The following is a 72,089-nucleotide window of genomic DNA, read 5'->3' on the forward strand; positions in this document are numbered from 1 at the left end:
TTATACTATACCGCAGTGGTGATTGTCACCTTCCACCAAATTTTATTGAGAAAATAGATACCATTCAATGTGAGCTTCCTTTTCTCTACACGTCCCTCATTCTAAATCTAACAGACTCTTTGACATTATTCCTCAAGTCTCACCTTCTTTATTTTAGTCTTATTACTCCATAATAAGGTAATTTTGATTTTTTTCCCCTTCTTGTCCTCCATCAAGTGGTGTTTAAAAATTTTCTTTGTCTGTCTCTGTCTCTCCTCTCTCTCGCTTTCACTCCTCCCTCTCCCCATCTCTGTCTCTGTTTCTCTGTCTCTTTCTCTAATTCTGTGTCTCTCTCAGCTTCTGTCTCTGTCTGTCTCTCATATCTCACTTCCTTTCCTCACACAATCTAAAAATATGATAATCTTTTCTAAATTCTTATTCTCAACATTTCTCCTTCATTTAATTGTTTATCATCTTCTCCTCTCAGAAACGTGTTTTTGAGGTCTATCTTTTGCTGCATTATCATTTCCATTAATCCAGTCAAAATGCATTTTAAACTTTTCTTTACATGGAGCACTCCATCTCCCATCTCTATGTCTTTGCTCTATATCTGGAAGATGTTCTTTTCCTCATCTTAGAATTCCTTGGTTTCTTCAAAACTCATGTTAAGTAGCACTTTCTACATGAAACTTTTCCAGCTACTCTGGACTCTCTAACACAATTTGTATCTTTTTGTATGCTTTATTGTTTTTAAATCATTTTCAGTCAAGCCTAACTCTCTCTGATTGCATTTGGAGTTTTCCTGGTAAAGTGGTTTGCTCCAGATTTCTTTTCATTGCATAGAAGGAAGAAAGGAATGAAGAGAGAAGAAGAAAGGAAGAAAATAGGATCAAAGGAAGGAAGGAAGGAAGGAAGAAGAGATAAAATGAGGGAGAAAGAGGAATGGAAGGAAGGGAGAGAGAAAGAGAGAGGAGGGTGTAATGCCAGAGAAACTGAGGCAGGAGAGAGATTAGAGCGTTTTTAATATTTTATTAATGGGAGAGTATAATTGACTGGACAGGACTCTCGTCTCAAATTATCCAGTCAGACAGAGATAAAAATATACTGGGACCAAGGATCCATGTTGGTCCCAGGGTTGGAGGAGACTGTCAACTCAAAGAATACAGTGGACAGAATCCAGCAATGAATGGAGGAAACCCAACTTCTTAAATACCTTTTCTCTAAACAAAGGAAAGGGTAAGAAGCCGGGGAAAATTTCTGTCAGGATAGGGGAGGCCATAAATCCTAAAAACCCAGAGACAGGATGTCTGAATACACAGAAATAAAGATATCAGTGAGGTATCTTGGAATATTTTAAAGGGATATTGTAAATTCTTAAATTCAAAAGAGTCAGGAGGTCTACTCTCTTGTTTGTCTTGCTAATTTATAACCTTAGAGCAAATGGTCCTCAGACTTAATGGCCTAGAGGTGGTGGTGGGGGTTTACAATTTAGGGGATTGAGACAGAACAGTTAAAGAAACTGAGACAAGGGAAACTAGTGCAGGGAAACTGAGTCAGGACAGTTAAAGAGAAATGTGGCATAACAAGGGGAAGAAGAAGGATGCAAGGAGGAAGGAGGGAGGAAAGAAGGGAGGGAGAAAGAGGGATGGATGAAGGAAGAAGGGAAGAAAGGGAAGAAGGGAGAGAAAGAGACATGGATAAAGAGAGGAAGGAAGGAAGGAAGAAAGGAAGAATTGAGGGGGAAGAAAGGCGGGAAGGAAGGAAGGAAGGGAAGGAAAGACAGACATGAATGAGAAGCACACAGAATGATAGACATGGTAGGATCACATTCTGCATAATCGGGGCTATACCCCCATTCATGTGCCAAGATTCAGAAAAGATGATTTTAGGATCAAAATGCCAAATACTTAGGTGAAGAGACCTCAGAGATCATCTAGACCAATGGCATCATTTCATTGATGAGGATACTGAGAGGCTCAGTTACATGCTCAAGATCATATAGGTAATATGAAGATTCCGATAAGAATGAATATTCAACCTCAAATTCTCTGACTCCCTCTTCTCACTCTTTTCCACTCACCTACTTCTCAGCTGCTTATTATCTGGGAAATGCTCCAAAGTATTGCAAAAGAAAAATAATGAGACAATAGTGGTAGTGATGGTTACAGCCAAACAAGTATAAGTGTTCCATTCTTATTCTTATCATAGGCCTTGATGGGGGGAAAAACACACATCCCATGGCTCCTGGCATGATGACTTGCACTCCAGTAATTCAAATGCTTTTGTAGTAAGTTAGTTGAAAAATCATCCTTCAAAAGGATGTAATTTAAAAAGAGTGATTTGAACTTCAGAGTACTAAGAGCTTTAGAAATGCAAAGTATTATATGAAGATAATATAGGAAATATATAAGTACAGGATTAAATAATCCAATATAGATATATAATGAATGATTATAAAAATGTGCATTACAATGAGCAGCACAATGTGTTACATATACTTGGAAGCTCAGTAAATGCTGTTGAATGATTAGTTAACTCATCTGATATTTTCTCACCGGGGATTCAGAGTGCCTTTGCCCTATATCTGTGACATGAAGTAAAAGTAAAATTTTCATGTTAAGAGCCCCTAAAGAGAATTTTGACAAAGTATATCTGACTACACTGATTGCTCATTACAATTTCACTTTGTATTCTGTAGAGACACAGTATAATGTTGCACCAATAAGAAAGCATACTTTTACTTGAACTATTTATTTGGATTCTCAGAACACTAGACTAACTCTAATCCTAAGGCACAATGAAGAAGTCTCTTAAGTTTAGAAAAGTAAATTAAAACTAGGTTAGAGGTTAGAAAGAGCTTCCTGTGCATAAAATTATATAAATCAGTGAAAAAAAAATCAATGAAATAAGAATTTCAAAGTATATGCTGGGAAAAAACAGAATCTGGAGACATTTAAGCAAAAAGTAAATCAATACTTTTCTGGCATTGTTAAGATATACTCCAAGCCATGCTTTATGCTTATTCCTCTTTTTCAATTTCATTCAGATAGGGCTTTGTTCTCATAGCAGAGAGCTCAGTGGGATAAATTGCAATACATATTAACCCTGTAAAACAACAGAGACTGAAACTACCTCTCCCCTTTCCTACACTCCTTCACGGTCACTTCCAAATGAAAACATCAGAAACATGAACAATTAAATGTGAAATAAAGATATTTTTTACTGAGTATAGCTATTCATAGAATGACCTTTCTGATAATTTAGATCCAAAGGCCATTTTATAATATAGTGAATAAGCTTCTTTGAAAAAAAAATGTTTTTCTACTGGTTCTTCACTTCTGCAAACCTAAGCTTTACTTCAAGATCTACCTTGATTGCCATTGTTTCAAGGGCTGAGTCAAGAGAGCTTTGGGCTCAGGGCATCAATAGACCTTAATTCTAGTCTCTCTTTGATATTCCTTGTGTGAATTTGGAGACATTTGATTAGGATTAAGTCACTTAGCTTCCCTGAGACTCAAGTGTTTTTCTGTAAATAAAGCAGTAGCACTAAATGGCTTCTAAGATCTTTTCTTGCGCTATCTCTGTGATCCTTATTTTTTTGATTTTATAGTAAGTATCTTGAGGGAAGAGAATCAGATCTAGATTCCTAGTATATCTACCTCAATCCCCTTCTCCCCCTGGTGCTAGGCAGATGAAACACACTACTTAATAATGGCTGTTGAGCAGATTTTTCTTTATGCTAGTTAGGTAGTAAAAGTAATACATGCAAGATAGCCATTACTATAAGCAAAAGTCTCAGAATAAATCTAGAGAAGTAGAGAATTTTCATTTGATTTGATAACAGCAGTAGGAAGCAAATGAAACAATCTTTTTAAAGATTCAATTAAAATGAATAGACATGTATTAAGTATTTATAATGTCCAAAGCATAACACTAGGGGTTAGGGGATTCTAAAATGAAAATTAAAGGGTTCCCAGATTCAAGAAGTCCAAATGAGACAACATGGATAAGTTTAACAAAAGTTAAAATATAATGAGCACCCAGGAGAGGTACAAAGGAAATGGATAAATAAAAGGAGAAATTTCTTTGGACAATAGGGAGGTTTAGATAAATTAAATGTTTTGACATAAAACAAAGGAAGAGGAAGGAAGAAAAATAATAGCTCACTTTTTCAGAGTCAAGAAAATCTGGATTCAAATATTATTTCAGACACATACCAACTCTATGACTTTGAACAAGCCATTCAAATTCTTAGTAGCCCAAGTACCTTTCTGATTTGCAGAGCAGACACAATATACATTGGTAGAGGAATTTGTTTTTTTTTTTTTTTTTGGTTAGAGGAGTTATACCTATATATCAATGAAAATTACAGGTCCAGGTAAAAAAATACAACATAAGGGGGATATCTTTTTTTCCCTGGATCATAACCTTGTTATGACAGAGAGGCTTGTGCAGCTCATTGAAATTATAAGTTACACTATGTAGGGTCACTCAAGCCAGACAGATTATAAGATAGAGTTTTGAGAAAAGGTGATCTACTAGGGAAAGAGATGGCAAATCAATCCACTATTTTTGCCCCCCCCAAATCCCAAGTTTAAAATGCTATAAGATATAATATGGAAATGTATTCAATGAACATGAGCTTGGCCAGATTTTGGGAAACAGAAGAACCTGAAATGCTATGATCACATAGTTATGAATAGTCAGACTTGACAGAATCAATCAATGAATGACTAAACAAAAGAAAATATCTCATATTATTCTCCTATTCAAATAGATCATAATCTGCTTTCTGAGAACTTGAAATTTAAACCATTATGCTTGATTTCAAGGTCCATCATAATCTAGATCAAGCTAACTTTTCAACAAACCATTTTTTTGGTTTGTTGAGTAAACCAAGTTCAAGAGAATGTATTGGATTCTGTGAGGGGTAAAGGAAAACAGAAAGTCCAGTCTTACACTCAAGGAGCTTGCTATCTTATTGGAAAAATGACACAAGTGGAATTTGGATTGGTTCTTGAAGAAAGTGTAAATTTTGGATATACACTGTCATGACAGTTTGATACATGTTACTTTGAATACTAACATCTGATCTGAGAAATCTGGATAGTTTCTAGTCCAGTAGCTGTTTCAGAGTAGGTCCACTCTTAGGAGAGAAACCAGTTACAAACTTGTGGGAAGATGAAAAAGAGGACCAACTGAGTGGTATATGTTTTATGAGGAAGCAAAGGAGAGAGGAGGAACATGTTCACTAAAGTCAATGTAAAACCCTGTTCACTTTGTGCCGGTTGTAGCTCTGATGATGAATATGTTTTGGAGAGAAGACAAACTATAAATAGGAAGACCAGTGAAGAGTGCAAGTCAATAGTGTAGGAGTGATAATATAAAAGTCCTGAATCAAAGGCTTGTAAGTATAAATGTAAAGGAAGACATGGAGATTACATACAACAAATACTGACTAGATGAAGGAGGAAGGAGTGAGAAGATGTGTTCAAGTATAATGCTGAAATTTTGATCCTGGATAACTGGAAGAATTGCTCCTTCCTTGTGCTCTATACTTATGTTCACTGTGCTCTATTTCCTAACAACAACAGTATCAGCAACAAAAATTACTGGGCCCATGAGAAAAACTGTCCATATTTGCTGCTTTTAATTTCTTCACATTTTCTCATTCCTTTCCCTTTTGTAATTAATCAGGCCGCCTGCCTCATCCCACTTTAAATAAAACTGCTCAAAGGTCATCGGGGATCTCTTAACTGTTCAATCTATTGACTTCTTTTTTCATACCTCTTCCACCTTAGCCTGTTTGTGACTTATTAAACTAGTGACCATACCTCCTTATGGGACTGTAGATTTGCAGTATTAGAAGGGAGTTCAGAAGCCTTCTGATCTGACCTTTACCTAATTAGCATTAGGTACTCCATACTGTCCTCAAGAGGGTTTAAAATCTGAGGCTTCTGAACTTCTTTAAAAAATCTTAAGTGAGGGATCCCATTCATCATCATCATCACCATCAATACCAGCTCCTTAAGGTCTGCAAAGCACTTTATATACATAACACATAATTATACACATATAATTATGTATAAGTAATATAATTATATTATATATATTATAATACAAAGATATCTGTATTTTCTATAAAGGCAGCCTGTTCTACTATTAGATCACTAATTAAGAGATTTGAACAATGATCCAATTCTCTTTAAGCCAATCACTAAAACTTCTCTGAAATCTTAGCATTTGTATAGAATACGTGGAGAATAATAATATTTGCACTGCCAAACTCATGGAGTTATTTTGAGAATCAAGTGAGATTTCTGTACAGAAAGTGTTTAGAAGCAGGGGCATAGGTTAAACTGGAAAGGACCTCAGATTTTGCCCTAATTTTCTAGATAAGGCAACTGAAGCAATTTAATGTAGTCCCCTACATTTACATGAGGAGAATTGGCAGAGTCCCTTAACTCTAAAAAAACCTGAATCCTTTAATTCTAAAGACAGGACTCTTTCCACTGGACTTGTATTTTCCTAATACTTGATAATATAGAATATAGAAGTATTCTATACTTCTATATAAGCTATAGTATATAAGCTATAGTAACACATTAATGATAATACATAATAATAAATAGATTCCCTGTATAAATCTGAGGTGTTATTTTAGTCTTAACTTCTCATTCACTTGAAGATCTTGAGAAATAAAATCAATTGAAAGGAATTAAACCCCAAAACTTCTCTGATAAATATATATGTGAATATATATATCAGCTGCTTAAATATAAACAGTTGGGTAGTATGGTTAACAGAGTACTAGACTTCAAGTAGGGAAAACTTGGATTCAAATACTGCCTCATGTACTTACTTTGACCCTGGAAACTTCTATTTGCCCTTAATTTCCTCATCTGTAAAAATGGGGGTGAATAATAGCACTTCTTTTCATGGTTGTTAAGGATTAAATGAAATAAAGTATGTAAAGTGTCTTTGTAAAACACATATATTTTTATATATGTGTATAATATACTGTATATGTATATATACATCTACATATAATTGTATACATTAAATATTTCCTTAATAATGTATATTCTGATAGACGTGACTCTTTTCAACAATGAGATGATTCAAACCAGTTCCAGTTCTTCAGTAATGAAGAGAGTCATCTACATCCAGAGAGAGAACTATGGGAAATGTGGATCATAACCTAGCATTTTCACTCTTTTGTTATTGTTTGCTTGCATTTTTGTTTTCCTTCTCAGTTTTTTTCTTCTTTCCAGATCCAATTTTTCTAGTTCAGCAAGATAACTATATAAATATGTATACATATATTGTATTTAACATATACTTTAACATATTTAACATGTATGGACTATCTGCCATCTAGGGGGAAGAGGGAAGGGGAAGGAGGAGAAAATTTGGAACAGAAGGTTTTGCAAGGGTCAATGTTGAAAAATTACTCATGCATATGTTTTGTAAATAAAAAGCTATAATAAAAAATAAAAGAAAAAAAATAAAAATAATAATGTATGTTATAAATGCATTTCTATCTTTACATAGATTTCTATGTATTTCTAATTATATAAGTGGATCTATATATTTTGAGATACTTGTGGGGAAAAAGGTGAAGAATGGTAGAGATTTTATAATAGGGCAGGGATGGCAGCAAAGCAGTCTATAATACTAATAACACCTTTGGTTTAAGAAATTACATACTTAGGTAGAGGTGGAACAGTAGTAAATGTCCGAGAAGCAGGAGGCTCACAAAGTTTAGCAACAAAGTGATCACAGCTAAAGACAGAAGCACAAGGGATGATATTGGCACTGCATACAGAGGGAGGAACGCCAGCCATACATTTGCAGGGTAATCTAATAAAGAAAATGAAAAAAAGGCAGAGGTCAAATTTATCTCCTTAAGAGTCAAACCACATTGGACAGAATTTCTAATAAAGAACCAAAGACCACTGAAACCAGTCCCTGGGATCAAGATTTATTTCCTCCATCTTCTCCTTTCCTAAAAAGGTTGTGCTCATATAAAAATCTTACACCAAATCTCAGTTATTAATAATATTTGTAGACTTTTTATACACTTAAAATTGAAAAATTCTTAAGATCCCACCCGCTCCAAAGATCTTTACTGGATAGCTTGATAAAATAATACTGAAAGTAACTTGCTTTTGTGTAGTACTTGAAGGTTTGCAAAATACTGTGAAAGAAAAATTATGTCTTTTTTCAGCCTTGCCTATATTCCTGAAGCATCCCCAAATATCCTCTCTCTTACCCCTCCCCCTTAAAGTGATATGTGTATATCATTGATATATTTACTCTCTCTAGCACTATATTCCAAGTTTCAACTTTTACCCTCTGTGGGCTATTTATTAGTTTATGTCAATGCCTTGACTTAGGCTATGTCTACATTGCAGGGGCAATATCTGTAAATTATGTGTATTTAAATTATTCTGCTTTCTGGATTTTACAAAATCTTTCTTTTTTTGTACTCATATTGCATTCATTTGAGTAGTTGATTAACAAATTATTTTGGGATGATAATGTTGATTATTTGTTTATATTAAAGAAAAAATTAGCAAGAAGGTTTTATAGGTATGTATGGGTCAATACTGAGTTTTATGGATCAGTACTGAATATTAGCTTCAGAATTTAAGATTTAGGTTTTAGGAGCAGCTAGGTGGTGCAGGGGATAGAGCACTAACCCTGAAGTCAGGAAGACCTGAGTTCAAAGCTGTCATCAGATACTTAACACTTCCTAGCTGTGTGACCCTGGGCAAATCACTTACACCCAATTGCCTCAGGAAAAAAAAAAAAAAAAAGAACAAAGATTTAAGTTTTGATAGAAATGATAAAGAAAAGAATATTCAAGCATAAATTGTTGTCTATAAATATTTATCTAAAAAGAAAATAAAATGTTTTATCCTTGCATCATTTTCAAAAGTTAATGCCCTTTCAGATTCAGATTTTATTTGTCCTCTGTACATAGCATGTATTTATAATGTTGTCTCCTCCATTGAATGTTAAATTTCTTAAAACCAGGAGCCATGTTTTTGCTTTTCCTTGTATCCCTAGCACTTAGCACAGTCCCTATACACTGTATTGAATTTAACAATAAACATAATATAACATACAATAATAAATAAATACTCAATAAAAATAATAAATACTGTTAATTAATGTCAACAAATAATCTGGGCTTTCAAGACAGGAATCGAAATGTTACAGCTGTATTTTATGAGTAATACCTGGCTATACTAGACTCCAATTTCAAGTAACATGGTTTGGAATTTTGTTTATTGTTTTTTGTTTGTTTGCTGTAAATGCACTTAACTAATTGAATTTTGAAAACCACTGGCCTAGATCCCTAAAGAAAGATGCCTGTATTATATCAAGAAATGGTAAACTCTTAAATTATCTGTCACAGTAATTTTAAATCTGGAATCTGTGAACTTATTTTTTAAAAATAGTTTTTGATAATTGCTTTATATAAGGATTTCTATGTGTTTTTGGTGCAGTTAAATATGATTCTGAGAAGAAACCCAAAGGATCAAAACAAGGTTAAGATCCCCTGATCTTTAAAATCTGTATACCTTATATGGCTATAGAATGGAAAAATCTACATTATATAGTGAGAAGATGAAAAATCTCCTTATTTTTAAAAAATGCTGATGAGTGTATCTGCCAGTTAAACAGCACAAAATGAGGATTTGCTTTGAAAATAGCAACATACTTCACTCTGATCATAATGGCCTCTGCCTACTTTTGTTCAGTGTCAACCTGGACTGTATTTAAACTTGTTTTAATAAAAGAGATTACTTTTTGTGAATGTAGAGAGTGAATTACATTATTTGGGTTACTCTTTTTTCTGTGTGATACAAAAAACTTTAATTCTTTTTTATTTTACATCCCATTGAGTTTAAACAAGAGCTCTAGAAAAGAGGCAAGACAGTTTACTAGAGAGTACTCAGTTAGAGAAGAAGCAGAAGCGATTATGAGACATGAAGAATTAACATTCTGGGTAGTTAGATCCTGGGCTGGAATGAGAAGATAAAGGGAAAAAACTCTACAAAAGTGAGAAGCACCTAGAAGCTGAATTTTGATAGGTGAATGCTTATAGACAACAGCATAGGGTACCTCCTAATTAGTACAAAGCCTTGGGACTCTGGCAGGAATCTACTAATTCAAGTGAATCAAATTCACTTGAACATTTAAAAAAAAGTCAAAGCCTAGAGAGAAAAAAGAAAGGAGGACTCAAGAGAGAAAGGTGGATCCAACTTTAGCAAAGTTGCAAGATACAAAATAAACCCATATAAATCATCAGCATTTTTATACATCACTAACAAAATCCAACAGCAAGAGATACAAAGAGAAATTCCATTTAAAGTAATTATTGATAGTATACAATATTTGGGCCTCTATCTGCCAAGGGAAAGTCAGAAACTATATGAGCAAAACTACAAAACACTTTTCCACACAAATAAAGTCAGATCTAAATAATTGGAAAAATATTAAGTGCTCTTGGATAGGCCGAGCAAATATAATAAAGATGACAATACTCCCTAAACTAATCTATTTATTTAGTGCTATACCAATCAGACTCCCAAAAAACTATTTTAATGACCTAGAAAAAATAAGAACAAAAGATCAAGACTTTCAAGGGAACTAATGAAAAAAAAAAGCAAATGAAAGTGCTTTAGCTGCACTTGATCTAAAACTATATTATAAAGCAGCAGTCACCAAAACCATTTGGTATTGGCTAAGAAATAGACTAGTTGACCAGTGGAATAGGATAGGTTCACAGGACAAAATAATCAATAACTTTAATAATCTAGTGTTTGACAAACCCAAAGACCCCAGCTTTTGGGATAAGAATTCACTGTTTGACAAAAACTTCTGGGAAAATTGGAAATTAGTATGGCAGAAACTAGGCATTGACTCACAATAGTGTACACCAAGATAAGGTCAAAATGGGTTCATGATCTAGGCATAAAGAATGAGATTATAAATAAATTAGAAATTCATAGGATAGTTTATCTCTCAGACCTGTGGAAGAGGAAAGAATTTATGACCAAAGAAGAACTAGAGATCATTATTGATCACAAAATAGAAAATTTTGATTATATCAAATTAAAAAGCTTCTGTACAAACAAAACTAATGCAGACAAGATTAGAAGGGATACTCATATAGTATTGTTGTTGAAGTATATAATGATCTCCTGATCCTGCTCATTTCACTCATTATCAGTTCATAGTAAGTCTCTCCAAGCCTCTCTGAAATCATCCTGCTGGTCATTTCTTACAAAACAATAATATTCCATAACATTCATATACCACAATTTATTCAGCCATTCTCCAATTAATGGGCACCGATTCAATGTCCAGTTTCTGGCCACTACAAAGAGGGCTGCCACAAACATTTTTGCACATACAGGTCCCTTTCCCTTCTTTAATATATCTTTGGGATATAAGCCCAGTAGTAACACTGCTGGTTTGATAACTTTTTGAGCATAGTTCCAAACCGCTCTCCAGAATGGTTGGATCTGTTCACACCTCCACCAACAATGCATCAGTGTCCCTGTTTTCCCACATTCCCTCCAACATTTGTCATTATCTTTTCCTGTCATCTTAGCCAATCTGAGAGATGTGTAGTGGTATCTCAGAGTTGTCTTAATTTGCATTTCTCTGATCAATAATGATTTGGAGCACCTTTTCATGTGGGTAGAAATAGTTTCAATTTCATCATCTGAAAATTGTCTGTTCATATCCTTTGACTATTTATCAATTGGAGAATGGCTTGATTTCTGATAAATTTGAGTCAATTCTCTATATATTTTGGAAATGAGGCCTTTATCAGAACCTTTAACTGTAAAGATGTTTTTCCTGAACTTCAATTTTTTTTATAAAATGAGGGGATTGGATTTAATGGGCTCTAACTTTTTTAGCTCTCAAGATACGATCCTATGATAAATTAGTCAACAATTGATACTGATATAGGTGTCATAATGCTATGAAGCCAAAGAAGCTAATCTTGGGATGGCTTTCATTAAGAGAGGCATAATAACAAGAGCAATAGTTTAAATACCTATAGAATTCCTGACTTTGTCAGAGTTTTATGTACCAATCTAGCAGCTCAGTTTATTTTAGAAAGGATGTTTTACATGATTACATATATATAACCTATATTATTTACCATCTTAGAGAGAGGAGAGGGAAAGGAAAAAGGGTTAGAATTTGGAACTCAAAACTTTAAAAAGTGTTAAAACATGTTTTTACATGTAATTAGTGGGGGGAAATTTTTTTTTAAAGAAAGGACAATTATAAATTGAGAGATTTTAGAGAAGAGTTACGTATATGATGAAAAGACTGGAAACAATAACCATATGACAATGAGTTTGAAGGAGTTAGAAGAATTTAGTGAGAAGCTAAGGTTTAGGAGGCAACAGGAGAGCCCTTTTAAAGAATTGAAGGACTGGAATCAAAATGAGTATTAAATTTGTTCTTTTTGGCCCCAGAAGGTAGAACCAGATGCAGTAAATAGAAGATATGGAGGCATATTTAGGGCTTCCCAAAAGTGGAATGAGTTTAGTTGTAATTTAGCCTTGGGAAGAAGCAGGCTTCCCTTCCCCAGAAATGTTCAAGTAAAGGCTAGAATAACCATTAGGGAGAGACAATATTAATGATATTCTTGGTCAGCTATGAGTTGGACTTGAGATTTTTAACAATTCCTGAACTGCCTCCATGAACTGCATCCTTCAAAAGGAGAGAAGGGGATTTGAGGAGTTGCTGAATTCCAAGCTTGATTTTGACCAGTAAGGAGTCACTGAAGTTCTGAGATGAATGGGATCCTTGGGAGGAAGTAATTGCTCCAACTTAGACTTCATAGCAAGAAGGAATAGAATTCCAGACATATTTCAGTCAAATTCAACACATAGATATTTATGAAATGTTTACTAATTTTAAGGTATTATTATAGGTACTAAGGATAAAAAGATTTAAAAACTCCACAAAATTGTTTCTGCTCTTCCTCATGGAGTTTAAGGAGAGAATATTAATAAGTGGGAGAAGATAATATGGCATGAACCCCGGATTTGAGAAGAGCACCTTTTAATGATTTTGGAGAAAGTATAGCTAAGAGTCTCATAAAAAGTCTTCAAAGAAATCAGTTTAAGAGAGATTGGATGCTGTCTATTTAGCCAGATGAATGTAAGCCTTTGCTATATGAAAGAAAGCGAGAGACTTTCTAAATAGGCTAATGTGGGCATAGAGAATAATCATTCAACTTAAGATTTTTAAAGATATGGATATGGAAGATGAAAACAAGGGCAAACAATTCAGAATACACATGAATAGCATGTGAGAATGGCATCAGGAGAAATAAAGGTTCAGAAAAAATATGATATTAGAGGTCAGAGGCAACAAAAGTATTTTGGATAAAGCTCAATCTGGGGCAAGAGGAAGAGCAAAGATGGTATAAAGATGCTGATATGATGATAGAATTTAAAACTATTCCCATTTTAATTTTGCTTCTGTTTTCTTTTAGGGGAAAAAATCTTAAAACAGGGATGAACAAGATAAAAATGAGATGAATAGGAAATGATATCCAAAGAAAGTGAGGAAATGCTAAGAGTATCTATCTGCCTTCCATAGTTTCAAGTCACTACTCAAGATGAAGTGCATCTTAGGGTACTGAGAAACTTTATTGATTGTGGAGCTGCAGTTAGTGATTTTTGGAAGATCATAGAGAACAGGACAGAGGATGCATAACTTTTGAAAGTAATTGCTCCTATTAAAAAGAAAAAGGAAAAAGGACAAAATCTGTAAGGAAGATTTCCTTGTATCAGTTCCAAAAAGAAGTCCTTTGCAACTCCTCTACAACTTACAATAAATGAGCTTATGCTTTTTGAAGAAATTTAAATTGTAACCTCCTCCTCTATTAAGGATTAGCAGAGTATCTTTCTTTTGAAGGCAGATAAATTATTGAACTACCCTGAAAAAGGATGGCAGAATAATACCTAAATCATAGTCATAGACATGTTAACAGAATGTGCTTGGGTTTGTTTTCATTTGTTTTTGTGATCATTGGCTATACCAGTTGGCAAACCAGATTCCTAAAAAATAACTACTTCATAAACGGCCTCAAATAATTGTGTTAGAAGATGATAGTTTGATGTATTCCAATCAACAGAGAAGCAACAGAACCTCCCATCTGGAATTTATCAAACTCTGAAAGAAAAATGAGAATGTGTGGGTGGTCAGTCCTCTGCTTCAGAAATGAACTTAGCACTTGAGGGTCAGTCATCCTGACCAAAGGATCAAGGCAATGGGTGTTTACATAGCAGTAGCCAAGGAGACTGGGTTAAAGAGCAGAGTGGGGAAGAAAGACTGCACCACAATATCTGTTGGCATTCAAGATGCTGTATGCTTCTTGCTTCCTTTCCCCACACTCAGGCAACGTTGGGAACATAATCTTCAAACATAGTCCCTGTGGATTTGTGGCCTGTAGTATATTTATTGGAATAATTAATGAAGCAACACTAGTTTTCAAAGTATAAACAGGTAGATGTTGCTTTACTCAAGATTTGGTTTTGACTCTGAGGCTTACTCTAGCGGGTATTATGTTCCTCAGGAGAGAATAAATTAGATTTCATTAGTAAAGAAAATTTCTAAGAGAGGAAGCTCCCTCTGGTCAAAGAAGATTGCTACCTTCTCTTTATAGTCTCAAAGAGCTACCTAGATCACTAGATTAACTGTCTTGCTCAGGGTCACATAACTTGGATGTGTCTGACACATACACAGAGACTAATTAATGCTTCATTATTGTGTCAGGTGAGCAGAGTTTTCATGAATGAGCTAGCTATCCATTGACTATACCAGTTGACTCTAGATTACTTAAGTTATAGCCAAGCAGCCTGTTTTGATTTGAAGGGAAAATGGAATATCCAAGGGACATTCATAGGATCTGAGTTAGAAGAAACCTAAAATCCTCTTTTAACAATATCCTTGACAACTCCCAGTGACTTCTCTAGCTTCCTTTAAGTCCTTACTAAAATCCTTTCTCTTAGTAGAAGGCTTTCCTAATTCTTCTTAATTCTAATGTTTCCTGTCCATTAGTTATTCAGTATTTATCATATATATGTCTGTGTGTACATACACATATTTATAAAACATACATAATATGTTTTGTAAATATTTGTTTGCATGTTATTTCTCTCATTAGAGTGTAAGCTTCTTAAAATCAGGAGCTATTCTTTTGCCTTTTTTTGTATTCCCGATGCTTAGCATCATTAGATAGTTAACAAATGTTTATTGATTGATCAATAGATTAAAGACTTCAACTGATAGGGAGTCCACTACAAGCTGAGGCAGCCCATTGGACTTATGATTAGATATAATGGCTAGAAAAATTATCCTTTTATCAAACCATAATCAGACTCTACAATTTGCAGCATCCCAAGGTCACAAGATTTAGATTTAGCTTGAAAAAACTATAGGGATGATCTAGTCCAATCCTACCCCTTGACAAATGAACAAAATGAGGTTTGGAGAAGTAGAGAGATTTACTGAACATTAGAGAAGTGGAAATGTCTGAATAGGATTTGTCCAGTCTAGCCTCTTTGACTCAATATATAGTGCTCTTTCCACTGAACACAATTCTGCTTACCCCTTGTCCCTAGCTCTGACTTCTGAAGCCACTCACAACAAGACTTATCCCTTTCCTTATGAGAGACCTTCAAATACTTAAAAGCAGTTACCATGTCTTCTGTGTACAGCTTCTACTGAATTAGTTGAATTTGCCTCTCAATTTGCTTAAAACTCTTCCTGTAATAATGTAGGGAACCACCAATATAGATTGTAACTTGCTTTAACATAGTAATCATGCCTTCTACTTCTATGAATCCTCATTCTTACCAGTGTATATAGACCAAGTAGATATTCTAGGAGCAATTTTTTTTTTCAGATAGACATAGCATAGTTCAAAATATTTTGTGTAAAAGCAGAAAACCATTTTTGGCAGGATATCTTCCATAAAAAATGTCAAAAGAATCCACAAAAAGTAATTTTTTTTTCATAATCCATTACCCTTAACTCCATAAGTAATTGGTTTGGGTACTTCATTAAGATAAGGAATCAATTGAAACAGCTTTAAAAGTAGATAAGGTGATAAAACAGCCACGGTGTTTGGTTTAACTGTTCTGGAAAATACTTCGGAATTCAGCAAGAAAAGTTAGAGAGTAAATTGCTTATGCTCTTTAACCCAGAGATTCTACCACTGGGACTATTTTCCAAGGAGGTTATTGATAGCAAGAAAAGGCTCAGATTTAAAAAACAAATGAGCAAACTAAAAACTTCAGTGCAGCCTTATTTGTGATAAGAAGAAAAACAAAAAAACCTAAAGACAAGATATGTGCCAAATAACCAGGTAATGGATAAACAAATTAGATGAATATAATGGAACTGAGTGTGTGTGTGTGTGTGTGTGTGTGTGTGTGTGTAGGGCAAACTTTCTGAAAGGGTTAGGACTTTTATTGGGAATTCTTCTTAAGTAAAAACAAAATCTCTCAACCAATTGGCAAAAATAAAAGTAATTTAGGAAAGACAGACCAAAATGGAAGAATGGCTCTTTATCACCTTGGTAGAACTATGCTACTAAGAATGCTGAAATGGATAATAGAACATCTCTTTAGTGTTTAGGGGTTTCTCTGGCTATGTGACTCTGTTGGTTTTGGAGTTTAATGTCCATTAGAACATCCATATATTTTTCATCTGAATTATTTATCTAATCACTGTCTTGTGATTGGAAAAATGATTTTTTAGAAAATCCAAGAAATTGTCAGCAGGATGATTTTAGAGAGGCTTGGAGAGACTTACATGAACTGATGCTAAGTGAAATGATCAGAACCAGGAAGATCATTGTACATGGCAACAGCAATATTATACAATGATCAATTCTGATGGATGTGGCTCTTTCCAACAATGAGATGATTGAAGCCAGTTCCAATGATCTTGTGATGAAGAGAGCCATCTACTCCCAGAGAGAGGACTGTGGGAACTGAGTGTGGATCACAATAAAGCATTCTCATTCTTTTTGTTGTTTGCTTGCATTTTATTTATCATTTTTTCTTTTTGATCTGATTTTTCTTGTGCAGCAAGATATTGTATAAATATATTTACATATATTGGATTTAACATATTTTAAGATGTTATAATATGTATAACATTTATTGGATTACTTGTCATCTAGGGGAGGGGATAGGGGAAAGGAGGAAAAATTTGGAGCACAAGGTTTTGCAAGGGTCAATATTGAAAAATTATCCATGTATATGTCATGAAAATAAAAAAGCTTTAATAAAAAAATCCAAGTGTAGGACTTCATATTTATTGCTATTAAATTTCCTCTTATATTCAGTCTATCGTTCTAGGCTATTGAGATCGTTTTGGATCTTGGATCTCTTTGTTATCTATGATATAGGTCAGCAGGTTAAGCTTGGCCATCTAGACATTTTTAGGTTCTAGTTGTATTTGTAGGTGTTCTCTCCATCATTTTACTTGTGGAAGGATTTAAAATTCTTTTTCTCACTCCCATCCCTACTGCTAGCTTATAAGTTTTTCAAATAAAGTCAGAAATAATAGGATACACAATATATCTCTGTCTCTGGCTGGCTGTCTGTCTGTCTCTCTCTGTATTTATATTTATCTATACAACCTTCCTTTTTTGCATTCAAATCACTGAGATGGCTCTCTGTGCAGTAGAAAGTATATATTGGGGAACGAAAGTTACAGTAATATGTATTTTTTAAAAGAAGGATTGCAAAAAAAAATGCTGTTCTTTTATTGTTCTTTTAGGGATACTGTCTCAGGAACAAATCTTTCTGGTAAGAAAGATTTGAATATACTTACTCTTCTTTCAAAGGCCTATGAATTTCAGAACTGTTATGTGCTAATAATTAGGCTTTGTTCTTAAACTAAATGTAGGTTTTTTTTTTTTAGCATTTCTATAGAAGAAATAAACTGCTGAGACAAAAAGAATGATGGGAATAAAATGTTCCATTCCTATATGATCTATGGAATGATAATATCCTATTAAAGCTCTGTTCCTTTTGAGATGGTCAAAAAATGGATAAGATTAACCTATCACTTATCAGATCAGAGGACTTAATTTTTTAAAGCTACTTAGAAACATCACTTCACTGCAATGAAATTGCCTTTTCTCTTCATCCTTTTCTGTCTTTCTTTTTCTATCTTGTTTTTTTCTTATTTTACATTTAGTTTTAATTTTAAAAACATAAAGAATTAAAGTCAGTATCAACAGCATCCTGCTGCAGAATAAAAATTATTTAATAAAACAAAACACTGAATACAATGCTTAGCACACAGAAATGTTATTTTAAAAAGTAGTGATATAAACCAATCACCCCTTCTTATCTGCAAAAGTTTACTGGAAAGTTTATAGATTTAACATGAAATTATCCTGTTTAAATGCAATTCTAAAAGAAAATTGAATAACATACTTTTAAACTGGGGATCTGTGCGGAGTTCCTCTGGATTCACAAAGTACTGGATGAAGATGTACAGTAGTACAAGAACGAGGAAGATGATACCAAGAACAGCAGAAGCCACGCTACTAAAGAAATACCTGGAGAAAAGAAAAAATGACAAACAGAAACTGCAAAAAAAGCCAGACTTTGTCACGAGGGTAAACATAAATACAAATAGAGTTTAACAGACAAATGCTTTGCATATTAAACACTGGGGCTAGGGAACAGAAAAATTAATACCCATCATATTTCTCCTTAACTCAGAAGGGCAAGTTTCCCATTACCTCAACTTAGGCTGTAAAAAGTGTGAACGCTTTCACCATGTTCCTGGACATTCATTCCATACCAATCACATTTTAAAAGATTCATTTTCTTTTTTTCCTTTTTTTTTTGGTTGGGCAATTGAGGTTAAGTGACTGCACAGGGTCACAGAGCTGGGAAGCATTAAGTGTCTGAGACAAGATTTGAACTTATGTCCTCCTGACTTTTAGGGGTAGTGCTTTATCCACTGTACCACCTAGCTGCTCCTAAAAGGTTCATTTTCAAGCCCAATAGCCAATTTCTGATTTTGAGCTCTGTCCCTCTATGGGCCTGACTGGCTTTTTCCTCCTCAGGTCTCTAAGAATCTATGGTATAATCTTTTATAGTAGAGTAGCCATAGTTAGTTCTATCATATATAGGAACCACAGTGCTGTTCCAACTAAGTGACTTTTGTTTTTGAACAAACTAAATGGTTTTTGGAAACAGTGGGTGAGTGTGTTCCTCTGTGTTTATGCTAAATCTAAATCTAGACTCAAGGAGGCTTTATTTTCAAATGTATTCTTTTATCAATAGAATAAAAATCATTTGACTAAAAGAGAACTCAAAAACTTCTATCTCCAAACAGGAAGCATCTCAACTCTCTTAGGTTTTGGAAGACAGTACAAGTTTTAAAGAAGATAAAGTTTTTACAGACACTCATAACAATCATATATTATCCTTATCCAATTATAATTATTATCCAATTATAATCCAATATTACATTATCCTTTATGGGGAAACACTTAAAAAGAGTGAAAACAAGCAACTACTTCTGTCCAAAATATTCTTAAAATGATTAATGGGGAAAAGGCTAATCTTAGTTGGGAGAAAAAGGAAAAAACACCTTCCCGGAAGTAGGTAGATGTTACAAAATGATGAGTTTAGTTAAATAAATCCTTTCTATATCAAGTAGCACTTTTTGCTTCCTTTTTTTTTAGGCAGAGGGTAGGAAGCCTGGAGGAGTATTAGGAGAAAGAATAGAAGCACCATATGCTAGTAATTTAGTCACTCTGGTAACCAGATCCTGATCGGAAGGTGAGGTAATAGGGAGATGCAACCTACTTCTGTCCATGTTCTTTGGGATTTAGCAACCAATAAAATAAAATTCCAAGGTCTCATTTAAAGGTACGGAATGATGAGAAAGGAATGGAAAACTGAAGCAGAAGTTTAGTAAGCAGAAAGACAGACTTCTGAAAATAAGTGATTAAGAGCTGAGCTGAGCATGGAAAAGGACTGAGGCCTGCAAATGCCCATGGTCATGATATGGGGGAGGAACAGAAGCCAGAGAAGAGGAAGAACAATATAGAGAAAGGATGCAAGAATGCAAGAAAAACTCAGGGAAGAGAAATTCAAGAACAAGTCAGTCTTCCAAAATATCAACTGTCTCAGAATAAGGAGAGTAATGTCCATAAGTGGAGCCACTGGTGATTGGTAAGAGAAAGGTACTTGGAGACCTTTGGAAATGTTGTTCTAGAAATCATGAGGATGAAAACTATGTATTGGGGGAACTTCTGGAAAAAAGATAGAAAAGTCTGCAAAGAACTCATTTGATTTTCACAGCAAACTGGTGATATAGATGCTACAGATAAGGAAATTGAAGCTCTGAGAGGTATCTGAGGAATTTGAACCTTAGACCTTCACAAGTCCCAGTCCATCCATTCTACCAAACTACAGTCCAATGCAATGGCTTCTTTGCATTGGAGGAAAAGGACGTTCTCTAAAGCAGGGTTTCTTAAACATGAATTCTTTTTGCCTAAGAAATTTTTATGTAATGCAGAGTATATATAGATATATAGAATAGCTATACAAATCAAACATTTACTGATAATGAATCATAATTTCATGATCCCAACATTCTGTTTCATGACTCCAAGTTTTAGAAGTTTTGCTCTAAAGAATTTTATTTGAGAAAACCAAGTGAGACCATTGTCCCTTAACAAAGGATAATTGTTCTTTGCTCCCCAAATTCAGAATCAGTAGGGGTGATGGGGACAGCAACACAATTGACACTGTTGGAAAGAATCTTCTCTTATAGCTGTATGAGTCATATGGAATATGCTGATGCTTGGACTATTTTGCATCAATTATTTCTCAAACTTAGCCGTTTGCTATGAAACAATAAAATTGCCCGACCATCAGTTATTACCATTGTCCCTGGTAGGTCAGAAGTCAATGGCTCCTTGAGTATAGGGTTGCAGAGAAGATATACAATTTAATCCAATCCCCTTCAGACACCAGAAGCAGATATGGCTTCTGAAGAGGCCTGGGCTGCTCACGTAGGAAAAAATATAGGAAGATATATAAACTCCATCTTATGGCAATCTATGGTAACTACAAGTATGTGACTACAGTGAATGCTGCAACTATAATCAATATATCCTTCCATATGTCATTAAATATACTATCAAATTAGGAGTGTTTGAAGGAACTAGACATTTTTAACTTAAAGAAGATATGGTGAGGTAGATAAAAGAATGATGCTTGTCTCCATTTGAAAGGTTTTTCATGTAATAGAAGAATTGGACTTTGGGAGACAGAATTAAGACCAATAGATGGAAAAGTCAAGGAATCAGATTTTGGTTCAATATAAAGGAACACTAACAAATAGGATACTCTACAGATGTAATGAGTAGACTCAGGAAGCAGCGTTCCATGTCAGGAAATGGATGGGTGTCTTTTAAAATGTTGGAACAGAAGTCCATGAATGATTTGCATAGGGATTAGATTAGATGCCCTCTGAAATCCTGTCCCAAGTCAGTGATTCTATGATGTTAAAAAGAAATGAAGAAAAGAGTAAGTCTGGAAAATCAGTCCATGTGGCTTATGATTTGAAAAGGAAAGAAGATCAGCAAGCTGTGGGGTAAGATAATGTCAAAAAAGAGGAGAGATAACCACACTCATTTTATCTCCAAAGAAGGAAAGTTGTTATCCTGGGGCAGCTAAATGGTGCAGTAGATAGAGCACTGGGCCTTGAGTATGGAAGACATTTCCTGAGTTAAAATATGGCCTCAGACACTTCCTGTGTGACCTTGGGCAAATCACTTAGCTCTCAGTGTCCTTAATAGTATCTCAGTTTCCTCAATTGTAAAACGAGCTGGAAAGAAAATGGCAAACCATTCTAGTATCTCCACCAAGAAAACCCCAAATTAGGTTAGGAAGAGTCATATACAATTGAAAAATGATTGAACAGCATACTAAAAATTAACACATTTTCTAGATCTTTAAAAATGAGAAAAATGTGCCCCCACTGTAATAATCATGATGTTGAACCCCAACAAAATGTTAGAGTGGGCTATTAAACAGAAAGAAAAAAAGCAGAAATTACTAAATTCTAGCATGGGTTTACTAAAAACAAATCTTGTCAAATTAGCTTCTTTTCCTTTCATTGTGGTACTTCTAGAATGGTACTTTGAGGGGGCAGCTTCACATATAATATGGCTTGATTATGACTGCATTGACCAGGGTTTCAATGAATCATTAGACCTGAAGTAGAAAAGGACTTCAGTGGTCACCTAGTTCAACCTCCTACTAAATACATTAATCTTTAAAATCATCCAACCTCTTTAGTGCTACGCAGCTCAATACTTCACAAAGAAACCTATTCTATTTTTGGACAGCTCTTTTAGTTAGGAAGTCTCACTTCTGCTTCTTACATTCAATCCCTAGTTTCCTTCAAAATTCTGTTCAAATACCTCCTTCTATGTGAACTCTCCAGATCCTAATTTATCTGCCATCTAACTCTTCTTTTACCCAGGTGAAACCTTCAAATTTATAGGCTTTAGATATGGAAGAGAATTTAGAGAGCATCTAGTCAATCCCCTTATTTTAAAAATAAAAAAAATAATGGTCAGACACATCGAACAACTTGCCAAGACTATAAAAAAACAAACAAACCATTTTTGTTATTATCATCATCCTTATTCAGCCTTTTTCAGTCTTCAGGACCTCATTTGGAGTTTTTTCTTGGGAAAGATAGTACCATCATTTGTCATTTCCTTCTCCATCTCATTCTATAGAGGAGGAAACTGAGGCAAACAGGGTAAAGTGACTTGCCCAGAATCAAACAGCAAGAAATTATCTGAGGCCAGATTTAAACTCAGGAAGAATAGTCTTCTTGATTTTAAGCTCAGTGCTCTATTCACTGAGCTACCTAGCTACCACAAAATTAGCAAATCATTAAAACTGAGATTAGATCTAAGGTTTTATAATTCCAAATCTTCCCACAGACCAGTCAATCCTAATATAATATGGCATCCAGAATCCTTACTATTTTAATTGCTTTCTTCTGGGTGAAATTTAGTTTGTCTATGTCCTTGTCCTTCTTAAAAGTAGGGTACTCAGAACTGGACACAATATTCCAGATGTAATCTAACCAGTGCAAATCAAGTGCCTGCATCATCTGAATTAATCTCTTACTTCTCAGTTATCTACTCTTAAGAGTAGCTGGCTGAAAATCAGAGGCTTATGTTACCCTGATTGGCCCCACTTTTACCAGATAGCAGCTACTAGAAATGCAATCATAATACCTAGGATGAAATAACCAGCTTCCAGTGAGTGTATCCTGCAAATCCAACCTATTTCTGCAATAGCCAATATCACACCCTTACATGAAGGAAGTGTGTGTCCCTACATAACCTCTATTATTCTTGCAATTCCGTAGAGACTAAAAAAATTACAAACCATTTCAGGTATAATAATTATCAAAACAGCTGAAGACTCCCTTAAATTAAAAAAACTCACTTTTTAATTTTCCTTTTATATTTCATATTTCCTAAACCATAACTTTTTTTCATTATCATTGTTTGGAATTTTATCTCCTATCCTTATTTTTTTTATCTCTCTTCATTTTGCCAAATGGACATTATCTAAAGGATTGATCTTAGAACATAGTCACAGAATTTCAGAGTTGAGAAACATTTCAAAAACCATCTAGAACAACTCAATTCATTTCTTAATAATCTCTAAGGAAATGTCAAGCTTTTGGATCATTCAAATTATTAGGAAGTTTAATCTTTATATCAAACCTAAAATTGCCATTATGCAACTTCAGTAGATTGCTTCTGATTTTGCCTTTTTCCATGTGACGATCTTTCAAGTATTTGAAAACAGCTCATATATTTCTTTTAATTTCTCTGGGCTTTTTCTATCCCTGATTCCTTCAATCATTCTTTTCATTTAATAGACTTGAAGTCTATGACCATTCTGGTTATCCTCATTTAGACAATTTCCAGCTTATCAATGTTCTTAAATTGTGGCACTAACAAAGATGGTAATGATAATAGCTAGAATACAGCTTACATAGCACTTTATACATGTTATTTCATTTGATCTTATACATTTGATTTCATTCGATCCTCATAACAACTTAGGAAGTGAGTTATTGTCATCTACATTTTAAAGATAGGGGAATGGAGGCAGAAAGAGATTAAGTGACTTGCCTAGGGCCACACAAGTAATAAGTATCTAAGACCTATGGAACTCTGATCTTCCTTACTCTAGGTCCGATACTCTTACCTACTGCAACATGAAGCATTTAACTAATTCAGAACTGAATTCAATAGCCTAGACATGGTTTGATCAAATAAGAGCATAGTGGGACATACTTTCCATCAATATATATAGCTCAAGAATGGTATTATGTTCCTTGGTTGCAACATCCCACCGTTGACTTAGATCAACTTTTATTGAACTTGCAACTAAAGCCTCCAGTAATTTTTTCAGATAATCCATAATAAACATTACTTTCACATCTTGTATTTATGAAACCAGTTTCCTGAACTTAAGAATAAGACTTTACATTTATCTATATTTAATTTCATATTATTTGATTCAGATTTGCTAGCCTGTCAAGATGCTTTTGGATTTTGCTTGTGCCACCTAATATATTTGATGTTGCTCCTAAATTTATTTCATCTATACATATTTGATAAGGATATTCTCTGCCTTTTTGTTTTAAGTTTTTAATAAAAGTGTTAAAAAGCGCAGGAGCAAATCCAAGGACACTTCCCTGGAGACTTCCTTGTAAGTAGGCATAAAGCTACCAATGTTTATTCCTTGTAACTGCCTATTCTATAAATTTAATTCATTGGATTGTGCTATTATCTAATCCACAGTTTTCTTCTTCTTTCACAAGAAGAGCAAGATATAATTTTTCAGACATATTGAGGTACGTGGCCAGTGTTAATGCAGACTAAGTTATTAATATTTTTGGCTCATCATATTACTATTTTGAACTAGAAATCTACAATCCACCTGCCCCTGGTCTTTTTTTTTTTAAATTTCTCACAAAAACTTCTCTCTTCATATTTCTTCTCTCTCATAATGATGCGGCTGGTTTTTTTTTTTTTTTTAAACCCAACAGTAGTGAGATCTTTTGGGATTCTGATTCTATAATCTGATATGTTAACTTTTATTCTCAGATTGTATCATCTACAAATTTGATAAACATGCTATCTCAGTCTTTCTTTACAACATTGGTAGAAATAATGAACATCTTTGGCATGAGGATAGCTTTTTAAGTGCTTCCTTCAAAGACTTCTTACAAGATCACTTCAACTCAAAAGAAACCAACATTGTTACTTGGAATCCTTTTGGATGAGTTCATGCTTAGAAAAGATAATCTATAAAATTTGGAAGGAGAAGAATTATAAATTTATTATTTATTATGATTGAATCTTGATTCTGTAATTAATAAAATTGTTTAGCCTTCCCAGTTTGGATACATTCAAGTCTTATTAATATACATTCTTCTTTCATTATTTCATTAATTATCATTTCATCATTACATTCAATATTCATTATTAATATACATTCATCATTCATTAAATCTGTCCATGTTTTTCTAAGATCATTGAGCTTATCATCTCTCATAGGACAGTAGTATTCCATCATGATCATATATCACAACTAATTTAGCCATTCTGCAATTTCTAATTCTTTGACACCACAAGGAGAGCGCCTACAAATACTTTAGAATAGATTCTTTTCTTTTTTCCCTAATCATCCTAGTTTTTTAGCCAATCTGATATTATAAAATGACATCTCAAGGTTGTTTTAATTTGCATTTCTCTAACAATAATGATTTAGAACATTTTTTCATACGACTATAAATTGTTTTGATTTCTTTGTCAGAAAACTACCTGTTCATATTCATTTTTAATTTGGGAATGACTCATATTCTTAAACTATCATCCAACCCAAATCTCACTATCTTACTCTTGAGTATATCAGATGCTTTGTAGAAGTCATATCTCTTTATATTTTGCTGTCCTATCAAGATTGACTATCACTATCTTTGTTGAATAGGATAGTAATAAAATTTAAATTAATTTCTTTCATTCTCTCTTGCCAAAGTTGTGAGTTTATCCCTTTCCTGTTCTTGCTTCAGACACAGATTTTTAAAAAATCAACAAAAATCTCTTCTACTTAGAATTTTTAAGGGGTCTGGTTCATTTGGGGCTTTTGGTTCCTTTATGATTATTAGAGATTAATTAAATGTTTGTATTTGTACTCAATAATTCACCTTCTCCTTCCAAATTTTGTAGGTTATCTTTTTAAAGCATGAACTCATCAAAAAGGATTCCAAGCAACCATGTTGGTTTCTTTATGTACTTTGCCCCTTCCTTTTTTCATTCCCTTGAATAGTTAGAATTTCATTTTTAAGGACTCTGCTATATTTAAACCATATTATTTTAGACTTTTAGGATCTCTAGTTAAATCATTATACTGATCTTTTCTCTTTAGTTAAATCTGTGGCTCTTTTGATTTCCAAGGCTGGTCTTTCTACCAGTGCCCTTAATTCCAACTCCTTCTTCCCTTGCATGAAAGATGGAATGGTGTAGTGGATAGAATGTGTAATCCAAGAAATGAAAATCAATAAAATTGAGTTATCAACAAAAATGCTACGATCCAGTTGTAAAATGCATAGTTCCAGAGAAATCTTTAGGGAAACTGGGATCAAAGTCCTCTCTCATATGATTTTGGACATAATTTGTTCCTAACATCTTGGTTATGATAATAGTTACAAAAACATATTGCTGAAGAATGATAAAGAGAAAGAAAGGATGAAATTCTGAGTCATCCTAAGGCTTGAATGAACAGTATTGGTTATATACTTCTCTTTGCTTTGTCACAAAGTCAGTGGTTAAGGACAGGAGATATATGGGATTGAAAGTTATAGCTCCACAACCTAAGGCAATAATAACTCTTATGGAAGAACTCAACTTGAATCTCACCTCTGACACAATATTTGACAATGGACAAATATCCCTTATACCTTAGTGTCCTCAGATAGATAAAATAACATCTAAGATAACAACTTATCTTATCTCAGATGGATAAAATAACATCTATCTATCTCTAGCAGCAGCATGGGAGAAGAGACTAGCTCAGGGTTAGGATGATAAAAATTAGAATTTCACCATGTACATTAGCTTTGTAATCTTGAATAAGTGCTCAAATAGTGACATCTGCTATGTACAATAAATTGTACAGTGGTAGAGCAAATATGGAGATGTGATTTCTCTCCTCAAGAATTTCCCTCTACCTTTCTTTTATTCCCTAGTATACAGATTTCTAGAACCAGATCCCTTTTAGTAACACATACAATGCTACGAAATTAACTTTGAGAAAAATATAAAATATTTATGATTTATCAACAAGTATCAGTAATATCTGTGAAGCTCTATCTCCTTTGAAAACTTCAAGCTTACTTTATTATCCATTGAAATATTATTGTGGAATAATTACAGCATCAAAATTATTTCATTTATTCTTTCTCCTTTCACCTTTCCATATTCAAGATACTTGTGCTCATGCCTTTATTTGTTGAATTTATCACATTCTACTTTGAATTTGTAGTTGTTTAGAGGTAACAATGGCATAAAGAGCTGATCTCAGAGCCATGAAAGCCTAGGTTCAAAATCCACTTTTGACATATATTGGGTTTATGACTAGTGAGATGTAGCATCCCTAAGACTATAGGCTGTAGCAAAGGTGTCAACCTGCACTGATAGAGGGAGTTTCCTCACTTGGGACTCCCTACAGGTCTAATCCTTAAGTCATTTATGTAAATATAGATTTTATGAGGTATCTTGAGATCAAGGATTATGGGATTCTCTTTTATCTTTTCATTCCTAACAGTGATTAGTGTAGTGCACAGTAAACACATATTAATTAATTGTATCAGATATTTCCTAAACAAATCAGAGACTCTTGCCATCAGGGACTTTAGAAAATGTCCTTGAAAGTACTAGCTGGAGTCAGGAACCCTGCATTCTATTCTTGGCTCTATTAATTGCAAGGCCTTTGGCAAGTCACTTAATTTTTTGGAAAGAAATCTTTCTTTTCCTTATCTATAGGGTAAGGAAGATGATCTTAAAATTCTAATCCTGTCACTTTACAACCCTTGGTTCTTGAAAACTATGCAAATTATGCAAATCCTACCAAGACTGAATTATTTTTATTATGGGCCCAGAAATGTCTATTGTTTCTGAACCAGTCTAGCTAAGTTTGAAAAGTCTTGTCACCAGGTCAGCTATGGAGTGAATGATTTTTAGGCCATTGTAACTTTAAAAGTGGGCAACTCAGGCAAAGGGAGGTTACAATTACAATAAGAAGGGTGTGAAATCACATTGAAGATAGGTTGGATGCATTAAGTATTCAAGTATTGTTGTCATTATGACAAACCCATTTACTTGTATCAGATGTTCAATGGCATCATCTATGCATGTGCTATAGGGTATATTAATTAGAAAAAAATAAAATAAGTATCCCTAATACTTTTCTGAAAAGTATTGCATTAAAAGACATTTTGTCAATCATTGTAGTTATATGAAACTTGGATTAGAATTACCTACAAATCAACAAGGACATTTTTTTCTTTCCCTTCTATCCCCTCAATTTTTAGGATCAAACCTGGAACAGTAGCTATACAATCAGAAGAATCAACAATCATATTTTTTTTCTCTGACATCATTTTGGTTGTTCATATAGAAATTCAAAAGCTTAGTAAGCTTCTTGTGTATTCTGGACTGGTTACTAACAGAGAATCACTGGCACTTGCAAATTCTACCATATCTTCATCCTTATAAAGGCAGTTATTCACCTGACTGATTTTTTTCATTTCTCTTCAAATTGTTTGTGCGTTGTGGAGACAAAGACACACCCTGAAAACTGCTAGTTGTCAGAGATACTAGATAATACCCTTTCTTTCTACAACTCCTTAAATTTTTCAACTCCAGGTATATAGAATATAAATTTCTGAACTTCTCCAATCCTTAGCCTATGCATGTCTGTTCTTCCTTCAAAGACTGTTTTTCCCTAAGCTAGTTACTTTAATATTATAGGCCCTATATACAATTGGTATTTGCAATTAATGTTTGTGGAAAATAATTTATTACTGGTTGAAGAGTCTAAAAAATTTGAATCAGACATTCTATGAATACAAAACCATATATAAACCATTTCATCTAGAGATAAATAGATAATCCAGAAGAAGTTGGTATAATGAGTAAATTAATCTAAGATGGGATCTCATTTTTTTCCCAGTCATGATAAGCATGATAAGCATCATAACCCATCAGGACCCACAAGTACAGGGAGAAATTGCCATACGTAAACTTTCTTGAACAGAATCAAAAGTTTAGAACTCTTATTTTCTTAATAGAATTCATTTAGTAGTCTCTAGGCATTCACACACATCTACTCCACATGACAATTATCCCTTACCAGTAGTTTCTACTTCCCACACAGTTGTTGAGCCATTTGCAGTGGTGGTCAAAATCAGCGATGCACTTATTGCAGGCACTGCAATGCTTGGCTTTCACCCCCCTGGTAAAGGGAAAAAGAGAGATGGGTGGTGTTGATCAAGTTGACTATATTCTTGCACATGTATCTTGTAAAAATGAGTTTAAAAATTACCTCATATCAACAACTAAAGAAGAACGTTTTTAAAATATGTCTCTCTTCCCTCCCTCTATCCCTGTACCTGCCTTATTTTATTAAAAAAAAAAAAAACAAAACAAAACTCCCGCACCAAGGAGTTCACAAAAGACTATTTAGCAACTATTGGCTAAGAGTCAATTTCTATTCAGTTATTTCAGTTATGTCTTACTCTCTATGATTCTATTTGGGATATTCTAATATCCTAGGATACTGGACTGATTTGCCCAGGATCACACAGTAAGTTCTGAGACCAGATTTGAACTGAGGAAGAGTAGAAGAAATGGACCATTGAAAATCCTCCCCCATCTCACAGAGGAAAAAAATAGTTCCAGAGAGGTAAAAGTGATTTGTCAATTTTATAGCTAAGGAATGAATAAACCACTGGCATACCTCAATTCTACTGCAGATATACCACAATTTCCTGATGATAGTCCTATTCTGCTACACCACCTAATAGCCCCTTAAGGGTCAGTTAGTGGCCCCCTTTGAAAAAAATTGCTTTTAGACTGGATTTCTCTTCTCCCAGGTTGAAGGGCTAGTGGCCCTTAAAGGGTCTGAGTATCCTGATGACCAATATGGAAGTTCTGACTTAGGCCATTTCACTCCTCTTCAGGTAATCTGGTGTGCCTGCCCTGCCTCCATTCTTCCAACGCTCACTATATTGTTGTGGGACTTGGTAATAGAAACCTAGTGGGCTTTAGTCCTACTCCATGCAGCTCAGAATTCTTGAGCTTATGTGATCCATTAACCCCAGCCTTCCCATTAGCAGGATTTATAGGTATGCCCTGTTTTTTTCCTTAATAGGATGTTCAATTTAGAGGAGCAGCATGAACCTGATCTTCTGCTAGAGAAGAGGAAATGTAGCTTATTCAGCACTTTACTAAGCATTTCCCTCACAATGACCCCAAAGCTGCTCAGTGCTGGTGTTATTATCCCCATTTGAATATCAGTTCATTTTTATCTAGTAATGTGAAGTCAAATCACATGTATTTCTAGTTCTGACACTTACTAGCCATAGATTAATTAAGTGGCTGGCCTAGAAAAGTCCCTTACATGATCTGGGTCTCAGAACCTCATCTGTAAAATAGAAACAATGACTGCCTACTGCACAAGCAAGCAAAGGACTTTCCTGAATACGATCCTAAGAGGCAGAGATGGTCAAGATGACCCACTGGCCATCTGGGACTTTTGACTTCAAGTACAACACACTTTCTGACATCTTTATTAGTTATCAGAAGGATGGAATATCCAGCTTCTTCAGCGTTAGCAAAGAAAATTGTTGATCAAGACTATTAAAAACATAAGGGTTCTGTATGAAAGGTCAGGACAGGGACCAAATTCAAAAGATAACATTAATAGATGACATCGTCATTACTTACATTGATATAGGACTTTAAATATGTTTTATCAGTTGACCCTCACCTGAAAAGTAAATATTCTTATTACCCCATTTTTACAAAGGTGAGGAAACTAAGCCCTAAACAGAGAGATTAAGTGATTTGCCTAGTGTCACACAGCCTTAGAATTTGAGCTCATGGTTCAAAGTCCATGTGATACCACTATATTACCTAATTGCCAGAGGTAGGCAAACTAAAACCTGTACTCTATTTTTATATTGCTAAGAACTAAGAATGGTTTTACATTTTTAACAAAAACTGTTTTATATCTACAATAAAACGATTTAAAAATATAAAAATCATTTTAAAGTTCCAGACTATATACAAAAACAGGTGGTGTGATTTAGCTCACAAAAACAGGTGGCACATTTTAGCTCATGGACAACATTTGGCCAACATATAATCTGTACAATCATATATTTAAAGATAGAATCTTACAGGCCATCTAATCCAACCCTTTATTTTACAGATGAGGAAACTGAAACCAAGAGAGATGGCTTGTCCAAAATCATTCAGGTAGTAAATGAAAGATCTGGGCTTTGAATCTTTCTTCCAATTCTGATACTGATATCCTTTCCACTAAACTATGGCAACTCCATAGTGATTATATATCAAGTAGTTGTCTCAATAATGTTTCACAAGAGCCTTAGCATGTTACAGCATATATAAAAGGCTGATGATGGTATTAAGGTCTTTGGTGGTGTTAAAAATATTAAGAAAAAAAAAGCTTCTTCCTGGAAAATGAAAGGATGTCCATCAATTGGAGAATGGTTGAGTAAATTGTGGTATATGAATGTTATGGAATATTATTGTTCTGTAAGGAATGACCAGCAGGGTGAATACAGAGAGGACTGGTGAGACTTACATGAACTGATGCTAAGTGAAATGAGCAGAACCAGGAGATCATTATATACCTCAACAACGATACTGTTTGAGGATGTATTCTGATGGAAGTGGATCTCTTCAATAAAGAGAGCTTTAATTGATCAAAGATGGACAGAAGCAGCTACACCCAGAGAAAGAACACTGGGAAATGAATATAAACTGCTTGCATTTTTGTTTTTCTTCCCGGATAATTTATACCTTCTGAATTCAATTCTCCCTGTGCAACAAGAAAACTGTTCGGTTCTGCACACATATATTGTATCTAGGATATACTGTAACCCATTCAACATGTAAAGAACTGCTTGCCATCTGGGGGAGGGGGTGGAGGGAGGGAGGGGAAAAATCGCAACAGAAGTGAATGCAAGGGATAATGCTATAAAAAATTACCTTGGCATGCGTTCTATCAATAAAAAGTTATTTAAAAAAAAGTTTCTTCTAGCTATCACAGGATATGGATACAGAAGGTCTATTCCTGGCCTGGATCCTCTATTGTCTATACCAGTACTCTAATTTTATATGGAGAATCCAAGAAAACTGGAACCTCCAATAAAGCCTTCTGACATCTTGAAGGTTGTGTTTTTGTTTTTTTTTTTTGCAACTAATATTAATCCTTATTACTACTCACTCTAACTTCTGATTGGATCTTGTTCTTTGCCCTGAATTAGCTTCATCAATCTGTCACATCATCCCCTAGAAAGTGCTAGTACATATGGTAAAACTTATGTTCAATTCCCAAGACATCAAGCCTATAAGGTTGAAAAACCTCTCTCTGTGTCTGTCTCTGTCTTCCCTTCCTTCCTTCTTCCCTCCCCACCTCCCTCTTTTTCTCTCTCCTCTTGTGGAGGTTTTGGGTGGGGTAGGTACTGTCTTTTCAGAAAGGCCCTAGGAAAAAGATGTTCTTTTTGACTTTTGTTCTGGAAGAAAATGGAAGTGGCGATGTGGCAGGATGACTTACACTGTGACTTCACATAAATGGCAGAATTGGTTCTGAATCACATGCTTATGTTTGGTCCTATCCAAGATAGGCATGATCCCGCCATAATTTTCTTTGTGCCGTACGTTTGAATCAGCTGGGTCAACTGTGACGGCAGTCATATGAACAATAAGATGAAATCCAAATAATAAGCCAATTGCCTGAGAGGGTACAAGTTAAGGAACACTGGAATAATGGAGTTAGTTATTTGTATGATTGTATATTTTAAAATATATGTCAATAAGAGATTTTTAAAAATCCATCTTTCTACTATATATGAAGTCTGGGTCCCATGCAAGGAACGGCCCACAAAGTAATAGTGAATAATCCTTTGAGCCACCTTCAGTGACCTGATCTATGTCTTGCCACTGGACCCAGATGGCTCTGGAGGAGAGAGTGAGGCAGATAACCTTGCACAGCCCTCCCTCACTTAAATCCAGTTGCACAATATGGCATCATCTTCCCGACATTATGGTCCTCTTCAAGAACGAAGAATAACAATATATATGCACATGTACGCACATACACACACACACACATATATATACAGGCATAAATACATTCACACACAAATATGTGTGTATATCACAGCAGAATGAAGAGAAATTCCATTCAAAATAACTAGAGAATGTATAAAATACTTGAATTCAGCCACCAAAACATATATAACTACAAAACATTCTTATAGTTGAATGTGACTATAAAACTCTTTTTACAGAAATAAAGACATATTAAGTGGGTGCTTAATTGCTCATGAGTGATCTTTACTGATATAATATACATGATAATTCTGTCTAAATCAGTTGACTTATTCAGTGTCATGCTAATCAAACTGCCAAAATTTTACTTTAGAGAACTAAAAAAATTAAGATTCATGTGGAGGAACTAAATTAGGTCATTATTTTCATGGAAAACAATAAAAAGATGTTGAAGAGGTCCAGTTGTACTAAATCTCAAACTACATAGCAAAGTGGTAATCATCAAAACTATTTGGCATTAGCTAATTTTTTTTTAAAAAAGAACTTGATAAATAGGAACAGATTAAGTACACAACATACACAGGTAAACTAACACAAAGATTCTAACTATTGAGACAAAAATTCACTATTCCGTAAGAACTGATAGAAAAACTGATAGAACTTAGGTTCAGATCCACTACATATTCCAAATGGATAAATGACCTCATCATAAAAGATCTTATCTAAAACAAATTACAGGAGCAAATAAGAATTTATTTTTCACAAGTATGAAAGGGAAAAATTTATGAACAGATAAGGGATAAAGATCATAATAGGAGATAAAAAGGATTGATTATACATGAAAGTAAAAAGATTTTGCACAAATAAAATCAATGTGATTAAAATTAGAAATGAAACATATAACTAGAGTAAAAATCTTTGTAGCAAGGTCTGTTATCTAAGATATATAAGGAACCAGTTCAACTATATAAGAATGGTATATTTTAATGATAAATTGTATAAAAATGATATATCAAAGGGATATAAACTATCTTAAAAAAAGAAATCCAAAATATTGGTAGCTATATAAAATGCTTCAAATTTATGAGAAATAAAAATCTAAACATTTTTGAGTTTCTATTTCATATCTATTAGAATAGCAAAGATGACCCAAAAAATGACAATTGTTGGAGAAACTTCAATAAGATAGTCATATTGGTAAGTGATTTGGATCTATGCCCCCAAATCACTAAATCATGTACCCTTTGACCCAACTGTACTTATGCTAGACCTATATCTCAAAGAGATTGAAGAAAAATATACATATGCATCAAAATATTTGTAGTAATATTTTTGTTACAGCAAAGATTTGGAAACAAAAGGCCTACCCATAAATAGAGGGATGACCAAATAAATTATAGCATATAACTATAATAGAATATTATTCCATTAAGAGAAATGACAAAAGAAATGGTTTCAGAGAAATTTTAGAAGGCTTATATGAACAGATGTAGAGTGGATTGAACAGAATCAGAAAAACAATGTATAAAGAAATATCAATAGAATAAAGAAAAATAGTATTGAAAGAATTAAGAGCTCTGGTCAATGAAAAGAGCAAACAAGACTTGAGGTTTCTTGATAGAAAGGTGATAGTCTTAAGAATAGAATATGGCATATATTTTTGGACATGGCAAGTATGAAATATACAGAAAAGAATAAAATAAAGTTCAGTTGAAAACACAGACAAGCAGGACAGATTTAAAAAGCAATTTGGTAAATGTATTACATTCTCTAAAAAAAATAAATAAATAAAAGCCTTATGCTATGGTTTTATAATTTCATTTAAAATCATCTTGTGCTTGTCTATTTTATATATGTTAGTATTCCTTACTCTTTTGAGGGGGAGAGGGATACATGTTTAATTCAGGGGAAATGAACACTTAAAAAATTTTAAAGAAAAATCACTTCTCTGTGCTTGCTCTTATACAATTTTCTGTGCTATGGAATAAATTAAAATATTTTGTGTACTATATCAATTAGAAGGATGAATTTCTAACTGAACAATACTGACCTTTGAATTCTAAAAACAAAAACAAAAAACAAGGTCAACCAACTGTTCAGAATATCTCAACTTCTTAGCTAATGGAAATCAGGTCATTTGTCAATGGGAGCTTTGTAAGAAAAAATGAGGAAAGTGAGTCTAATTGGGTCCTAGAATGGGTTGGGCCTCTGTACTTTGAAATAAACAATGGGAGGGTCTTTCAGTCTTGACTTAGTCTAAGTCTCTCCTTATACAGAAAACAAGGGGAAAAAAGATATTGATCATACTTATTATGATCCTGAATCTTTTCATATCATATAATTTGCCATCTGAGATGAGAAAAATGGTAAAGGTCTTTAGTATATCATAGCAATAGAAGAGGGAGAAAAGGAGGAAAGGAAAAAAGGTAGAAATAAATAAGGAAGAGAGAGAAAGGAAGAAAAGATAGAAAGAGAAATAAAAATAAGCAAATGGTAGAATACCCAATTAAATGAGACTTTATATTTAAATTGCTTTTTAAGTTTATATGATAAAATTGTCTACTAGTAGGAAACAAGTATAGGCAAAATTTGAGAAATTTGAAGTTTTGTTAGGGTTCCTTTTTCCCTGGCCTTCAGTCAAAGTTTCCTTGTACCTTTTCTTTGGTATCAACATTTTCTATACTACACAAAATTTTCATTAGATCTGTTTATTACTACTGCCATCCTACTAGCCAAAGCTATCTTCCCCTAGGACTGCAGATCTACAGGCTAAGGAAAAAACAAACCAACATTATCTGCAGCAATATGCTTTGAGTTTTCTATTCTCTCTTCACCTTCCCTACCTCTACCATTCCATATTACGGCATAGTAGAAGCATTCCTTGATTTGTTAATGACAGGGAATAAAGTGAGATGGAAAAATCATTCTACTTTTTGTTGATAACTTTTTTTTTTGGTCCCAGAGGCTTCTGTGCACATTTAGGAAGAGATTCCTCTAAAAGGACACATTAGAAGAAAAGTAGGGAGATATTGATAAAGAAATTTCCCTAGTAGATTTCCTCATCATCAGAATGAAAGCATTAATCATTACTTTTAAAGTTCAAAGTAGACCTATAAAGTACATTTTTTTATCATCAGTTTATGAGACCTGAGTCCTTAATCTGTAATCATATCATGCTGATAGATTCCCCCTAGAGCCATTATGTGGCCAAAATCTAACAATTTTCTGGTTGTGTCTCTGGTTGGTCTAAAAAACTGGGAGATGAGCACAGACTCCCCTATGACTCTTGGAGAACATGTTTCTAGAATTCTCTGGAATCAAAGAGAATAAATGAATTCTGTAAACTCTCTGCCGCCTTTGCTGTTTGTTCTTCACTGGAGTAGTATAGTAGAAAGACGTCTGCTCTAAGAGTCAGGTAACCTGAATTCCAATGATAATCCTCCCATGTCTGTTGGAGGTGACTTTTGGACATTCAAGTCATGTTTCTCAGCCTCAGTTTCCTCATTTGGAAAACAAGGGATTAGGACCTAGATGGATCTGAAATCCCTTGTAACTCTATACCTCTCGGTTTCTATGATGCTAACACAAATATAAATCTCCATGGATACAAAACAAAAATGGAGCAAAGCAACTATACAAAGCCCATTTACTTTCCTATTAGGCCCATAGTCCAGGCTTCATTAGTCAGGCCCTAATTTCTTTTAGGAGCTTGAAACCTTGACCAGAGACCATTTTTTAATTGCCTGACTTCTTGCATAGTTACAAATCCTGACTAACTTCCCCAGAATACACATAGAAGATAAGAGAAATGAGGAGGTGGGAAGCATTGAAAAAATATATTTTGGGAGAGTAGAATTAAAATTTTAATTAATGTTGCTGCCTTTGCATTAAGTCTTTCCTACCTTAAATCAGAGAATCATAGAATAAAAATATAAGTCAAATTCTTTTACTAGTAAAGCAAATGAAAGTGGAAGTCACTAGTGAATTTGTGAAGACATACATTTGTGTTTATTTTTTTTTAATAGCAGTAATTTACTGCTGTCCAGTTGTTGGATGTTGAACTTTATTTTACAGTTTAGAGAACATTCAGTTTTCTCATTGATAAAATGAGGAAGTTGGATTAAGATTATAGATTTAGAATTGGATGAAACATTGGTCATTGCTTTATCCAACTCCCTCATTTTACTGACAAGAAAACAAAGCTGATAATCATTAAGGACTGAATTTGACCTGCATCACACAGGTAAATAGTAAATGGTGTAGTCAGTTTCTGAACTGAGTTCTTCTGATGACCAATTGAGGTCAAGTCTCAAGTCAAGTATCACATTCAAGATGAAATCTTTCCTGACACTTCCTTTTTCCTGGCTTCCCAAAATTACTAATGTCTTCCTCTAAGTACTAGATAATCTTTATCCTATATATAGGATAGTTAGGTGATGCATCAGGGCAGAAAGACCTGAGTTTAAATCTGGTCTCAAATACTTACTAGTTGTGAGACACTGGGGAAGTCACAATCCTGTTTGTCTCAGTTTCCTTGTCTATAAAATGAGCTGAAGAAAATGGCAAACCATTCCAATAGCTTTGCCAACAAAACCTCAAATGAGATCATGAAAAATTGTACAGGATTGAAACAACTCAACAACAAAAAATTCTGTATATAGCTTTGTTTGTACATAACATAACATGTATTTCCCCCATTAAACCCTGAACTTCAGACTTAGGACTGGCTTTTGCCTTTATTTGTATTTCCACTGGGTGTTTTAAGATGTTTATTTACCAACTTTTATATATACCTATTTGTATAATTGTTATTTTCTTTTAATTTCTATTTCTTCTTTGGCTAAATTTTATGTTCCTTGAAGGCAAGGGCTATTTTAAATTTATCTTCATATTCCCCACTAAACTTAATATCAGGCATATATTAGGTGATTAGGTGATAACTATTAGCTGATGGTTAATGGCTTGTTCTTCACACATGCCACAGTGCCAGATGATATTTAATGTCTCTATTCTGTGACTCTCTGATCTAATGATGCTTTTTAATAACATTTGGAAGTTGGAGACAATAGGTTATATTAATGACTCTGTGAACCATTCATGGAAGTGGAACTTTTGGATCTAGTTTCTAAGCAAAGAAGGTCAGTTTCAAGTGTCTGAGCCTAACCTCTGTATTTTTTAGTCCTATTAATGAACATATGTCTCTGTCATTTATCCAAACCTAAATATGTAATCACACAGGTAGGTAGTAAATGGTGTAATCAGTTTCTGAACTGAGTTCTTCTGATGGCCAGTTTAGGTCAAATCTCAACTCAAATATCAAATTGAAGATTCTGATCTTATACAAGATAAGATTGAGGCAGCCACTTTGATCTTTGCTTGAAAAATAAGGAAACTGGCTAAAGGAGACTATAGGATTTGACAAAAATCATTCAGTAAGTCAGATTTTGTTTAAGACACTGCTCCATTTATCTATGACTACATGAAGACAAGAATCTCCTGAGGCAACACCAAGAGCACTCTCTGCTCCAACCAAGCTCTGCCATTCTGTCCTTTGAGGAAATTATGTGTCTTTCCTCCTCTCTTAGTTTTACCCTCACCATTCTCTATGATTGTAATGTCTTTCTCACCTTCATCTTCTACTGACTCCTCCCTCATACTTTAAAGCAAAAGTGCTTCACCTGAGTTCCATAATTTGATCTCATGCAGTCCATGAATTTGGGATGGGAAAAAGTGACACTTTATTTTTACAAACTTCTAAATAAGACACATCATTCTCTTCAGTTATTTTAAAAAAGCACTCTGGGAAATGGTACGTAAGTTTCATCGCATTGTCAAAGTGGTCCATGATGCACAAAAAGGTTAAGAACCTCTGCTCTGGAGCTTTAACTCAGAACACTATCTGTTCCATTAAGCCTACTCTTGTTTCCGGATAGTAGCAATCAATTATCAAGCACTTATTAAATGTCTACTAGTCAGTAAACAAATCTCTATGCAGAAACCATGTTAAGCACTGGAGAAAAATACAATGTTAAGTATGGACCAAGTGAGCCTAGGTGTGCCAGGAAACATGGCCCAATGGGACTGGCTGAATGAGCTGAGGTGGTATATAATCAATATGGAATATTATTGTGCTGTAAGAAATCATGAACTTGATGATCTTAGAAAAACACGGATAGACTTGCATGAAATAATGAAGAATAAAATGAGCAGAATCAAGAGAAGGTTGTTTATAGTAACAACAATATTATTTTAAGAACAACTTGGAGTGATTAAGTTATTTCAGCTATAATAAAATTCCTAAATTAATTTTAAAAATATTATGACCGTATCTGTATCCAGGGAGAGAACTGATAAATACAAGTATATATAGAATAATTTCACACACTCTCTCACACAGATGTATATGTCTATTAGACAAATTTAGAGTGGGGTGAGGGGAAGGAAGAAAAAAACGAAAAAGAAAAGAAAAAGAATGATATCAATTTATTATACATTTGAAAGGAATAGCAAGTCGCAACATAATAGATTTGCAATTTCACATGCAATTGTATTTTTATTATGGTATATTATGGAAATGATTGTTTTACTTTAAATAAAAAGAAAATAAAAATTTTAAATAGCACATATGTAGTAAGGGATATCCTTCAACTTTGGGACAAGGTCACATATAGTAAGGTATGAACACACATAGTTATAATCCATAATATTATATGACAAATGAAATCAGAGGGTTCCAAAACAAGATGCTATGTGAGGTCCAAAGGAAAAAAAATGTTAACAAAACAAGATGCTATGTGAGGTCCAAAGGAAAAAAATTGTTAACAAAGGGAAGGATTAGAGAAGGTTTTTTAGAACAAAGTAAAAACTGATTTGGGATCTAAAGAACAGTTAGTTTAATGAGGATGGGGATGGAAGGTATTCCAGATATAGAGAGCAAATACTTGAGCATGTAGTTTGGCCCCAAAGAGTATTTATAGTTTGACACATCTGTAGAGTTTGTGAAAGAAATTTTATGAAATTAGGAGAGGAAGGTGAGATATACACTGGTTGTGGAGGACCCTGAATTTATGAAGTAATAGGGAGCCACTGAATGTTTTTGGTAAAGGGATTTTTTTAATATAGCACACAAGAAATACTTTTTGCAAGAATGAATGAGGAAAATGCTAATTACAAAGCATGTCGAACAATATTGAACTACCCTGGAACTCAATCAAACATTTGCCTATTATTGTTTGCCCTTCTTCCTCTGTTGAGGAAGGGATGGAAGAAGGCTTCTTTTGGAAAATTTGCTCAAGAGAATTTGTCTAATCTGCTTGTGGACCACATATAAAACATGGAAATAAAAAGAGAGTAAGACTAATGGCTACAAAAAGATGAAAGCATCCATATTTAATTACTCTCTCCTCTTCTTAGCCCACAAAATCAGTCTGCAGAGGGAAGAGGAGAGAGTTTTAACAAATGGAAAACTTTTCTTCTTTGGGTAGTCCTGTATCTCATCAGAGTGAAGAATTACTACCTTCAGACCCTTGAGTACCAGAATTCATTTAGGATCCAAGAACTCCTTTACAGAGCAGAGCCAAGGGGAAAGTCAGGTCCTCCATTCAGATTCGCAGCACATATTCCATGACATTTCTCTTCTGACATGAAAAGAATTCAAAACATATCCTTCTACCAGTCCAGTCATCCAAATGATACTGTTTGGTATTCAGTCTGCATTCTCACTGCAGTGTTTAGTGGATTAGAAAATAGCCACGACTCCCCAGGGAACTTTGACAATGGATGCCATGATGTGTTTTGGTTGGTTACCAAGGAAGCAATTAACAATATTGTAAAGAGAGCTGACACTCACTAATGGGACTGAGCAGTACAATGAGAAGGTGTGTTTGCTTGACCAATGCAGGAAATCTCATTGTGTGCACCCTGTACTAGGGTATGCTTTTTCTTATTGTTTTAGAATAAGAATTTTGCTCCATGGAAAACATCACAACAGGAACCAGATCACATGAGACACAACACTATTCCAAGGAGAGGCTTAGAAGAGTTTGGGCAAAGTAGACAGGGGGACAACACAGGGATTATCTAAAACATCTTTTTGGCACTGAAAAATTTAGTTAGATTTTTATAAAGAGATATTGTAGGGGAACACCAGGACAGAATGGATATGTTTGCTTCCACTGAGCTATCTCTGGTTTACTTGCTTTAGAGGCCAAATCTAAATACCTTGACAGCACATGTTATAAAAGAGCATGATCTTCCTAGCATGGGAACATAGGATATCCTTGCACATTTAAAAAGAACCCCTGTCAAGGATTCAGGATCCCATCCTGAAATATATGATCATTGACTGTGAAATAGATTGGTTCTAGAACTGCTGCCCTTGGTGGAGATCCCTATTTACTTTTGATAAATACAATGCTGATCCTTTTGACTGCATTTAATGTTAAAAATATGTGAATGCTTTGGCTTTTTCATGGAAGGAAAATCCAAATGTCAACTCTTATTCCTCCTTGCAATTGGCTGTGCAGGAAGCTAAATTTCCCTTCAGTAAAATACGAATAACAAGTGCCTATCTCCCAGCGTTGTTGTAAGGATGAAAGAAGATATTTGTAAAGCACTTTGCAAAATCTATGGTCCATTGCATGCACTTAATAAAGGCTTTTTTCCTTCCTTCTGTTTTTCCCTTTATATCCTGTAGGTACTTTCTAAAAGCACTAATATAGATATAATTTCTAGGGGACATAAGATTTTATGCTAGCTTCTTCTTTTGAAGGAGAGTAGCTTCAATCATATAATAGTAATAATTCATATTTCAATAGCACTTTAAAATTCACAAAATGCTTTTCTTATATGATGTATGGCAGTATAAACATTGTTTTACTCATTTCACCGAGTAATTTATTAAGCTTACTTCAAAGGATCCTAAATATAGAGTTAGAATGGACTGTGAAAATTATCTATACCCAAGTCCTCATTTTATAGACAAAAATCCTGAGATTTAAGGAGGGCATGGTGGGGAAAGGGAAGAAGGAAAGAGATTTTTAAAAAGTCATTTTAATAGAGATCCTTGTCTCCATCCTGTTTGTATGACAAAACATTTCTTTAAACAATAGCAACATATGCTTAGCAAGTTAAACTGTCATTCCTATTTACTATGTATAGCTCACACACTGAAAAATGTAGGGAACTTTTTTTGTGGGGGGATCTCTGTTTAAAAATTACTTGTAAATTTAATCGCCTACTAATTTCAGGATTCATTCAGCTATTTAACATTCAATTCAACAAACATTTTTAAGTGCCTAATATATGCATTATGCTTAGAGAAGAAGTGGAGAGAAAAGGCAACATAAATACAATTTATATAAAGAAAACATATGATAATGGTGGGGGATATGTGGAAAAGATCAGGAAAAGTCTCATAGTTTATGGCACTTAAACTGAACCTTGAATGGATCAAAGAATTCCAAGAAGTTATTTTGATTATGAGTACCTGCCATGTTACAGAATAATAAAATTTAAAATAAATATAATAAATCATAATGGAAAAAGAAATGTGTGATTCAGTGTAGTTTTACTTTCAGATTCTGTATGATATTAGTTAACACTGGGTTTAACTAAGACACATTCCTCAGAGTGAATGAACAAGCCACACTGCAACCAGTCTCGCTGATTTTCATTCCAAGAAGAAATGTAGCTTCTTTCTGGGGCTTCAGAAGTTTTAGTCACTGCAGTGTTATGAGAATGATAGACTGACACCATAGCACATCCTAGCAACAATCTATGTTTAGTAAACAAATAGTGAATAAATTACGCGTCTATTGATACACTCCCTTTCGTAACACTGTTAACCTTTTCCCCTGTCCTATTTCAGAGGAAGAAGGGAAGAAGAAAAAACAAGCCTAAAGCAAATGTTCCCATTGAAAATTGAAAATGGCAAAGTGAAGTTTTATCAAATCACTTAAGGGCAAGTTCAATAAAAATGTACTCATTAGGTTCAAAGCTGTAGCATGTTACTGAAAAAGCCAGCTCTTTTCTGCTCCCCACGAATTTTGAAACAGTTGCTGCCAAGTTCATTTGTTTGCCTGAGGCCATGATACAATGTTCTTGCAGGGAGGTGATTTCCACAGACAAAATAAAATTACATCAGATATCAACTCATCGTATATACACAATGCATTTTGTTAAACCAAGCAGTTATGCCTGTTTTCACTTTAGAAGAAAAATAAATGCTATACACCATGATAACATGATAAGGTTGAGTGCAATTGTTGAGAGCACATTGGTCTCTGCACAGGATCAGACTTGAGGAATAGGGACTCACACTGGAAAATTGCTGTCCATTAGAATTTCACTCAGCCTTTTATTGTGCATAGGGTACTTGCTTTTAGCTTCCCATGTGAAAGACTTCTTTTCATTGGTGATCTCTTTTCAATTCTATTTTCAGCCAAAGCCTTTGAGGAGAAATCCTTGCGTTCATCTGTCTTGATTTTTTTCCAGAACTATGATCATTGCCTCCTCCTGAAACAATACTAGAGCCCTCTAGTGGTCAAAATAATATCAATGCCCAACGTTCTTTGTCACTGTGGCCTGAAGATGGCATTGTGTATGATGCAAGAGTAGGAGAGAAGCTTACATTTATTTGATACAACTGGCCTCCTTCCAGGCTGCCATGGAGTTGGTTTTTGTTTTTTGTTTGTTACCTCAGTCAATTAACAAGCATTATTTGCACCAAGAAAAAAAAGCAAGGAAGGAAGGAAAGAAGGAAGGAAGGAAGGAAGGAAGGAAGGAAGGAAGGAAGGAAGGGAGGAAGGAAAAAAGGAAAGAAGGAAGAAAGGAAGAAAGGGAGGAAGGAAGAAAGGAAGGAAGGAAGGAAGGAAGGAAGGAAGGAAGGAAGGAAAGAAGGAAAGAAAGAAGAGGAGGAGGAAAGGAAGGAAGGAAGAAGAGGAGGGAGGGAATAAGGAAAAAATAAAGGGAAGGAGGGAGGGACGGAGGAAGCAAGATCCCTGTTCTCAAAGAACTTAACATTCTATAGTTTAGGAGTATTGATTTAGAAAGATTTAGAATGAGACAGAGGAGGGGGGAGGGAGAAAGAGACAGAGAAAGCAACAGAGGGAGAGAGAGAGATAGAGAGAAAATAGACAGGGAGAGAGGAGGAACAAAGGAAAACAAAAAGGAGAGAAAATGAAAATTAGGAATAAAGAAGAAAAGAGAAAGAGAGCCAGAAAGAGAAAGGAAGGAAAGTAGGATCCTGCCTTCAAGGAGCTTACATTCTATAGTTTAGGAGTATATATTTAGAGTTGAAAGGGAATTTAGAAGTCTAATCCAACTCCCTCATTTTACAGATGAAGAGACAGAGGCTCGGAGTGATGGTGTCGTCTTCCCTAGAATTATACAAGTAGGAAGTGGGAAAATTAAAACTCAAGCCCAGGTCCCCCAGTTTTAAATCCAACACTTTCCTCACTGTATCACACTGTCCCTCATGTGTCTAATTACAACACTATTGCCTCTTGCTTTTTTCTGGCTCTGCACTGCACTTCACTGACTTCTTTCTGGTTAGTTCTTAGGTCTTGCTCATCTTTCCCTGCCACAAGAAAACTCAAAGAAAGCATCAGTGCAGAGATGTACTTCAGAGGTTTTTGCCAGAATTCATCTTGCCTTGGAGTTTTGAGATAAGCTGTCTCTTCTCTGCCTTTATGCCAGCAGAATCACTAATACTCTAAGGACAAGATTAAGGGGAATATTAAGGTACATCATAAGAGCAAGTACATATGAAACATGTGTCCTGTATCAGGACAATAATCCTGACTCTTTGTTGAAGCTCTACTAGAAACATGAGACAAGGATGTGGAGAACAAGACAAAAAAAGGTGGTTGAAGTATGATGATTCTGATCTGAACCCAGGGGCTGTCCACACAGCCCAGTAGTTTTGGTTTCAATTGGTTCTGTGTTTTTTTTTTAATTTTTTAACCAAATACCAACACCAGGATTCATTGGTATGTCATTGCCTAATATCATGCTCAACTTCTCAAAGTAAACAAACAACAAAGAAATAAGATTACTTGCATTATTTTCTGCAGAAGGGGGAAGAATTACCAGTACAAGTATATGGCAGAAAATTTTTAGAAGACAGAGTCATTTTTCCTAAATTGGGGAGACTATCAGAAAGGGAAGTGGGACATTGAAGAAACAGATTTGACTAGAGAAAGTCTGAATTGAATATAGAGCAGACAGGAGTAAAGGGTCTCAAATGGTTCTACTCCCTATGATCATTAAAAGGATTTTTCATCAACCTCTTAAAATCATTTTACTATTGGGTTCTGTCTGGGCTGCCACCTAGTTGAGCTCTCACATTTATGTCCTCCTAGAAACAGAAGTAAGAAAAGTCATAGCTTCCAAACTGTCAGCCAGAACACCAGGGCTCTTAAATCCATCCTGTCTCTCTATTCCCAATAACCTTATTCAGAGACAGGACCTCATTACCTCACTCCTGAGCTTATGCAGTTGTCTCTAACTGGTATCCCTGATTTCAATTCAACAAACATTTTTAAGTGCCTAATGTATGCATTCTGCTTGGAGAAAAAAAGGAGAGAAAAGGCAACACATTCAGATAAGTAAATACAATTTATATAAAGAAAACATGTAATAATGGTGGGGAATATGGTGGAAAAGATCAGGAAAGGTCTCATAGTATATGGCACTTAAACTGAACCTTACTAAAGAATTCCAAGAAGTTAGAAGGTAAGATATTTCAGGCATTCCTGATAGGCTGTGTAAAGGCAAGAAATAAAAGATGGAATCTTTGTGTATATACACAAAATAAGAAGTAGGACAGTTTGGCTGGAAGAAAAGGGGGTGTGCATATGTGCATGCCTGTGCATTGTTGGGTGAGGGGCAAGTAAGACTAATAGAAAAAAATCTGGAATGATTCACATTGTAAAAAATTGTGTGTGTGTGTGTGTGTGTGTGTGTGTGTGTGTGTGTGTGTGTTTTAATGGCAAAAAGAGGAGCTTGTATTTTATCCTGCAGGCAATAGAAAGCCATTGAAATTTCTTGACCTAAAGAGTGACATTAGAAATACCAATTTGACCCCTCTGTAGAGAATAGAAAAAGTACAAATGTGTTACAGAGACCAATTAGAAAGAGGGAGATAATTAAGGTGTGAATGAGGGTGTAGGCCATGTAGGTGGAGAGGACTTAGAAACTAGCACTGTGGAGGAGGAAATGACAGAATTAAGCAATTAATCAGATATGTGGGATTGCAAGAGTGAGAAGTCTAGACTGAGTTTAGAAACCTGGACAATATGTGAGAAATGCTGTGATGGCAAACTCAATATGATTAAGCAAATGATTATACATGGTTTGAGAGAACAGTTGAATGTGATTCTGAGATTGTGAATCTGAGTGATTGGAAGGATGATGTAAGTCAACAGAAATCACAAAATTAGAAAAAGAGGCAGGTTTCATAGAAAATACATAGTAATAACTTCTGTTTGAGTAATGGTGAGTTTAAGATGCCTTTGTGACATTTAGGTAGAGATAATAATACAGGCCTGTAACAAGGGAGAAATGAGTCCAAGATATAGATATAAATATGGACTTAGATATATCTATGTATTTGGGAATTAACTGCATAGAGGACATTGACCCAATGGAGGCTGATGATACCATCTAGAGAATAAACAGAGAAGAGAATGGAGTGAAGAGAGATCCTTGAAACTATACCCATTTCATTTGATCCTCACAACAATCGTGTAGGGTACTATTGTTATTCCACATTTTATAAATGAAAAGACTGAGGCAGACAGAAGCTATGTGATTTTCTTGAGGCCACACAGTCAGTAAGTATCCGAGGTTGGATTTAACTTGAGTTTTTCCTGATTCAACTCCAGAATCCAGTATACCACTTGGATTAGCTGCCTCATTCTAATTCTAATAATTATTTGAGAAAAAAAAAAGCTATGATTTCCTTTTTGAAGGCAGGGAATGTACCTTATTTAATTCCTTACTTATTTAAGAGTACATTGAATGTAGATAATATTTGTTGATTCATTGATAGCCAGATTAGAGAGTAGTCATCTAAATGTTTATGGAACGAGTGTCCTGGATTCAGGCTCATTGTTTCTGAGCATGTTTTGGGTTCATTATAGTTACAGGACAGAGACCATGGCAAGATTGGGGTTGTCTACTTTCAGGAACAATGGAAGCTGAAAGTGAGAGAAAGAGTAAGAATAAATGACTCAGGAATGTCCAAAGTAGAAAAGCAAGAGGGGCTTATGTATATGAATGGAATCAATGATTTGTCATAGCATTGCACATTTGGCTAGTAAAAATTAAAATGTGACAAGCCAAGTGCCTCTCAAATGTCAAAATGTGACTTGTTCAGTTTTTGTTGCAATGATTATTATCCAGTTTTGATTATGTAAGAGCAGAGCAAGAGGTGACATGAGAGCCAAAGGAGAAGGATTTGATTTATTCTGCATTGCTCTGAAGGGAAGGATTCAGCTCAGAAGGAAGAGCTTTGCTCCAATTAAGAGCTGTCCATCACAGGACCAGGCTGCTTCATGAAGTGATGAAGCTCACTTGCTCCAAAAAGGGAGAATTTTTGTAGACCAGATGCCTTTTAAGGACCTATCCAACTCTAAGATACCATGAACTATTTTATTATCTTTGTCTTATCACTTAAGAGTCCCCCACCCCCAAAAAGGGGACTCTAATTTAAAATACTACTAAATATAAATATAAAATATAAAATAAAAAAAAAATCAAAGGGCAGAGCTGCAGAGGAACTAATAATTAAATTCAAGGCTATAATTTCTGCCCATGATATCAACCACTTGGTCAAAGTGCTTCTGTTGTATTAAGCAAGTAAATGGCTTGAGGGAAAAGAATGTTAGTCTTTATCTGCAGCTTTAATAGTCTTAGAACTTAAATTTGCACTAAGACTTTAGGAATATTCTATATTCTCCTTATTGCACAGGAGACCCTAGGTTCTTATAGTTGTTTGTGGCAAACAATAGCATTATTTTCATTATGCTGAAGTCCAATTCTTAGTTTTAAGCTGTTTAGATTAAAATCAATCATTCCTTAAAAACATATGGTATACAGTTCTAGAGAAGGTGAGACAGTGACTCATCATGTTTCTAGCATGATGGGGGAATAGGGTGGTTTATTCTGGCCTCAAATCTGTTGTTATAGACAGTTTCCTACAAGTTGTATTCCAAAAGGCATTTCCTCATAGAAACAATATTCTAAATGATGGTTATGTTCTTAGTCTGCAGCATCCTATTTAATTCATACTTGAAGTAGTCTACTAAAAAAAGGGTAAAAGCTTAGCTCTTTCAGAACTTAGCCTTGCTCTCAGGTGTCCAGAATGGCTGAAACTATTGAAGTAGCACTTCCCCCTCTTCTCTTATCCAAAAGTTTCTCTTTTTCTAAAGCTCTATGTTAGCAGAACAACATATCCCAAATTTTAAGCAGGAAGCTGAAATAGACCAGTATTTTCCCACTTAAGGACGATGGCCTTCATGACATAAAACATCTCTTGGGAAGAAGACACCTTCTGTGTTATTAACAAAACACTGCTGCGAAAGTAGTGATCTAAGGATTAAGGATACACATAGAAAAGTAAGTCTGTGCTTTAAGGAGATTAGTTTCTAATGGAACAGACAATACACATTGAAAAGTGTGCAAAGAGTCCATGGTCCTTAGGACACAACACCAAAACCAAAGGTAATGCTTATTATATAAATTATTATATAAATCTCTAAGCCATGGAGACATCAGGGTGTCATGTAACACTGGCATTCATCATGATTCAGTTGGGAGGGGGAATTCATTGTGTATTATACTATGGAAAACTCTCATAATATGCTAGAGTATTGTAGCCTATTATATATTAGAATCACAACAGACCTAGGTGAGGGGAGGGCTCCCCTTATGTCACCCACACAACGGTTACTCAGGTAAAAGGGAAAGGACAGAAACATATAAAAAGGTATTGTAAAGCTTAAATGAGAAAATTCTTATCTGTATATGACCTAAAAAAACTAGAGGAAGAGGGTGTTAAAGGATGAGCATAATGCTAATTCATATCTTACTTCAAAAAAGGCACTTTACATCTGAAGACATGAAACAGTGCCATAGAATGCACTGGCCAAATTTCGAGCCCTTAAACTGATTTGTGTGACTAGTTCTCAGTTAAAAATCCAACAAATATTAAGAGAAAAAATAGAAAGGACTTGGGTCTGCTGAAATATTTCATGATGATGAAAACTTTGCAGGCCATGGAATAAATCATCCCCAAACCAGACTGACTGTTGAGCATAAATTCTTGTAAGAGTGAGGAACATGTTTTCAAATGCTATCAAAAATCAAAAGAAATGAGATATAAGTATAAAGTGAAAAGGAGATGCTGTCAATTACCATGGGGATGATGTAGAAATCATAATGTTTTGAATAAAGAATAGCAAGTCAAAGAACAGTAAGATAGGGGAAATTAAGAACTTTTGGAGAGAGAGAGAAAAAAATTAGCCTTTTTTAGTCTAATTTTGTAGAATATGGCCATATTATGTATTCTTATGGAATCATAGAAATATAGAGATGGAAGGTTTAGAAGATATCTCATCCAACCCTTACTTCACCTTTGTGGAAAAAAAGTCAAATAATTACAAAATCAAGATCACTAAGATTGGGAAGTTTTCCCAAGAAAACACATTGTGTCATTTTTGGACTGTTTTTTCTTTTTCAAAATTATTCACATCTACAACTGTAACTGAATCAGAACCCACAGCTATACCCAAAACACATCACAATGATTGTTGATCATGATAGTGACTCTGAGTTAGCAAGAGAAAGAATTGGTTAATGATCTCTAATAAGTTTGGTATAAGGGGCGGGGGGGGTTGTGCGGAGTACAAATAGGTAGTACTTTTTTTTAGAAAAGTCTCCTTTTAAGGATTATCCTGAGCTATCTGTAAAAATTTGCAATCTTGGATGACTTGTTCTTTAAAGGTTTAGGTTAAAGGTTTAGGTTACTCAAGTTTTTATTGGACTACTATTTCAACCCCAACTAATCATCATTTCTAGAAGAAAATGTCTTCCTGGTTCTGCTTAGAGTATCAGAACACTTCTCCCTGAATCTCAATAAGGCTGCTGTAACTGGCTCCATAATATTCATGACAAAGTAGTTCTGAGTCATAGCAATATGGCCACGAAGAATCCTCAAACTACGGGGCACATATATTCTGGACATCACTTATAAATTGGTCCATCTTTGGATAGGCAAAATGTCACCTATTACCTGGGTTTTGCCCCAAGACTAATGCCATGCATAATATTAGCACCCCCCCCCCAAAAAAAAACACAAAATAAAAAAAAACTACTTATATTTCTCTTTTGTGTTTTAAAGTTTTCAAAGTACTTACAACTCTGTATTTTTGTTGTTCAGTCATTTTTCAGTCATGTCTGACTCTTCATGGTCCCATTTGGGGTTTTTTTTTGGCAACGATGCAGTAGCATTTTGCCATTTCTTTCTCCAGCTCATTTTATAAATGAGGAAACAGAGATTAAAAAGGTTAAATGACTTGCTTTGGTCACACAGCTAGTAAATGTTTGAGGACAGATTTAAATTCAGAAGATGAGTCTGACTTCAGATTCAGTCACTGCCCTCTGTAAACTTACTAGATGCCTCATTTTAAAAGAAAGAAGACTTTCAGAGTAGCTAATTCATTTTGCCTAGAAAAGTCATATAATTATTAAGTGGCAGAGCCAAGATTCAAATCCATTTCTTCATATTCTAAGTCTCCTGTTCTTTTTACAACATTTTCAAAGATGGGAAGTATAATGTGAAGGAGCAACATCTCGTTTTCTTCATCCAGAAAAGGAAGAATTTATCAGTTATCTTTAAGGAGAAACTTTAGGGAATAATTAACTTATTTTAAAAGGGCCCTCTGAGCTTAGAAAATCAGAAGTGCTTTTTCATCACAAGGATAGCTAATTATTTGAGCAACATGTTAAGGATTGTTCCTTTAGTGAGACAGATAAGGCTGAGTTGGCTGAAATAAGTGGACAGCAGACCATTAATGTAGCATGTAAGGAAGATTGGGGAAGATGAAGAAAGCATGGTTTATTCCTCCCAGTTCAGATTCTTACTTTCTGTACCATCTGGAAAGTGCCCCACCACTTCTTGTATCTCTCAAATGCAATTTTCGTATCCAAATACATTTTCATGTCTTCATATCTCTACTGCTAGGTTGTAAGCTCCTTGAGGGCAGATATGAAGTCTTAACTATCTTCATATTGTCTGTACATAGCATAGTGACTTGAAGCAATAGGTATTTTTTAATTGTTTGCTTGCAGTTGGCCATAACATAGACCATTTCTTTCTAAGTACTTTCTAAGTAGTGAAAAATCACATGTCATGGGATAGGGCAAAAAAGGACCTTGGAGACTCTGCTAAACTGGTATTTTTCAAGACATATTCTCTTTTACCTTCACATTAGAATTGCTCTGTGTGCACAGAAGGCATTAAAAAATTGGAAATAATCATTCTCATTTTTATAAATTCTTAAGATTTACACAATACTTCCTTCAAAAGAAGCCTGTGAAGTGGATTGTGAGTGTATTCTTAGTTCCATTGTACATTATTAAAAAATAGAGGCTTGGAAAGCTAATCTTAATTGCCCATAGATAACCAGTGTCATATCTAGAACTGAATCCTGGTCCTCTCATTTCAGGTTCAGGATTTTTTCTATTAAAGTATGAGAAGGGGTCAGATTGAGAGTGATTTGGGAGATAGAAACAATAAAACTTGGCGATTTGATTGAATATTGAGGAGTAAGGTTGAAAAAAGTTGTGAATCATTCTACAAAGCAAACCTGGGAGATTGGAAAGATGGTGGTGTCTCCCACAGATGTAGGGAAATTAAGAGGTATGTGAGTCTAGAAGAAAAGATAATGAGTTATATTTGAGATATATTGAGTTTAATGTGATGATAGGAAATCAAGATGGAGATGTCATATAAGACACTGACGACATGGAACTGGATTTTAGAATGGAGATTATGATTGCATATGTGTGTATATATATATATACGTATATATAACATATATCTAACATATATATACGTATATATATATACATATATATGTATATATATATACGTATATATATATACATATTATATGTATATATATATATATATATTATAGAATCATAATCATCCAGAAAAAGTTAAGATAAGGAAGTGTTCCAGGATAAAGGGTTGGGAGATTTAGTATTCAAGAGACAAATAATTCAGTAAAGGTGATTGTGAACCAGACATATAGTAATACAATCAAGAAAGAACAGTGGTTAAATGGTAGCTAAATGAGGAAAGAGCATTAAAGAGCAGGGGGTAGTCAACAGTGTCTAAAGTAGCAGAAGTGTCAAATTGGATGATGACAGAGAAAAAGCTATTGGATTTAGTAGTTAAGAAGCCATATGGTGTGTAACCTTGGGGAACAGTTTCATTTAAGTGGTGTCACCAGTTAGTCACATTGTAGGAGCTGAGGTGAGAAAAAGGCAGACAAAGAGAAAGAGAGACAGCAGACAGACACAGAGACAGAGAGATAAGAGACAGACATACAGAAATACAGAGAGAGACATAGAAAGACAAAGTGAGATAAAAAGAAATCAATACAGAGTCAGAGAGACACAGAAAGATGAGAGACACAAAAAGAAAGACAAAGACACAGAGAGGAGACAGAGAGGAAAGACAGAGGAGGGGTGAGGAGGAATGGAAAGAAGAAATAAAAGGAAAAATTGTTGATACATTTTTTCCTCTTTTTATGAATTGGACTGTGAAATGAAAATAAGATATGTAGGATGATAGCTTGAATGGGCAGTCGGATCAAGTTTCTTTAAGACTAAATAAAAAAATAAGAAAAAGCAAAATAGAAAAAAAAGACAGAAAAAGGGAGGAAAAAACTGTTATGTGCCTAAGCAGAACATCAGAGAAGATTCCAAAATATGTAGTAATTTCCTTTTTAAGAAAGCACATATAATAATGGAATATAACATTCATGACAATTCATCTTTGCTTCCTTGTAGGTTATTATTTTGTTATCTGCTATTCACTTTTTACTTTGTTTTTCTTTTTCTTTTTATCTTTTACCTCTTTTCTTCCTTTTACCTCTCCCAAGCAGGTTACAGTTAAGCATGGGTATATGCACACACACACACATCTTCCTCTGAAGATGAACCCCCTATTTTTCCTATTTCATAGTAAATTTCTATAGTTGGATTCCTTCTCCTTTGGTTTCATTTCAACTCTCTCCCTTAGCCTGGAACCCCAAATCAAGAACTCACCTTTTTGTAAGTGCCTGTAGCCATCAGCTTCCCTGCCCTACTGTGTCTGCAGTCACAGGTGTGCTATTTTCTTGTCATTCCTATCTCAGCCACACAGCAGATCCTGGAATTCCTAACTGGCAGAGGTTCCCTCAGTCTTCTGTGATTCAGACTCCAAAATCCCCTCATGTCCTGGAGGTGAAAGTTCCCATAGTCTTGGCTGAGGCTCCCTACCCAGCTATTTCCAGGGCTCTCTCTTTGCTTGGAAGTGTTTTTAATTCATACTGTTTAAACCTAGGCCCAGGGATCTTTCTTTGAGTCTTCTCAAGTGTCCCAGGAAGGACACTGTTGTACTCTGAGTCTTATTTGTTTTTCACTGGTCTATATTGGCTCTGAGGAACAATTTTATTTTGTTTATGGGGGAAATTGGGAGAGCTTGAAATTTTCTGACCTACTCCATCATCTTCCCAGATTCCTCCTATTAAGTTCTTTTATTTTAATTCATTCATTAATTTTTTTTTTAAAGAACAGGGATGATCTGGGCAGCAAATAAGGGCTGGTAGAGAAGGTGAGATTACAGATGTGACAAAAGGAGTAACTAATGAGCCAAATTTCTGGGAGAGAGAGAAAATGTGATCAAGTATAAAAAGAAGGATCAGCTTCATGTGTGAATAGAACTGGAATAGAAATAGAAATAGAAATGCTAATAAAACAAAAAGACAAAGAAACCAAAGGGATATAACAATGTATAATTGAAACATATGTAGCTTATTGTATTTTCTTGAGTGTCTATTCAGTTGGATCTCATGAGAGAAATAGTACAGTATCAATATGTATAAACAAGTTACATACAAGATAAATAGGATATAAACAATGGAATTAAGAGGGATTGGGAAAGGCTTCTTGTAGAAGGCAAGATTTTATCACTATTCATCAGAGAAATGCAAATTAAAACTCTGAGGTATCAACTCACATCTATCAGAGTGGCAAATATGACAAAAGAGGAAAATGTTAGATGTTGGAGGGGATATGGGGAAATTGGGACACTAATACACTGTTGGTGGAATTGTGAACTGATTCAACCATTCTGGAGAGCCATTTGGAACTATGTCTAAAGGGCTATAAAATTCTGCATACCTTTTGATTCAGCAGTACTACTATCAGATTTATATCCCAAAGATACCCCACCACCTACCCCAAAAAGGGAAAACACCTATTTGTACAAAACATTTATAGCAGAAAATCAAAAAGATTGTCCATCAATTTGGAAATAGCTAAACAAGCTGTGGTTTAAGATTGTAATGGGATATTATTGTACTATAAGAAAGGGCAGGCAGGATGATTTCAGAAAAATATGGAAAGACTTACATACCTAGTGAATTGAACAGAACTTGGAGAACATTTTATACAGTTCTAAACTAAAAAAGGATAGAAATGATCCCAAGAGAAAAAAAATTTGAATCACACAAAATTTTGGGGAAAAACTTTTGTAGGAACAAGATTAAATTTAGAATAAGAATGGAAGCTTTTCTTAAAAGAAATTGTATAAAATATCTCTGATATGAGTTTAATAGCCAAGATATCAGGGAATTAATACGAACATATAAAAGCAAGATCCATTAGTCAATGAATAGTCAAAAGATATAAACAGCCATCCAAAGGAGAATTGTAAACTATTAATAATCATAAAAATGACTGCTTAAAATCATTGATTTTAAGAGGAATGGAAAGGAAAACAACTCTAATGTTTCATTTCATACTCTGAAAAATTGACAAAGATAACAAAATCTCCAAGTCAGAATGACCGTAGAAAGATAACCTAAGTAATACTCTACTGATAGAATTATGAAATGCCTCAATCATTCCAGAAAGTAAATTGTCAAAAAAAAAAAAAAAAAACATGACTACAATGTCCTTCAACAGAGCGATAATAGAGGAAAAAAGGACACTGACTTTAGAAACAGGGAATCTGGATTCATATTTGATTCCCAATGTTTGCTACCAGTTTGCTTCTCGGGCAAGTCAACTAAACTTCCTGGGTTTCAGTTTCCTCATCTGTAGAATAGAGACATTGAATTCAATAGCCTCAGAGATCCCCCCTCCAGTTCCAGAACTATTATCCACATCCAGACATTCTATAGCTAGGCATCTATCCTAAGAACATAAAAAAAAAAAAAAAAAAGAAAGGTAGGTCCCATATATACCAAAACATTTATGTATTGATAACACAAATTGATAAGTAAAAGAAACAGATTCCTGTCATTTATGAGTAAACAAAATATATGTTAATGAGATGGAATATTATGTCATAAAAATTAATGGAAATAATTCAGAGAAACAAGAAATTAACTGATATTTGTTATCACAGAATAAGGTAAATAGAATCAGAAAAACAATACATTTAATGAATACAATAATATTAATGGAAAGAATCAAAATCATGAACCTGAACACTGTGTAATTATAATGAGTGAACTTGGCCCTAAGAGATTTGGGGAAATTTAAATTTCTCCCTTCTTTGAGGAAGTGAAAAAACGATGGGTTTGGAGTATGGCAAATATTGTCAAACTCAATTGATCTGTTGATTGGTTTTGTTGAATTGCATTTTTTTCTTTCTATTTTTAAAAAATGATTACAAGAGATAACTTTCTAAGTTGAAAGATGGTACAAGTTTGGAAATGAAGGTGATATAAAAAAAACAGATATATAGTATTTTTTTAATTTTGGAAAAAAAAAAACTCCAACTCTATGAGAGGTTATTTTCAAAGCCAATGAAAACTATACCTCTTTAAAAGGAATCTGTATCATCTATAAATATCTAACCTGATTTCAACATATTCTGTTTCATATCTTCATTTCATATTCACCCTTTCATATTAAAAACTGGCAGATTGCAGTTGAAATTTTAGACAAAAAGGATACTGCATAGGTGATGTTTCTCCATAAAAATGGCAGCAATGGAATGAACAATCCAAAGCCTACGACAGTCATATACACGTAGGCTGTCCAAGCAATCAACTGGAAAGAGTGGAGAGGTAGAGACCAGCCATTCACTCGAGAAATGCTGGGTGGGGAGATTGTTTTAACAATCCCCTCAGGCGCTGTCCGCCTTAAACTCCTATTACAGGAGGACATCTGCAAGAAAGGAAAGGAAAATTAATTATTCTAACAAATTAATTTCAAGGAATTTTAATTCAAGTTAATAGCACATCTATCTCAGACACTTACTAGCTGTGTGATCTTGGACAAGTCACTTAACTTTTGTTTGCCTCAGTTTTTCAACTGTAAAATGAGGATAATAAGAGCACCTACCTTCCAGGGTTGTTTTGAAGATCATATGAGGTAATATTTGTAAAATGCTTAGCATAGTGTCTAGCATATTCATAATAGGCACTACATAAATGCTATTATTATTACTATTATTATATGAAAAGATATGGTTAAGTTCTACTTGTGCAGTGATAAAGAGAACCATCTACACACAGAGAGAGAACCGTGGGAACAGAGGGTGGAACACAACATAGCATCCTCACTCTCTCTGTTATTATTTGCTTGCATTTTTTTCCCCTCAGTTTTTCTTTTTCTTCCTTCTTGATCCAATTTTTCTTGTGCAACCTGATAACTGTATAAATATATGTATACACATATTGGATCTAACATGTATTTCAACATAATTAACATGTATTGGACTACCTGCCAGATAGGGGAGGAGGTAAGAGAAGAAGGGGAAAATTTGCAACAAAAGATTATGCAAGGGTCAATGTTGGAAAAATTACCCATGCATATGCTTTGTAAACAAAAAGCTTTAATTAAAAAAAAAAAGAAGAAGAAGAAAGGAGATGTTAAAAAGACTTAAAATGAATAATTTCAATTCTGGCTTAATATCATGTTTATTACACTACCTAGGAGTCCATTAATTAGCGATAATTATGTCACCCTCAGCCCATTAAATCATTAATTCTATTTCTTATTCCCCTCAAATACAACTAAGATTGAGGACAAGTCACAAGTTGAAAGATGGCTTGGAAATGAAGGTGATGTAAAAAAAGATAAGTTTTTTTGTTTTGGGGGATTTTTTTTAGAAAGTTATATTCCATATAACTGTGTTACCTGTACTACACCTGTGCTCTTCCCTGATGATTATCAGTAACCTGGAGGAATTTATTGCCAGGACTATCTTGGTTTCTTAGAGCTTGTAGGACTGCTGACAATGTATGCTAGACTGGAGGCCATACAAAGTTGAGGAAAGGACCACATTGTTTACAGCTTCTAATCATAGATAAGTGCTGAGATGGAGCCTTTGCTGGCTCAAGATGTCTTTATAATGATAAACTTTCCTGAATTGAAAAACTAATCATTAGAAGAAAGAAGCATATCCACAGCATATGAGACCAAGTAAGAAGGAAAATGCAGATATACTATTATTCTGTTTATCTTCCCACAATCAGAGAAGATACTGAGGCAGGTAAGTTTCCTGAATCATTCAGAAAATAAACCTATGTCAATTCCAGAGCCTGGATGATTATCTGTATCTGAATCTTGTTTTGTATTATTCACACCTTCCAGGGGGCAACAATTAGGGTCAGCCTTGTTATCCATCACATTATGATGTAGCCATTCTCCCTTATACTCGAGTATCTTGGCCAAAATAAGCTTCTCTCTACTTGTAATGGAACTTCATTTCAGTTGCTGCTAGCTCCATTACTTTCCCTATCTTTACTGTTAATACTGGGAGCCTACCCATAACACCTAAAATCTAGAATTTGTGGAAGAAGTCCATGAATACTACCACATGCCCAATTATATGTCAATAAATCAGACAATCTAATCAAAATGGGTAAATAATTACAAATCTATAAATTGCCTGGATTAATAGAAGAGGAATTAGAAAAAATAATTCAATCACAGAAAAATAAATTGAATAAGCCATAAATGAGTTCTCTAAGAAAAAAATCTCCAAGACCAGATGGGTTCACAAGTGAATTCTACCAAACAGTCAAATAAGTATTAAATCCAATATTATATAAATTATGTAGAAAAAAATAGGCAAAGGAGGAGTCCTATCAAATTCTTTTTATGACACAAATATGGAGTTGACCCCCAAACCAGGAAAATCAAAATCTGGAAAGAAAACTCTAGATCAATTTCCCTAGTGAAAATTGATGTAAAATTTAAATATCACAAAGATCATGTACTATCTAATAGATGGATTTATGTCAGGAATGCAGGGCTTGTTCAATTCAATTCAACAAAAATATTATCTCAATAAATGCAGAAAATGTATTATCTCAATAAATGCAGAAAATGTTTTTAACAAAATGCTATACTCATTCCCTTTAAAAGTACTAGAAAATATAGGAATAAATGGAGTTTTCCTTACATGGATAAGTGGCACCTCTCTAAAACCACCGACAAGCATTACCTATAATGAAGATAAACTAGAAGCCTTTCCAATAAGATCAGGGTGGAGCAAGGGATGCTCATTATGATCTCCATTATTTTAGAAGAATATTAGTATTTTTATTTTTGGTAATAGTTTTTATTTTTAAAAATACATGCAAAGATAGTTTTTATGTTGAATGTTTCAACCTTCATCCTTGCAAAATCTCGTGTTCAATTTTTTCCCCTTCTTCTCCACTCTCCCCCTCCCCTAGTCAGCAAGTAATCCAATATAGATTATACATGAACAATTCTTCTAAATATATTTCCCCATTTATCATGCTGCAAGCAAAATGAGATCAAAAGAAAAAAAAAGAGAGAAAGAAAAAATACAAGCAAGAAAACAATAACAACAAAAAAGGTGAAAATACTATTTTATGATCTACATTTAATCTTGGTTCTCTCTTTTGATGTGGCTAGCTGTCTCCATCAGACAACTATTGGAATTGCCCTAAATCAACTCATTGTTGAAAAAAGCCAAGTCCTTCACAATTGATCATCACATCTTCTTATTGCTGCATATAATGTTCTTTTGGTTCTACTAACTTAGCATCAGTTCATATAAGTCTCTCCAGGCCTTTCTGAAATCATCCTGCTGATTATTTTTTAGAGAACAATAACATTCCATTACATTCATTTACCGTAACTTATTCAGCCATTCTCCAACTGATGAGCATCCACTCAGTTTCCAGTTCCTTGCCACTACAAAAAGGGCTGCTACAAATATTTTTGCACATGTGGGTCCTTTCCCCTTTTTGATGATCTCTTTGGGATACAGACCCAGTAGAGATACTGCTGAATCAAAGGGTACGCACACAGTTTGATAGGCTTTTGAGCATAATTCCAAATTGCTCTTCAGAATGGTTTGATCAATTCATAACTCCACCAACAATGTATTAGTGTCCCAGTTTTCCCACATCCCCTTCAACATTTATGATTATCTTTTTCTATCATTTTATATTGGGATGCTAATGCACTATTGGTATAGTTGTATACTGATTCAACCGTTCTGGAAAACAATATAGAACCATATCCAAAGGGCAATATCACTACTGGGTATATATCTTAAAGAAATCAAAGAACATATATATATATATATATATATATATATATAAAGAGGTCCTACATGTACAGAAAATATTTATAGCAGCTCTTTTGTGATAGCAAAGAATTGGAAATTGAGGGGATGTCCATCAATTGGGGAAAGATTGAACAAATTGTGGTATATGATTGTGATAGAATACTATTGTGCTATAAGAAATAATGAGCAGGATTTTTTTTTCAGGAAATATGAGAAGACTTATATGAACTGATACAAAATGAAATTAATAGAACTAAGAGAACACTGTAGTAGGAGAACCAGAAAGCAATATTGTGTGATGATCAAATGTGAATGTCTTAGCCATTCTCAGCATGATGAAAAATGCTATTCATCTTTAGCAAAGTTATTGATTTAAATAAACTAAATGCAGATTGAAGCATATTAAAAAAACTTACATTTGACTTTTTTATTTTGTGTTTTCTTTTGCAACGTGGATAATATAGAAATGTATTTCATGACTACACATTTATAATATATATCAAATTGCCTGCTTTCTTAGGGGAGGGGAAAAGGGAGAAAGAGAATTTGGAATTCAAAATTAAAAAGAAAATGTTAAAAATGTTTGTTCCTGTATAATTGAAAAAATAAAACATGTTTTTTAAGAAGAAAAAAATACTTAAAATTATGACTATCCTACTATCTGATAGCCATACTCAGACAATGCAGACTGAGCAAGATAAGTTTAGGCTGGGGTGTGGGGGTCTTTTTATATTATAACAACTCTTATCAAATAAAGAGTCTCATTATTTTTATCCTTCATTCTGGAAAAGGAACATGGAGGAATCTATATCTTGTTTAAGAAGTAACTGGAAGTCAATAAAAATTTTAGAGGAGGGAAATGACAAGACCATAGTTGTGTATTAGAAATGCTATTTTGGAAATATCATATAGAGCAAGTAATATAAATTAGAAAGAGGAAAGAATGCAAGGAAAGGAACTGAAAGGAAATGAAGTTTTGGAGGTGATTTCAGTAGGAGTAGAGAGGAAGAAATCAACCTGAGAGATATTTGAACTGGAAGAACTTGGCAAATGATTTATTTTTTTTAATGTTTATAAAGAGGTGAAGAGGGAGAGAGAAAAGTTGAAAAGAACTCCAAATTTTTGAGTCTCTATGATTGGGAAAAATTAATTGTGGAGTTGGAAGAGAAATCAGGAGTTGGTTTGGAAAAAATAAGTTGTGTGTTGTTTAGACATGTTAAATTTACCTTTCAGGAAAAGATATACAAGTAAATGGAAATATGTGGCTAGAACAAAAGAGAGGCTGAGGCAGAATGTATACATTCAAAAGTCACTTACATAAAATATCATTGAAGCCATGAAAACTGACAGGTTTTGCCATTTTTAATTCTAGGGGTACTGTATTTTCTCCTCTTCTTAAATTTTTTTCTAGAATTCACTTCTCTTTTTTATGCTGGCTTTTCCCAGGGGCTCCCTCATCTGTACAATATACATCTATCCCAAGGTTTCATCCAGGATTTTCTTTAAATTAAAAGCTTTTGGGACCATATCTTCTTGTTTACACATATCACTCTCAGTTTTTATTGCGTGTTACCCAATAAGGGATCTTGATTGAGGGATGACTTCACTTTTGGGATCATCATATAAAGACAATTATAAGGAATCTTATACTATAATGTAATAAATAAAATAAAGATATATTTATAAAATAAATAAAATATAATAAATCATTCAGTTTAACTTCCTCATTGTAGAGGGAAAACTGAGACTCAGAGAAATTAACCACACAATTAGTCACATAATTTCAATCAGACAAACAATTAGCATAGGAAAATTTGAATGAGGTTCCTCTGATTTTAGCCTTTTCCACTGGGCTACAGTGAAATAGATTAATGATTTTTCTAGTTAGATGTGCAATTGATTATTTCTTAAATAAACCAAAGTCTTTTTTCCTCATTTATTAGTCATCTTGAATAAAGGGCATGGTAGAAAAAAATATACATCATACAATGAGTATTTAACACAAAATCCATAATAAATTCAAGACAATTCTTGAATCTACTCTTCTGAAAATTATTCTCCTTCATATACCTTAGTATATACCTTTACTTCTATTTTCTGTTTCATGTGATTTTAGGATTTCCTGGGACTTGGGAAGACATATCAATATCACCATGTGGTCAACAGTGGGAAGAGTTGGTTAGAGCAGCAGCCTAGGAGTTGAATTTAAGGATGGCAAAGGAAAAAGATGAATGCTATTTTATCTTATTTTTCCTTCCCCTCCCCTTAAGCACTTTACTAATACAAGCAAATGAATTTGCAGGTGATCATTGTTAGAACAAATAAGACACAAGGTAATTATGGCTACACAGAACAGGTTTCCTCTTCCTGCGTTGCCATAAGAGGGAGATCTGTACTTGACTCTCTCTTTTCAACATGAGCTTTCCTGCCCCATACTTCATGTCTCAATTGTCCCATATGCTATGTTCTTTACTTTTTGTGTTCTTACTCTTGATCACAATAGTTTATTGTTATAATGGGGTTAAATCAAAGAACAGATGACATTCTGTTTTCATAATGGGATCCTGGCTATATTTTTTTAAACTCCCATTATAGTTTTAAAGAGATAATTCCTGTACATATAATATTGCCATCAAATTGCAGAGTACTTGTCATAATTAACTTATGTTGTTAAGCTCAAATATCTGCACAATTCCTGCAAAAAGGGAGAAAGGGGAAAGTGAATGTTTCTTGCAAAGGAATCCTCTCTGATTTGGGCCAAGTTTCCTAGAGATTTAATTTCTTAAAATTGTCACATTTAGATCAAATTTACTTAAAAGAAAAAGCAAATGAATGATCCTGAAAATTTACTTTGCTTCTTCAGAATCTATATATATATATATATATATATATATATATATATATATATATATATATATATATATATATACACAAAGTATATATTTGTCATACTTTCAGAAGTAATGAGAGCAGTGATTTTAGCTGACTTTCTGGTTTAGGGCTTCAAAATAAATCAGGAATTCACATAAAAACAAAACCAAAAGATTTTTTTCTTTAAAAATGTTCAAGTCGTCTTTTTTTCACAGTTTTAGTAAATTATTCTGAACAGAACCCTTGAAATAAAGAGTTTTAAATCCCAGAAATTGAAATATTTCAATGATCTGAGATACTCCCTTTCTCTTCAACTAAAGAAAATATGGAATCCCTGAGAACCTTTCCATGATAAGACCTTTTCCAGTAACTACTGGTCAAAGTCAGTAGGAATGCAGAAACCAGGAGTTTATCTCTAAACACCTAATGTACAAAAAAAGCATAGATCTTACGAAGGAGCGGAAAATAAGTCAGCAAATCAGAAAGGACCACATTCTTTTCCTTGACTTCTGATGACTTCACAACTGCTTCTTGCTCATTGTTAGACTGGATATTTTGAGGAAGGCAAATGTTACAAAATCTAATTCAATGGCCATCTAGTTCAATATATGACTGAACAAGAGCCAGCTCTAAATTTTTTTCTCCATGACAGTTATCCTTTGTTTCCATTTATCATGAGCCCGTAAGAATGAGGTTCATTTCAACAAACACTTATTAAGTTCCTGCTATATGTAAGGAATACACACTTCAAAATGAAATAGTACTGGCCTTCAAGGAACTTACATTCTAAGGAGAAGGAACATATATACAAAAACAATTATATAATAATCTGAAGAGAGAGAGAACACTGTTTTTGAAATAGTAAGCAAAATATTGAGAAGAAAAATCCATCCTGCACAGTAAAAGCGACTTATTAAACAAAATATACTCAACTTATGAGGCCCAACTCCAGTCCTTCAAGTGACCCTAAGAAACACTGGTATTTTTAGTTCAAAATTACAGACTGGGAATTTTTTGGCAAAAGATCTCACAAATGATGATGAGAACAACAGACCTAACAAATTAGTCTTGTTACAATGTAAATATAAAAGGGAAAACATTTATCTATGTGTGTGCACACCCTTCTTTTCAGAAAAATAAGTTGAAAGATTTCAAGCTAATTTAGTATTTTTTCCTACTTATAATAATAGAGGTGGTCTATAATGTAATCATTTTAATCATAGACAAGTTGAATATAGTGGATAGAATACGAGCTTTGAAGGTAGAACACAGAAACTCATGTCCCACCTTAGATAAATACTGTGTGACACCGGGAAATGACGATCTCTGAGTGCTCTCCAGTCTAAGGCTATAATTTGTAGAACAATTTCTTAATTCCATTGAGTTCAATGTATCTTTACCAGGAGTTCAATGTATCTGGTCGTAAATCTATATTCCCCTCCTCCTCCCCCCCAAAATAACTTTAGTTTTACTAAAACTGATTTTCTTTTGGTGAAGACTGAAATCCTTAGCTTGCCTAGTTTGGAGGTTCAATGACTACTACTTATAAGCTTAAGAGTTCCAAAGCAGCTGGCAGTTCAGTACATAGAATATAAGACCTGGCATCAGGAAAAACTGAATCCCAAATGAATCTCAAATATTTACTAATTGTGTAACTCTCAGCAAGTCACCCAATTTCTGTCTACCTCAGTGTCCATACTTATAGGGTTGTTGTCAATAGTGTTAGCCAAGAATGTGGAGCCTGCCCAAAGTACAGAAGTGGCATTTTGTGAATCTCTGAAAAACCCATAAACTCCAAGGTTTTAAGCAGTCACAAAAGAATAGAAGCCACATTTCACGAGGTGTAAGGAGGTTAAAGAGAAAATGTGTTTGTAGTGACAAAGAATTGGAGATTGAGAAGAAATTTATCAGTTGGGGGGTGGCGGAAGAATATTGATTATGGTGGAGTATCATTGTCCTATTAGAAAAGATGAAAGCATTTTTTTAAAAGTAAGAGAAAACCTATATGAACTGATGCAAAGTGAAGTGAGCAGAAGCAGATACAATAAGAGAATATTGCAATGATGATCAACTGTAAATGACTTAGCTGCTCTTATAAATACAATGATCTAAAATAATTTCCAAAGGATTCATGGTGGAAAAAATGCTATCCACCTCCAGAAAGAGAACTAATCAGTGATGAAAGCAAAGTGAATAATAATTTTTTGCTTTAAGTTTTTTGCTTTTTTTTTTTTTTTTTGCGATATGGCTAATGTAGAAATATGTTTTGCATGGTTGCCCATGTGTAATTGATATTGTGTTGCTTGATTCCTCAGTAGGTAAGAGAGAGTGGAAGCGAATTTGGAACTGAAAATTTTTTTAAAAGCTAAAAACAAATAAATAATGATTTTTTAAAAGAAAAAATGTGTAAGAGAAACTGAGGAAGCAGCAGATGTAAATTGTTGATTGGAAAATTAATTAAAGAAATTAGGGAAATAAGATGGTAGCTAGCTAGTTATTTTCAAAGCTAGTTTAGAAATGCAGCAGGTTTTGTTTTTTTTAGCCTAACTTACTCTTGATCTTCCTCCTTCTGGTCACGATACAGTCATTCTTCTCTTTACCCAAACTTAAAATCTCTAATCACTTTTGAGTCCTTTCTCCTATTCTCCCTTTCTCATTGTACCCTGTCCCCACATATCCAATCAGTCTCCAAACCTCAAAGATTCTTCCTTCTTTCCCAGCATTTCTATATCTAGCCCTTCCTACCCATTACCATTGCCAGTTCCCCAATTAAGGCCTCAACTTAGTTGTAAAGCTAAAAATAGTTTTTGAATTTGTCTTTCTGATTCCTTCCAGGGGTCCTCAAACTTTTAAAATAGGGGGCCAGTTCACTGTCCTTCAGACTGTTGGAGGGCCGGACTATAGTAAAAACAAAAACTTTGTTTTGTGGGCCTTTAAATAAACTTCATAGCCCTGGGTGAGGGGGATAATTATCCTCAGCTGCCGCATCTGGCCCTAGGGCCATAGTTTGAGGACCCCTGCAACCATTCTACATACAAACCTTCCAATGCTATTTTCATAGTCTCATTTCCTTGTTTGAAAACAAAAAATAAAACAAAACCACCACCACCACACACACACACACACACACACACACACACACACACACACACACACACACAAAAGCCCCTACTTTGGCCTGATCATATTTACATTAGACACTCTTTTGATTGTGAGTTTTACTTATATCCCAAGAAAATGCTACCAAAATTTCCATAAAGATTTATCAGTGAATATCAATTTTAGTCTATGGTTCCCCGAGTCTTTTCAATATACCGCCTTTAAATTGCTATTAATAGAGTTGTCAAATTATCCCCCTCTTTTTTAATGAAAAGGTCACTAGACAATATCACATTTTACTTGAGGGGAGGAAGATATATTTATAAAATAAAATAAAATAAAAAGGAAGAAATATTGTTGGAAAATAAATTTTTCACAGACTATCCTATACTCATAGCAATTATTAAAAAAAAAAAAAAAACTCAACTAGTAAGGTCAGAAACTATTGCTACTGTAATCCTGTGTCTCTCTGACATAGTATATGGACAAAATTACTTGAAATATAAACAGAAGATAAGGTTTTCAGAGAACGGGAAATTCCTTAAAGTAGTCAGTGTCAGAAAAAATGCATGACTTATGCAACCAAAAATTTTGCTTTCTAGGACTTATCTCTTTTGACATTAAGAAGCCCTATATGTCAACCATACTAAAAACCTCTTAATTTAAAGCCCAATAGAGGAAAAAATATTTCCTGCAAATGTATCTTTGGATGTTTCTGTCTGCACTAAGACTCATGTTAGTATAGGAGATTAGAAGTGACCTCACTCTCCATTTCCCTTTCTACTTCCTTAGCAACTTCCTGTTGGAGTAAGCATAACACATTCTCAGTATATAAAACATTAGCAAATGTTAAAAGTAAAAAAAAAAAATTAATAACACAGCCATCCAATAACAAGAAAAATCCTGTGAGATCACCTCATTTGAACCCATACTGAATAATTAATATTTCAAAAACATCACTATTTCCCACTTAGGCTTTATGCAACTTAGCTTACAGAGCATGCCCACGGAGTTGTCATAGATTCTAAGGAAAGAGGTTTTCATGTTACAGAAAAAAGATAGAAATATTCTCAGGTAAGAAATATTTATTGAGAGCTATGGCCAAAAAATTCAATATATTCCTTTCAAGAATAATTTTTCCCGTTACTTTTTTCAGAGTAAAAAATTCATGAATATCTTTTAGAACTCATCATTGAGAACAGTGAATTGGGAGTGAAAAAATTACCTTAGGCCCTAATAGGTTACAGGTAGATAAATTCTTTTAAGAGGAAGAGTTAGCAATGCATGTTAATGCTAAGAATGCATCTGAGACTTGAACGCATAGATATACATATGTATATAACACTATACCTAAACACACACATACACACTGTCTAAAAATATCTAGAGAAAAGTCTATAGAACCTTGAGTGAATCCTCTGTGGAAGATTTATAGAACTTTATAGGCAAAAATCATAGAGAATGAAAAAAGTAGGGTTTTATTTATTTATTTAATTTTTTTTGGGTGGTGGTAAATATTTATTTATTTATTTATTTTAATTTTAATTTTATTTTATTTAATAATAACTTCGCATTGACAGAATCCATGCCAGGATAATTTTTACACGACATTATCCCTTGCAATCACTTATGTTTCGTTTTTTCCCCTCCCTCCCTCCTCCCCCCCCCCCCAGGATGGCAAGCAGTCCTATATATGTTAAATATGTTGCAGTATATCCTAGATACAATACATATTTGCAGAACCGAACAGTTCTCTTGTTGCACAGGGAGAATTGGATTCAGAAGGTAAAAATAACTCGGGAAGAAAATCAAAAATGCAAATAGTTCACATTCATTTCCCAGTATTCCTTCTTTGGGTGTAGCTGTTTCTGTCCATCATTTCTCCAATGAAACTCAGTTAAGTCTCTTTGTCAGAGAAATCCACTTCCATCAGAATACATCCTCATACAATATCGTTGTCGAAGTGTATAATGATCTCCTGGTTCTGCTCATCTCACTTAGCATCAGTCCATGTAGGTCTCTCCAAGCCTCTCTGTATTCATCCTGCTGGTCATTCCTTACAGAGCAATAATATTCCATAACATTCATATATCACAATTTACCCAGCCATTCTCCAATTGATGGGCATCCATTCATTTTCCAGTTTCTAGCCACTACAAACAGGGCTGCTACAAACATTTTGGCACATACAGGTCCCCTTCCCTTTTTTAGTATCTCTTTGGGGTATAAGCCCAATAGAAACACTGCTGGATCAAAGGGTATGCACAGTTTGATAAAAAAAGTAGGGTTTTATATTGTAATATATACCATTGCATACAGTACTTATATTGAGGAGGAAACTAGGTAGCTCAGTAGATAGAGCACTGGGCTTGAAATCAAGATAGACCTGAATTCAAATCGCTCTTGCTAGTTGTGTAAATCTGAATTAGTCACCTAATCTCTATCTTAATCCACTGGAAAAGAAAATGGCAAACCACATCAATATATTTGCCAAGCCCAGAAAGAGAACCAGAAGAATAAAAACACAGAAGAAAAAGATCAAAAAGCAGTGTCAAAAGCTGTAGAGAGGTCAAGAAGAAAGAGTATTGAGAAAAGAACCATCATCTTTGGCAATTAAAAGATCATTGATGATTTTGGAGAAATTTTAATTGAATGATGTAATCAGGAGTCAAATTGTAGAGTTTAGAAGATAGTGAAAGGAGAAATGGTGATTCTTAATGTAGATGGCTCTCTCAAAGAGGTTAGCCAAGAAGGAGAAAAGAGATGTGGGATGGTAGCTAGGAAAGATAATAGGATGATCAAGTGAGAATTTTTAAGGCACCAGGAAGGAATCAATAGAAATAGATTGAAGAAAGATAGATAATAGGTATGATAATGGGGGCAATCTGCTAGAGAAGGAGGATGGGCACATGTAGATTGGTTTGTTTGGACAATACAAAAGGCCACCTCTTCAATTTAAGACTACTAATATGTCCTCTTTCTTTTCGCTTTGATTTCATGATACTACTCTCTCTTGGTTTTCCTCCTGTCTGTTTGACCATTTATTTTCAGTCCTTTTTGTTGCCTTATTATTTAAATCATTTCCCTTAACTATAAGTATTTTCCAAACTTTTATCTTGGACCTTCCTCTCTTTTCTTTGCATACTCTCTCTTTCTTTCTTTCTTTCTTTCTTTCTTTCTTTCTTTCTTTCTTTCTTTCTTTCTTTCTTTTTCTTCTCCCTCCCTCCCTCCTTCCCCCCTTCCTTCCCCTTTCTCTCTTCCCCTTCATTATCTCTGATGTTTCTCTGTCTCTGATTTCACCATCTGTCATGGGTTTAAGTAAAGAAAGCATTTACTTATCTCATTTAATTAATCCTCATAATCTAAGGAAGTAGGTGTTATTATTATCCGTATTTTACGATTGAGGAAACTAAGAGCAAACTCAAGTTAATGACTTAATCAATGTTGTATAGTTGGTAAATGTCTAAAGTCAGATTTGAACTGAATTCAAGCCCACTGCACTGTGCCACATGGCATGTAGGAAGATAATTCAAGAGTTGAGTTTTTTTAAACCACCTGTGTCTGAAGCAGTCCTAATTTTCTTTAATGGAAACATCTCAGACTTCTTCCTCTTCTAAGGTAAAACCCTACCTGAGCTTCATATTTCTAGTTAGATCTCTATATGGACCTCTGACCCCCCACCATGATAATAATTAAGAATCCTGTTTCTTTTTCTTATTAAAACTCCTATTTCTCAGATTTGCAAGTGTCGAATTTCCACCTTGCCCCAGCCACTAGCTGTCTTCAGGGGCAAAATGGCCTTGGGTTGCTCAGGCCACCAGAGCCAGCCTCAGGTAGCTCTCTGCTGCTCTCTGCTGCTAACAAGTAATATTGCCTGCACTGACAACTCCCATCCCCACTCATTTTGTCCATCCATAGGGTGGATAGGGCACCATGGATAGAGCACCTGGCCCAAAGTAAGAAGACTAAGTTCAAATCTAATCTCAGATACTTCCTAGTCATGTGATTCTAGGCAAATCAATTAACCCTGTTTGCCTCAGTTTCCTCATCTGAAAGATAAGCCAGAGAAAGAAATGACAAAATACCCTTAGTATTTTTGACCAAGAAAACCCTAAATAGGGTCACAAAGAATCAGACACAACTAAAAGGACTGAACATTAACAAAAGTATCCCAGACTTGTTTAAGGTAAAACATTCTTCCTTTTGTAATATTGCGTTTTCCTGGTTCTCTTGTTATTTTCCTGAATTTAAGTTTTTTTTTTTCTTCTTAAATTCTCCTCTTCTTAACACCTAAATGTAAATGTTCTCTTTAGTTTTGTATTTTTTTTTTAATTTCCCTCTATACTTCCTAGCTACTCTCAGGTCTTCTTTAGAAAGGATTTCCTCTGGGCAGATCTATTTCCATATTTGCAATTTGTTACAATTCTAAATCTATAGTCCTGAACTCTGGAAATCCATTTTCTAATTACCTATGCCTCAAATTCAACATTTTTAGAACCAAACTTTTCATTGATTCTCCATAATTATTGTTTAATGGAAAAATACTGAAGCCAAAAATTGATTTTGACAACTTCTTACTTCTGAATTTATGAGCCTCATCTCTCTTTCCTAATTTTCCTCATCAATAAAATGAAGGATTTTGAGTAGATGAGGCACCTTTCAGCTCTCAATCTATGAAAACTTCTTCATTCTCCTGACTTTTCTGTGTTAGCTATTACTTTCTAGCAGTCACCCATACCTTTTTCCTAACTTCCTCTACCTAATCATTGAGTGTATAACCTGTTGGTTCTACCAGTGTTCCTTGCATTCCATTGCCATTCACTACCCTTGTTCCAGCTTCATTATCTACTGTATTCTAAATAGATTCCCTGTCTTGGTGCCTTCATTGCAGTTGGTGTTGGTTTTTTTTTTTTTTTTTTTAATGTTCACTGAATACTAAAGAAGCACCTGTACTTTTCATCTGCTTTTCATTATTCTTAAAATGTAGAATCAGTCCACCTCCTTTTCTGAGCACACATTACAATAGCAATGTCCCTTACATCACTTTTTGCATTCAGTAAATGTAATTACTAGAAATTTATTGATACCGACGTGTTCTTCCATTGTCATTTGAAACTTGTATAACTATGAACCTTTGGAGATTGTAGTATTCCAAGATTCACAATGAGACAGTATCCTTAATAGAATATTGGTATTAAAAAAATTGTGTGTGTGTGTGTGTATGTGTGTGTGTGTGTGTGTGGGAGAGAGAAAGAAGAGAGAGAGAGAGAGAGAGAGAGAGAGAGAGAGAGAGAGAGAGAGAGAGAGAGAGAGAGAGAGAACATGAGCATGATGGGAACCATCTTGGAATCATTAAAACCACTGAATAAAACAAAGTAGATATCCACTGACTGGACTAAACTAAGCAAATTCGGGTGCATTGGTATAAAGAGAGATCACTGTGGTATAAGAAAGAGACATGATGAATACAGAAAAGCAAAAATAGACTCACTTGAATTGATGCTAAATGAAGTGTGCAGAATCAAGAAAGTTATAATAATCACATAATCACTACAACAATATAAATGGAAACAATCACAAAATTGCTGAAAATGAATGTTATAAAAGTATAAGACCAAGCTTGGATCTCTTCAAAAGAGATATGATAATAAGAAGCCTTCCCCCTACTTCTTTGATAAATGTTTTAAGGGCACAAATAGTGGAATATTGCAATAATGTCAGAGTTTTTCTTTATATATTTTGATCAGTTTTGAATGGCTTTTTCATTTTCCTTTTTTAAAA

General features: G+C 34.3%; 1 protein-coding gene across 1 annotated transcript; it reads right to left on the reverse strand.

The window, feature by feature from the left end:
• Positions 1-7,681: 7,681 nt before the first annotated feature.
• On the reverse strand, positions 7,682-56,953 carry ZDHHC11 (zinc finger DHHC-type containing 11). Its single transcript, XM_051973413.1, has 6 exons — positions 56,730-56,953; positions 43,389-43,392; positions 33,000-33,178; positions 29,547-29,648; positions 18,492-18,616; positions 7,682-7,842 (listed from the first exon to the last, which is right to left on the reverse strand). The coding sequence occupies exons 1-6, from the start codon at positions 56,951-56,953 to the stop codon at positions 7,682-7,684; spliced, it is 795 nt and encodes a 264-aa protein (XP_051829373.1).
• Between the last annotated feature and the right edge of the window lie 15,136 nt (positions 56,954-72,089).

Source organism: Antechinus flavipes, chromosome 1 (genome assembly GCF_016432865.1).
Source record: "Antechinus flavipes isolate AdamAnt ecotype Samford, QLD, Australia chromosome 1, AdamAnt_v2, whole genome shotgun sequence".
Lineage (NCBI taxonomy): Eukaryota > Metazoa > Chordata > Mammalia > Dasyuromorphia > Dasyuridae > Antechinus > Antechinus flavipes.

Bases quoted from the DNA above. Each gene is read 5' to 3' on its own strand.
- ZDHHC11 (XM_051973413.1), bottom strand. From the start codon at position 56,953: ATGTCCTCCTGTAATAGGAGTTTAAGGCGGACAGCGCCTGAGGGGATT. The intron at 29,649-32,999 runs GTAAGTCATCCT...TCCCTTTACCAG, and splicing joins CATTTATGTGAAGTCACAGT to GGGGGTGAAAGCCAAGCATT. The intron at 7,843-18,491 runs GTATGTTATTCA...TTTCTTTATTAG, and splicing joins CACAGATCCCCAGTTTAAAA to ATTACCCTGCAAATGTATGG.